Source organism: Benincasa hispida, chromosome 1 (assembly GCF_027475165.1).
Source record: "Benincasa hispida cultivar pf3 chromosome 1, pf3_genome.v1.1, whole genome shotgun sequence".
Lineage (NCBI taxonomy): Eukaryota > Viridiplantae > Streptophyta > Magnoliopsida > Cucurbitales > Cucurbitaceae > Benincasa > Benincasa hispida.
In genome coordinates, this window is record NC_143478.1 from 100,367,208 (window position 1) to 100,422,965 (window position 55,758).

Consider the following 55,758-nt stretch of genomic DNA (forward strand, 5'->3'; position numbering starts at 1 on the left):
TCGGAGTGAGTATCTAGGAGGTGTGGACTCTATTGGATTTGGTAGAGGATGAAGGAAGACAACGATCGAACTATACGATCAAGCAAGTGAGAGAATGTACTATCTATCGCATAGACTGAGATGCTTGATCGTTTAGTAAATCTCGATAGGTATACGATCATTTAGAAAAGCACACTTAATGTTTACACGATTGTTTAGTATATCTCACTTGGCACTCGATCGTTTAGTAAATCAATTTACACGATCGTTTAAAGAAAGGCGATTGCACGTCCGTTTAGGCTCTCGATTAGAAGGCTATCGTGTAGTCTCTCGTTAGCTAAACGATTAGTAAAAGCACTTAATGAAGCAATCTTTTCAAAAATGAAAACATATTTTATTTTATCCTTCAGTTATGAAAACTGAACATAACCTCCTACTTTCATGCACAGTTAAAGCAGAAATCACCCATAATTATCATATAATTGTTTTAATTATAAATAAATATAATAACTAATTATCATATTATATTTATAACCTATAGTTTAATATCACATCATATGTAATATTTAAACCATAGTCCTTTTCTCCTTTACTTAATATAAATCATATTTATATCAAATTCCTCCAATTAATGTATCTCATACATCATATCAATTATATCACATATAATTGAACCAGTTTAATTATATCATATACTATCAAACTACCTCTTGTTAATTTGAACACTTCAAACTAACCCAAAAATTGATTATCAACTTGAATTCATTAAGCTACCAAGGGGACCTTATGGACCTGTAGCTTGAAAATCCAACGATATGTGAATAGCTGACTAAACTCTTTAATCACGAGATCCACCATCTGTTAACTGTGGGGCACTCTACCAAAGACCGACAGCTGCACTCTTTTCACTACAGATATATTTTTTTATCCATTGGATATAACCAATCAACAGTAGATAACCCTTCAAAGATTGCTCGTAAGTACAGCTGGGCCAATTTACCATTTTGCCCTTATAGTTACATCTAACTTCTTAAGTACAACTGTTTCCTCTAGTGAATAATACATCATACTCCTACTATGAGTGGACACCTCTCAAGCCATGAAAAGGTGTGTGGTGCCACATCGTTCAAGCCTCGAAATTAGCCCTTAAGGGAGCAATCTATTTACTTACCCTTGCTTCGGGGAAGGAGTGAATTTCATCTTACGTAGTTAAGTTCCTAACTCCTCAATCAGACGAATCCCAAAGTGGTAGGTTTGAGTCGTCAATTTGGCCATTCGTACCCATGCAAATCAAAGGACCACCATCATAGGCAGGAGTTCCCAACTTACTCAGGATTAAGGTCATGTTACTATGGTCATCCTAGTGAAATGAAAGTCTCTGTCATGAACAACGTTATATAACGAGACTAAACACTTCGTGCTCCGATCTTATACAAACTCCTTTGCATAGGACACGCCCACTCGCATGTCTCTACATGAATGATCAGGACTAGACCATCTATAGCACTTTACAACACTTGTAACATCTACAAAGTGGGTCGTATCCATAGTGTCACCAGGATAAAGTTTCCCTCCTTTATCCATATACTACAGACCATTTAGATTATCACTTAAGGCATGATCCACTTATGTCTCTACATACATGCTTAAGTTACAATGACAACCAAGGATCTTAGTTTATTGGTTTGTGGTAAAAGCAAATAAAACATCTCATATTTCATAGACAACAGTAAAGAAAATATCTCATATTATTATATCACAAGCGTTTGTTCATACAAGTATTTACAAACTATAGAACCCTACGAGATCTAGGGTATCAACCCCAACAATCTCCCACTTATCCTAAAGCGAGTGGGTGTACAAGATAACAAGAAGTAAAAAACAATAAACTAGGGCACTAAGGCCCAGTACAAAAATCTCCCAGTTGCCCTAGTCCAGCCGCGGGCAGTCCCTTAGACCCATGCTCTGAAGGTCACCCTAAAAAGCTATAGCTGTGAGAGCTTTCGTAAATGGGTCAGTAATGTTGTGCTCCAAATCGATCTTCGTGTTTATCACATCCCCTCGATGCACTATCTCGCGGATGGGATGATATTTCTGCTCTATATGTTTGCCATGCTTGTGACTCCTAGGCTCCCTGGAGTTCGCCACAGCACCACTATTGTCACAAAAAAAGGTGATAGGCCTAGACATGTCTGGAACAACTTTTAGATCAGTTAGGGACTTCTTGAGCCAAACGGCCTCTTTTGCATCTTCACAAGCCGCTACATACTCGGCCTCCATCGTGGAGTCGACGATGCATCCCTACTTAGTGCTTCGCATACTATAGCTCCTCTGTTAAGAGTGAACAATGAGCCTGAAGTGGATTCCGAGAATCCTTATCGGTCTAAAAGTCAAAGTTCGTGTATCTAGTAAGGATCAAATCCTTAGATCCATACACGGGCATATAGTTCCTCGTTCTCCAAAGATACTTGAGGATGTTCTTAATGGTGATCTAGTGACCCTGTCTTGGATTAGACTGATATCTACTGACTATTCCCACAGCGTAGCAGATGTCTAGTCTAGTACACAACATCGCATATATCAAACTGCCAACAACAAATGCATAGAGGACCTGTCTCATCTTCTCAACTTCTTGAGGTGTCCTAGGACATTGTTCCTTAGACAATGTAACTCCATGCCGAAAAGGCAATAGGCCCCTTTTAGAGTTCTGCATCAAGCACTTCAGCAACATCTTGTCAATGTACGGTGCTTGAGACAGCACTAGCACTTTGTTCTTCCGATTTCGAAAGATCTGAATACCAAGATCAAAATGAGCCTCTTCCAACTCTTTCATTTGGAATTGGGTCGCTAGCTAGTTCTTAACTGATTTCAATATACCTACATCATTCCCAATGAGTAGGATATCGTCTACATACAACACTAGGAAAACTATTGAGCTGTTGATGATTTTCTTGTAGATACAAGGCTCATCAATGTTTTGGTCAAAGCCATAAGATTTGATCATAGTATCAAACCTTATGTTCCAAGATCGTTTCAGCCCATAAATGGAATGATTCAGTTTGCAAACTTTTTACTCTTGAGTTTTGACCTTGGGCTATGAATCCCCCAGGCTGCACCATATAAAAGGTCTCCTCAAGATATTACCATTAAGAAAGGCAATCTTGACATCCATTTGCCATATCTCATAGTCATAATATGAGACAATGGATAGGAGGATGCAGATGGACTTCAACATAGCAACATGCGAGAAAGTATCCTCATAGTCGACTCCCTCCACCTAGGTATAACCCTTTGCCACAAGTCTAGCCTTCAAGGTTTGCACCTTCCCATTGACACCCTATTTCCTCTTGTAGATCCATTTACAACCTATAGGTTTTACCCCATTAGGTTGATCTACAAGATCCCATACTGAGTTGAAGTACATTAACTCTATCTCGAGATCCATGGCTTTGACCCATTCATCCCAGTCAATATTCTCCATTGCCTTCTGATAAGACAACGGATCCTCAACCTCGCCATCGACTACCATAGTCAGGATTTTTGTGAAACCCATATAGCGAATAGGTGGGTTTGCAACCCTCCTACTACGTCGAAGTTCCCTCAACTCTTAAGGTGGATTAGACCTACCGGGTGAACTTCCATCAACAACTCTTATTGATGGAGCAGACCCTTCAACAACTTTTGTTGAAGCTTTAGTAGTTTTGTTGGAAAGTTCATGCAACACGATTTTACTACGTGGACTGTGCTCCCTCATATGATCTCCCTCATAGGTTATAAATATAGTATAGTAAGTTGGTTATCATTTATATTTATAATAATATTAATTATTGGATAATTAACTCTTTTTATCTGTTAGGTATTAATTTAGGTTATCACTTAAGGCATGATTCACTTATAGAGTACCTGTTAGGTATTAATTTTGAGCATGATCTAGAGTCCTTGAGCGCTGTGCTCGAAATATATTTTTTTAATGATGTACTGTGCTTGATTGTCTTTGTTTACTTTGTTGCTATGTTGTTATAATGAGTAGTTTATGAATCACTCTTTCTGTGATTAAATTTGCATGATATAACGTTAGAAGAGCATGATCATGATTTTTAGTCTATTTTTTTAACAAAAAAAAAAATTCTTGTCTCTCATGCATCTTTAAATCATTGTTTTGAAAAATTAAAGTCTTGCATGCTTAGAATTGGGTTATTTGGTTTGTATCTATGTTGTCACCCTGAAAGGTCCACTTTTGACTTAGGAGTAACCTTACTTGTTTTAGGGCAAAACTAGTCAAAATGTATACAGTAGGGCCTAGTGTGAATAAAATAATAAAAAAAAGATAACAAAAAGGAAGAAGAGCAAATTAGTTGCAATTATGAAAAAAAAAATTAAAAAAGAGGCAATTGTCGGCTAACTTGCAAACAAAAAAAAAATAGTGGTGTGTGTGCATGAATAGAGGTAAAAAGAGCTACCTCCGTTGTGACTAGGTAGGACCTCGCAAGAAAAGAGTGGTTAGGTTGCTGGCAGTTGAGTGTGAAAGCTAGCCCTCTAGGTAAAAGAAATGCTTTTTAAGTTCTGTGTGCATGTGTTTGGGCACTCTTGTCTTAGTGTTGCCTTTTCGCAAGTTAGGTATGTCCAAGGTTGATAACTGAACCAGATTAGGGGGAAAACAGATTGAGAACCTTATAAAACTTTTCCGAGTTGTGCAAGCTTAACTAGCAAGAGCCTAGGCTCACTCATGCATGGATAGATTTAAAATTATGCTTAAAAATGTGCTTCATTGATTGATTGTAATTGAATTTCATTTTTTATTGCAAATTTCATCCTATTTGACTGTTGAGGCTAGAGTAACAACTAAGCATGATTTTAGAGCAAGTGTGATATTTTTTAATAAATTTTTGTTTGAATGTGTGTTTCTTCCTTGCTCGAGATGAGCAAGAATTAAGTTATGAGTATTTGATAGCTCTAAAAAAGGGCTATAATTCCTAGTTCTCAGGCTCGTTGGTAAATTTTATATGTTAATTATCTTATTTTGTAGGTACCTAGCAATCATGAGGTAGAATCGAGCATTTGGAGCTAAATGAGGTTAATTTGAAGCAAATTGGAGTTGATTTGAGCATCCGGATTTCAAAGAAATAAAAAAGACCAAAATGCCCCCACTTTAGTGTCACAACGCTCAACATTTGCCTAAATCAAACATTCACGTGATGTCAGAAGAAAGAATGCTAGTGTGCAGGGCAGCTTTGCAATCTTCCAATAGTGTTGCAACACTACGAATACATTGACGCTAATTAGCCGCGCATGCGGGTTCCGTCTTCAGTCCAAACTAGGGCAGTGTTGCAACACTGCGATTAATTATATAAATTCCTCTCTTCGATTTTAGGTTAATTTTTATGTTGAAATTCAATGGAGGCCGAGGAGAGGCCAAGTTTTCTTCTTCCCTTGATGTTTTATGTAATTTTGGATTGTGAGCATGGATTGGATTGTATTTTAGGAGTTTGTCCATGAATCGATGAGGTAATTTTCTATCTAATTCTTGGATCACGGATTCATTGTTATTTCATGAATTTTTTGCTTTTAGTTGATTTTTGCAATTCAAAATTATGTTTTTTTTCTTGACAAAGAGCGTAGCTCAACTGGCATAGTGTTTGATTATCGACCTCAAGGTTTGAGGTTCGATTCTCCCACTTCACACTTTAATTACAATACCTTTCAAGGCATTTGATGGCTATTCCTAGAACGTCTAATTGCTAGGTTCAAAGATAAAAATGGTTAATTGAATATGGCTATCCTGACAGTTAATCGACATAATTGAATCATAAATCCTAATGCATGTGTTTTTAGTTCTATATGGCTACTATCGAACCCAATAGAATTTAGAAGCATGTAGTTCAATTAGGGTATGGCCTTTCAACATTAATTAATAATTAGTTTCTCGTTAGATTCATTTAGTTGTCCACCTTTGTAGATGCTAGTTAAATCGAGTGAGTAGTTATGTATGCATAATTCGATCATATAATCAATTGACAGAAAATGATGATTGAAATTACATTGAATGTCTAACTTGATCTGAGAAGTAGAAGAACCGATCCCTGTTTACATTTACCCATTTGCATTTTAATTTTGTGCATGTTTTCAAATTATTCAAAAGTCAAAACCTCGTTTTTATTGTTTTTCCACAGTCAAATTTAGCTTAAGAGGGAATTAATTTTGGGTGATAAAACTTGAAAAGGAAGGACAAAATGGTTAATAAATAGCTGAAGAAGAGGGAATTTTGGCCTGAGACAGATTTATGGTTTAAAAATTAATTGAATTAAAAGATTATACTTTTCTTTAAAAAGAGAATAAAATGGTTAATAAATAGCTGAAGAAGAGGGAATTTTTGCCTGAGACAGATTTATGGTTTAAAAATTAATTGAATTAAAAGATTATATTTTTCTTTAAAAAGAGAAAATCAAGAGTAACAGGATATCGACCATTTTGATATCACTTAAAAAGCATTTCCTCTCGGATAATTGATTTTTAAAAACTATACCTAAATGCCACTAACAACAAAACAGGAAGAGGCAATCAATATATTTAATATGGTACCTGATTTTTCTTTTTTAAATTGTTGCAACCATTTGCTATTATTTTTCCATTATGGTACGTGATTTTCTTAAGTATATAAAGGGAAATTTAGGTATTATATGAAGAATCAAGATTAGTATTGTCCAAAAAAGTTTCTTCTGACATTCCTACTTTTTTTTTATATATATATATATATACTTTAATTTAACTTATTTGAATAACTAGATAGCATTCACCACTACTGCTCTCAAATGGCTAAAAGCCACCTAAAAGTTTATTGGCTCGACCTCCTAGCTCGAGCTATTCTCTTAGCTCGATTTGCTTTTTTAGCTCGATCCTCTCTCTTAGCTTTAAATGAGTCAAACTAGCTAAGGTCATTTTCTTTAACTTGGGCCTAAATGAGATACACTGCCCATAATGGGCTCTCGATAATCTCCGCCCTAATCTTGGCTATTTAATTAAATAGGTTTAATTTCACCCTCTAAAGTTGCCTCTCTCTTGAGTTGGGCTGTGTATAGCTTTTAAACGGAGTCTAGCTCAAGAGCTCTTTCTTAAACTCTTAAGGCATCAATTTCTTTAAGCTTGACCTTGGTAAATTTTTTGTTTTTCATGTCGAATTTACTTATAAAAAGGATTCATTTAGTCATCAAAATTAACCACACTTCATTTCTTAACTTTTCTCCCATCTTTCAAGTTAATCTCTAATTTTTCTTATCATTATTCATTGAGAACATTCAATCCTTAGCTTTTTAGGGTCAATGTATCAACCGACTTCGATGATGTCGATCCCCAATCAAAGGCCTCAAAATCATATCCAGAGGGGACATAGGTTCCGTAATAACGATTTGGTTCCCCACATTCCCTCTCGGGTCCATTAACCATGATTTTAAATTCTTTTAGGAATACATTTGAGATTCCTGATTATGTGTGTATGAAATCCCTTCTTTAGACGAAGAACCATGTAATCCTTCTTTAGGTGAAGTAGCTTTTTATCCCACAATGCTCACCTATGGAGTCAGGCTTCCACCCCACCATCTTATTTAACAGTTTTTAACTTATGTAAATGTAGCGCCCTTTCAACTATTTCCTAACTCTTACTGTGTACTATTAGGTTGTTACAATCTTTGACTTTAGTTAGGGAATCAAAATCCCATTACGATGGAGGAATTCATATCCCTTCATACTCTTAAAAAATAAAATCCTCATTTAATTCTTATTATATTAGTACTCGTAAAGGAAATTTCATCATTTTGTGCCCAACTGCTACAAAGGGTGGAAAGAACAATAGATTTTTTATGAATGGCAACTAGCTTACATCAGACTATGGAGGTTTCTATTTCTTGGTCCTGATCGAGTTTGGGATTTTTAGTGAGTTTCTCATGCATTCACTCGATCGGGACCAGCTTTTACAACTCATTCTAACAATTTTTTTCCTTTGCTTTGTACAGTTGACCGAAAGCTTGCCTTGACCAGCACAGTTGCCACCTTTCGGGACTTAGTCTTATCGATTGACAATCTAATCCGCTACGGTCTGAGCTTGGTTTAGCAAAAATCACTTGATACCTTTGAGCTCAACCTCTTAGTTAGACCTATCTTGTTTGACTGATTTTTTTAAAAAAAAAATTATAACATAAAGATATTTTGGAGCTTTATCTAACTCTTTTCTTTTTAGAAATGACTCCCCACCAAACTATGTGTCAAAAAATGGAAGCCAGGCTGAGAACTAGGGCAAACTGCTCCACAAATTTTCTCTACAAACTCCATTCCCATAACTTTTATGGGTGCACCGATTGGGTCTATCCCCATTCAGAGTTCATCTGACGAACTACCTTTCTGACATCATTTATTCGTACCTTTCCTCATCACAAAATTTTTGACCAAATTTTGATCATTCTGACTCCCTCAACTTTTGAAGGGTCCAACTCATCTTCCCTATATCCTTTCAACTTTAATGGTCCATACGAGTCTGAAAGTGACGAGGCTGCGTACTTGACTCAAGCTATGACTCAATGGTTAGGGGTGAACAAAAAAGTGTTGACCCAATGGCACGTCAACTCAAGATCAGGTATCGCACAGGCTTAACAGAACCTCCACATGGTAAGGACTTTAACAAATCATATCCTCGCTTTTTTCAGCTGGATATATATATATATTCCCATCATTCTTGTTTCTTTTCTTCAGGCGTCCTATGAGATGTTGCTGTTCTGTCAGAATTTAAGTGATGAGGTGGAATATCACAAATAAAATCAATTAGAGTTCTTATCGATCCTCTTCACTTCCACTGTGTGTTGGTACATTCCAACAATATGGTGCTTCGATTGACAAGCTAAAGGAAAAGTTATCTACTGTTGAGACAAAATTGCAAGAAGCTTGGACCAAGCTATCAGATGTAAATACTTGGTTGAAAGCTTCGAAAAAACAGAAGCCTAGTGTTAGATGGAGGACGATTGCTTTCAATATGGAGTCACATTGGCTATGGGTATTGTTAAAGGAAAATACTTTGACGTTGACTATAGCTTCTTTCAATCTAAAGTTAACGCTTGGTAAGAAGATGAGAATCGAAGCCTCGATAGTGTGAGTTTTTTTGCGAGCCAACCTCTGTCAACTGCCCCTCAACATGACATCTTGAACTTCACTTAAACGTTCCTTCAAGGTGTCTTGATTTGCCTAACTCAACGACCTTAGCAAAACTATGTAGCATTGGAAACATAGCTGAATAGTTTTTTTTTCTTTAAATTCTTCAACTTTTAATTTTTGTTAGTTGTCGTTGTGTAATTAGAACATGTAAACTTGCTTGTAGCTTGGGCTGGCAGCTCGAGCTTACAACTTGGTCAAATGAAACTTGCAATTTCAGCTTTTAGTTATTGAGCTTTGTATCAAACTTTTACTTACAGCTCGAGCTCACGACCTACCAAAACTTGCAACTTTAACTTTTGTTTACTCAAACTTGTAGCTTGCCTACAATTGCAGCTCAAGCTTGCGGCTCAACCTATCTAAATTTGTAGTTTCAGCCTTTTCCTTGACAAGTTTAGCACTCTTTGCTCCTCACTCATGCACGAGTGATTTTTATTCACGAGAGAAAAATCTCGTTGCCTAAGTAAGTTCGAAGATTCAAAATGCTCATTACAAACATGAAGAAGATAATTTTCATTACTTGAATTAAAAGAAATTATGAAATTTTTGTGGTAAGTTTGAAGTAAAGCTGAAAAATACAAAAACACTCATTATAAAAATATAAAAATAAATCTGCTGAAATTAAAATTTCAGATGCTCATAATTCCACGGGTGAGACAAACTTTTCCACTCAAATCAACTAAGCTATAGGTTTAGATCGGATAACCTTTGCCACCTGATAAGGGCCCTTCCAATTTGGTCCCAAAGCTCTGCTACTAGGATTCTTAGTGTTAGGCATGACTCGGAAAGAACTAAGTCATCTACTCTAAACCACCGCTTGCACACACTGAAGTTATAATATCAAGCAAGCCGATTTTTATACTTTGTAACCCGAAGATGTGCAATCTCATGGTTTTCTTCCAAAAGAACCATGTTTAATCAGAGTGCCTCATCATTCTTAGTTAGATCGAACTGTTGGGGTTGATGCCCTAAACTCTAGTTGGGTTCTGTAGTTTGTAAACACTGTATTGAACAAATGCTTGTGATGTAATAATATATGATATTTTTTTCACTGTTGTCTATGAAACATGGGATATTTTTTTGCTTTACCACAAACCAATAAACTAAGATCCTTTATTGTCGTTGTAACTTAAACATGTATGTGGAGACATACAGGTGGATCATGTCTTAAGTGATAACTAAAATGGTCTGTACTATATGGATAATGGAGGGAAATCTTATCCTGGTGACACTACGATACGGCCTGCTTTGTATAACAGTTACAAATGTTGTGACTTGCTATAGATGGCCTGATCCTGATCATTCACGTGGAGACATACGAGTGGAGGCGTCCTATACAAAGAAGTTTGTATAAGACCGGACCACGAAGTGTTATAGTCTCGTTATATAACGCCACTCATGATAGAGACTTCACTTCACTAAGATGACCTAGGTAACATGACCTCAATCTTGAGTGAGTTGGATACTCTTGCCTTTGAGGGCGGTCCTTTGATTTGCATGGGTGTAACTGGCCAGATTGCCGACTCAAACCTACCACTTTGGGGATTCATCTGATTTGGGAGCTGGGAACTCAGCTATACAAGATGGAACTTCTTCTCCGAAGCAGGGGTAAGTAGATAGATTGTTCCCTTAAAGGCTTGAACGATGTGGCGCCACACACCTTCTCATAGCCCAAGAGGTGTCCACACATAGTAGTACTATGTTGTATTGTTCATTAGAGGGATTAGTGGTACTTAAGGAGTTAGATATAACTATAGGGGCAAAACGGTAAATTGGCCCAACTATACTTATGAGCATCTGTGAAGGGTTATCTTACTGTTGACTGGTTATATCCGATGGACACAGAAATATATATGTGGTGAGAAGAGTGCACCTGTCGGTCTTTAGTGGAATGTCTGACAGTTAAAGGATGGTGGACCTCGTGGTTAAAGAGTTTAGTTAGCTATTCACGTACCGTTGGAGCTTCAAGCCACAGTCCATAAGGTCCCCTTGGTAGCTTAATGGATTCAAGTTGAGAATCAGTTTTTGGTTTAGTTTGAAGTGTTCAAATTGGCAATAGGGAGTTTGGTTATATATGATATGATTAAACTGGTCAATTATATATGATATAGTTGACATGATATATAAGATATATTAATTGGAGGAAAATGATATAAATATGATTTCTATCTAGTAGAGGAAAAAAAGACTACGGTTTATATGTTGCATATGATGTGATATTAAAACTATAGGTTACAAATATAATATTATTATATTTATTTTTAATTAAACAATTATGAGATAATTGTTGGTGGTTTTTTTTCATAACCGTATGTGAAAGTGAGAGGTTACATTCAGTTTTTGTAATTGAAGGATAAAATGAAAATAGTTTTCATTTTGCAAAGAGATCGGACAATTGCTTCACGAATTGTACATTGCCTATTGATGCGTTGTGAATGTGACGAAATAATGGTATGACATTAGGTGGTGAATTATGAGTTGCATATACAAGTTTTCCTAGTAAAACCAAGTATAAACCTTACTAGGTTTCCTGGTAAGTTCAGGGTCGAACACAGAGACTATTGAGATACTACGCGTTGGTAAATTTTTTATTCCTTTGCGGTGACGATTACAAATAAGTGGTTGATGTATTGTTTAAAGTATAAATCCTATGTGGTAGAATTGAGTAAAGAGTTGATGACAATGAAAGTTACAATGAGAATGGGGGGAATGGGTTGAGAAGGGATTTAGCTAACACATCCTATGATTGCGTTCAAGTTATGCGATCATGCTACACACACACAACAACATGTCATCTCTCAATTTGCTTTGCGCCAATGCATTTTCCTACACAAAATAAGTAAATTAGATGCTTTAATGCGATGGGCGCATGCGATTGCAATATTCTCAACTTAATGCTTTTGGACATGATTTTGTATATTTTTATCATTGCATACCCACATTGTTTTATATCTTTGCATTATAATAACGTGCATTTCTGCTCGTTATCACTCATCGCTTAGCTAGCGAGAGCATACACGATAGCTCAAGTTTTCCTAAATGATCGTGTACACGTGCAGTCGACCTAAATGATCGTATAGCTTTTACTAAACGATCGCGCGTGAGAGCGAGATTATCTAAACGATCATGCCCAATTACCTAAATGATCGTGCACCTTTTCTAAACAATTAAGCACCCGTCTATACAATAGACACAACACCTTTCCCACTTGCTTGCTCATTGAATATGATCGTGTTTCCTTTTTCCCTCTACCAAATCCAACAGAGCCCACACCACCTAGATTCTCACTCCGAGAATACCAAAGTCACTGAGTGGTGGTGTTCTTCTTGCTGTTTGTTCATGTAGAAGACCGTTCAGTGGTGAGCAACAGCAAGATTTGGTAGACAATTGGCTTGGCATTGTAGCGATAGCGAGAGGTGTTGTTCCTTGACGAGAGTGAGAGAAAGACAGAAGAAGTGTTCTTCAAAGGTGAGTCTCTCGGTCCTTTGTATTTATTGTTAAAAGCATCCCGTAATTTATTCTGTGATGCATAACTTGTATGTATGTTTGTGAATACGGTATTTCTGTCACAATGAATTTGAAACGACCTTGCTTCTGCTCATAGGTACTCTTATATAAGAGTTCCTTTACCCATATCTTCTTAATTTGCAACGATACTTTCGTGAATCAAAATAACCGCTACTGAGGGGTAGTCAATTACTCTTTCACTGAATTAAGATATTCTTGACTAAATACTAATACCAGAATAACTCTTATATCTATAGCATTTAGTTATCGCTTTTTGGTCAAGAATTTACTAGCACTAAGTAATTATTGTAAGTGTAACCCGCCCTATTTTCTGATCTCAGAGATCTGTATCAACAAGCTATTGAAGGGCAAACAATGTTGAAGACGAGCCTAAGAAATGCTATCCATTTTTTAGGTTTGTGTTGTTCCGATCCCTAAGTCACAACCTTCTGAATTGGTGATCACCTAAAACGACACTGCAAGCGAAATATGGAAATCTCACGCTGGAACCTAATAAAGGAGACCGTAGGATGTGTGACACACTTCCTTCTCCCACATACTATGAACAACTTCCCTTATTCACCTTGCTATTAACCTATGCAAACACTTTCCAAATGGAGCGTTCACCTAAAAACGACACAAAGTCGAGCAGGAATCTCATGGTGTGAACTCTTAAGGATGTAAAAACTAAAAATAATACATCATATATATCATTAATCTCTCACTGAAGTGTTCTATATGGTTTAGGTAAACTTTTACTTAGGTATATTCCGGCTATTTAAAATAACCTAACTCTAGGTGTTTATCTATGTATAATTTTTATATTGGATTTAACCTACGATGTCTAAGTGATAACCATTTATCACCTCACACTGCTTACACAATCTCATAAAATTGGGTTAACAAAATTCAAGAATCGGTTCGATCCCCAGGTAGTAGGTTTTCCATAAACCGTCAACTTAAGTACCTCCAGCCTTTGACAGGATCTTATCGGACTGAGATTGTAACCAAAGTTTAACAAGATAACGACATATTTTAACTATTAAAACAAGTTGTATTTGTTAACTCTAGGTGAGCATGCATTTATCTTTGTTATAGATTTTAAATGTCTAATTCATTTTATAATACTTATAACTTAGACATTCTTTATAACATACATTATACATTTCATAATTTAATATAACAACTTATATTAATACTCATGAAATCCTACACATGCATATGATATATTATAACATTTATAACATACTTTCAATGCATATAACATGCTTTCCTATGGTGGGATTCTAAATCTACATGACATACTTTATGCACAAACAAGATTTAATTTAATTAAACATACTTTCATAATGCATAATTAAGATTTAATTTAATTAACATACATTCATAATACGTAATTAATTAAACACACATTTAAGTGGACCAGTTTTGACATCCTAAGCAAGAAAACAACTATATTATTACATTAATAATTCAGCCTCAGCTCTGAACTGCTCCCGAAAACTTCGAATCGGCCCAGACCAGCTGAAAATCCCCTAAACCAGACTTCAAGACTTGAAACTATGTTAAACCAAACCAAAAAAAAAAAAAAGAAAAAGAAAAAGAAAGAAAGGTTGAACTGGCTGGAATCAGCTCGAACCAGACAAAAACATTGAACTAGCTGGAATCAGCTAAAATTAGACAAAACCAGCTCAGTTGACTAGCTATCCTCGTGCGTGCACGTTTCTGAAAATGTTGAAGAACAACGCTGTGATTCTAGGCCTACTTATATGTTGGGTTTTATGTCCTCAAACTTGTGGTTTTTAAACAATAAACTTATTTTGTAAATTGATAAAGTTGTTATTGAATATATGAATTGCTTATTTCGTTTTAGAAATAAATTCAATAAACTAAAAGATCCATGACTATTACAGGAATACTTGAACTTTATGTAAAGACATAAAAGTGGATCAAGTTTGAGTAAATAGTCAAAATGATCTATAGTATACGAATAAGGTTGGGTGCCTTATTCTAGTAACACTATCGGATACGACCCACTCTGTAGTTGTTACAAAGAATTGTAAAGTGCTACAAATGAAGTGTCACACCCCTCCTCCTAGATTTCGTCTCTTATTTAAGAGGAGGCATGATAACAACAGATGTCACTCTTTAAGGACACCAATTGCCCATTCCTTACTAGTTTCCTTTTAAAAACATTTAATATTGCAACGGAAAACTTAATGGAATAAATGAAATCACATATTTTTTTTAGGAAACCAGTTTACAAGTTTCTAAATTATATTTACAACCATAGTTCTAATTTAGTTCTAATTTTATCTTGAGGCAGACCTTGACCACTCCCTGCAACCTGGACTTTTTTGCTACCTATGAGGAAAACACGAAAATTAAACATGAGCTTTTGAAGCCCAGTGAGTGGAATCATAATTATAAGTCTGTTTCAACTTATAAACATCATATCATAAGGTTACTACGCAAACCTCCATCTTGAATGAAGCTTTTCATAAACCTATCTACACACAGTAGATAGTTAACATTTCACAACTACAAACATTCATTAACCTATGTGCACATAGACCTCCTTTTCATGGGCTCAGAAGCTAAGCCCGTCGGCCCTCTGACCATCCCATGCAAGGTTTTCCCCCACAGGCTCAAGAACTAGACTTCTCGGTCCCCTGACCATCCTGTGAGGTCTCATCTTGGGCTCAGGCGCTAGGTTTGTTAACCCCCTGACTATCCCAATCTCATGCTCACCTCATGGTATAAGTATTCATTCATAAACTATAGCATATTAATTTAGAATATGCTAAAAGCCTAAAATAAGAAACCACTCACAGTGATCCGCTGGGGTTGCTTTTCCTTCCCAGTTCACCCGGTTTCCCTTGATCTCTTGTTGAACCTTATTTCAGATTCAACTTCAAGCTTAGATTACTCATCCTTCCAGATGTTATCTTAAGACATTTCCTTCTACAAAAATGTTCGAAAAATGTCTTAACTAGCTTACCTTAAAGTTTCGCCTCGAGATTCCTTCTTGAAAGTTTAAAGTCTCAAGTTCACTCTACCTGACCTAACTATCTACTCACTGGTGAACATCTTTTGGTTTTCCTTAAATTTGACAGCCTTAGAGTTAGAATTTCCTCATAGCAGCCCTCATACCAAAACTACATTCAATTTAAAAGCTTTTGGTTTAAAAATCACTTGATTTTCATGAGTAGTTTGCAATAACTCCTCGTTTAAACTTGGCCCAGGCATCTGTCTGTACACTCTGCTTTTTCCAACACCACTATTTTGATCACCGTCCAATCAATGCTGCTTCTCCTCCATTCAATACACGGATTTCTCTTATTTACTCTCACTTACTCCTTTTTAAGTGATCTTTCAAAATTGAAATGTTTTGTGAATTGAAATGAAGTATCTTGCCCTATTTATAAGCGTTTAACCTTTCACCTTAACTTGACACCTCCTCCTTTAATCATGTCCAGGCGTTCTTCTCCTAATCTGCCCACGCCCAACCTCGCCACCTCTTGTTTGAAGTGTCTCCTTCCTTTTTTTTCTAGCTTAACTTAGTCGGTTTGCATGTTTCCTCTTTCGCCCAGCTCAAACTGCATGGTCTTCAGGAATTTCCTTCGATCATCATATGTCTGGTTAACTTTTCTAGCCCACAGCTCTCAGATCCTTGTCGTGTAGTACATTGTATCATGACCGACCATCGTTTAATTTTATGCCCCATCGTATAGCTCAATCGTTTAGTAAACTGTCGCTCTCAACGATCTCGCGCATAACCCATCGCATAGCTGTTGCACCCATCGTGTAGCATCGATGCCTTATCGTCTAACGCATCTGCCTATTGTGTAACCCATCTGCTTATCGTGCAATGCCATCACCCAGCGTCTGCGTCTATCATGCACTCCCATCGTCCAATGCTTAGTCTATCGTGTAGCGCTCATAGCACCATTGTGTAGTCTATCGCTCAAATAGGCACACTTTTGAACGGTGTTCCAACATTTTAGGATTTTGCACCAACACATGTGCTGGACAACCCCAAATCCTGAAGTAATCTAGATTTCCTCTACATCCTCTCCAGAGCTCGTAAGGTGTTTCAGAAACACATTTCGAGGGAACTATGTTCAAAATATACACCACAGTCTCAATTGTGTGTCCTAAAAAAGAATTTGGTAACTGAGTGTAACTCATCATGGAACAAACCATGTCCAACAAGGTTTTGTTTCTCCTTTCTGCCACACCATTCTGCTGAGGTGTGCTAAGGGCTATGAGTTGAGAATTAATTCCATGTTCTATCAAATAGTTCTGGAATTCTATGTCCATATACTCACCACCTTGATCCGATCGAAGTGTTTTAATCTTTCTACCTAATTGGTTTTCAAACTCAGCCTTATACTCTTTGAACTTTTCAAAAGATTCAGACTTTTGACGCATTAGGTAAACATGCCCATACCTAGAATAATCATCTATAAAACTGATGAAATATTCATACCCTCCTCTTTCTCTAACATTTAGAGGCTCACAAAGGTCTGAACGAATCAGCTTTAGGGGTTCTTTGGCTCTAAGACCTTTTCCAGAAAAAGATCTTTTTGTCATTTTACCCTCAAGACAGAACTCACATGGTGGTAATGAACTGTATTCCAACTTGTTTAGATGACCGTTCTTAACTAATCTCTCAATCCTATTAAGATTTATATGACCCAGTCTCAAATGCCAAAGATAGGCATTTGGAGAAATCTTCCTTTTCTTATGAGTCCCAGTAGTTTTAAACATCTCTATGTTCAAAACAACTTTGACCTCAGTTGGTTTTAACATGTACAAGTTATTTTCTAATTTTGTTGAGCAAATCTGTTTATTTCCCATTTTGATGAACACTTCACCATTTTCGAAATAAAGTTTATAATTTTGTTCTAGCAAACAGGAGACATAAATTAGATTCCTTTTCATAGAAGGAATATAATATACATTTTTCAAATAAATGTACTTATCTCCTATAAATAACTTCATATCTCCCACTGCTTTGGCTGAAACAATCTTCCTAATCCCTACCTTAAAGATTGTTTCACCTTCTGTCAACTGTCTCCAGGAACTTATTTCCAATGAGAAAGTACATACATGATTAGCGGCACCTGAATCAATTATCGAGATTTGATCATTTTCCACTAAACATGCTTCGATAACAAGTAAATCATATTTAATTTGTTGTTCGAATTCAACATTCTCATCTATATAATTCATAATTTTAGATGAATTGGGAGATAGAGGACAATCCTCTGTTGGTGCAATCAACCGCTAGTAATTTGTTTGTAGATTTGATTTTACTGTTAAAAATATCGGAAGTGAGTATTCTAGAATTCGACATGCTGATAAAATTCAAACAAATTCTAATTAGCAAATTTTAACTAAATCCAAAATCAATTTTTATCAAAAAAAAATAATAATGTACCCATAACCATTATTTATTTGCAATGATATTTTAGTAAGTCAGAATATGTGCTACCGTGGGGCAGTCAGATACTCCTTCACTAAAACAAACAATTTTGACCAAAAACTATCCCCAGAATAACTCTTATTCCTATAGTCATTTAGTTATCGTTTTCGGTCAAGATCTTTACTAACAAGTTAGTAATTCTTGTAAGTGTGACTCACCATTTTCAAATCTTATAGAACGATATGAACTTACCTCCAAAATAGAAGACAATATCCAAGACGGAACTATAAAACTCTATTCATTTTACTAAAGCCTGGGTTGTTCCGAATCCTATGTTACAACCCTCCATGGTGATAGTCGTCGCTAAACGACTAGCAAAGGGCCACTTAAAGCTAACTAGCAGGCACAACATAGGAACCTCATGGTTCAGACTAATGAAGGAGACTATAGGATATATTGACACATATCCTTCACCCACTTACTATGAACTACTTCCTCCGTTTACCTTGATATTGACTCATACAAAACACTTTCCGTAGGGAGGTTATTCCAAGGGTGACATGAAGCATCATATGAATCTCACGGAATAAACTATATGGTGATGTGGCAGTTGAAATCTATTTATCGTATAATAGACTTATATTTGAATAACTTCCTCTTATTCACCGAAATCTAGATTTAAGCTAAAAAAATACTCTCCATAAGGAGGTCACTCCCAAGGTGACAGAAGTACCGCTTAAATCTGGATTGTAAACTCTTAGAGACGTGAGAGCTAAAAATAACGTATCATATATGTTATTAATCTCCCATTGAAGTTTTCTAATAACTCTATCATATAGAAGTATTACACTGCCACTGAAGTATTTTATTTGGGTATATTTATACTTAGGTTCTTTACAGCTAATAAAACAACCCTAAGTCTATGTGGTTTATCCAAGTATAACTCTTATAATTGGATTTTAACCTACGATGTCTAGGTGATAAACCATTTTATTACCTCACATCACTCACGTATGCTCATAAAATCGGTAACTAATGACATGCAGAAATGCATGTCATTGGCCTTTTACTTAGAATTATGAAGGTTTTTAGGCAGAACATGCGTCGATCATGATAGGAATTCACAAGAATATGAGCTTGCGTCGATTAGCATATTGAAACTCAGCTAACTCGTTATTTTGCTTTAATTATGCATTCAATGTTCTATCTTTGTAGCTAATGCAGGAAATGAATGCAAATGCGGAAACTAGACCATTGCATAGATGACCGCATGCGAAGAAACACTCCAGCGCGAAGGCAAACGCATCGATCAACGCATGGATGTTGCGGTAATCAATTGTATGCGTCCATCGCATGGGAGTTGGGAGTTGTGCTCATCAAGCGAATGTGGTCATCGTGTAGAGTTGCGGTATTAAGCGAATGCGGCCATTGAATGATTGTGGCTATGCGACAATGCATTTTAATGGGATTAACGCAAGGTAGGTGAAATGAACGCATCAACGCATCTACATCGAGAAAATCCAAAGATGATGTTGACATTTCACCTACCACACCGTTAGTGGCAGATGTTCAGAAAGGACGAATGCACCGAATGTCAGACTCAGAGAGTCTAATTAATGCTGTCGGCGACCCAAGCTCTATAAATAGAGGCCGAAGAGCTGAAATTCAATCATCCGGAGATTATCCTTCAACCGAGGATTTTCCCCGCGATCCAAATAAAATGCGTGAGAAGATGCCTAAGAGTTCTTCACCTCTTTCATCCATTCCAATTAATGACTGAAGCCTTCAATCAGAGTTAAATCTCGAGAGAATCAACTCCTCTACCCATCATGGCACCACCGGCAGCCTTGACGCACATCCGCTAGAAGCAAAGCTTTGTTGCCATCTGGTCATTTCTTTTCCTTTCGTTTTCTATAATGTATTGTAAGACATTTAGAATTAAGTGATTAATACAATTGTTTTCAATTTTCTCTGTTCCTTCGACTCCATCTCCATCTTCTTGCTTAGCATCTTTACTTTCATTGCAACACTTAGTGGGATTTCCTGGGTATTGCATACTTAGTCATGTGGATTAGGGATATGAAGCATGTAGCAACCCACCAAGAGGTGTGCGTTGTTCGAGTGTGAGAGTAACCTTATTTACTTAGTGTGAAGCTGCTGCAATGCCTGTCTATAGGCTAACGTACTACTTGTCTATGAGTAAAGTCAACAACAATCAACTGCCCGAGAAGGTAAGTGGTTGGACGCATTAAGCAAGGTTTGTATTGTTCACTAGGGATAGTAGCAACCTTGCGTCAACCAAGTTCATGCGAACTTCTTGTAGTATGTATGCTTCATTCGTTCATTAGGGATACTCGAGAAGGTAGTCTAAGGACCAGATCTAGGCTTGGGAAGGTCAGGTCAGAATCTAGGCTCGGGAGAGTCAGATTATAACACATAATACAAGAGATAGGCGCTTAGGAATGAGCACTATTTGTTATTAACGCATCGCATGCATCCTAGAGATAAGATACAATTGAGTGCGGTCACCGCCGCGTTGTGTGCATTTTGCATCATCGCATAGGGAAAGAGTAGAGCCTTAGGAATAAACTCTATGGACACTTTGCATTCAACACATGCGTCCTAGACTTAGGAGCACCGCATTTTCGTTGGAAAATGATTTGCCGTGCATGAGTGTAGCATGAGTGCATTGGCTTGCGTTGACTAGGGTTACCCTCGCAGTCACTCTTAAGGGTTGCAATGAAAAAATCTCCGCATTTTATCTATTTCCCATACATTTATTTCATGTCAAGGTTTGCCGCATCTCTACCTTTCATGCATATTCTCATTGCGTTGTCTGTTAAATAGGAGTAGGAGTAGGATTAATGTAACAATATCCCCTCCATTATTTTATTCAACCACTGCATGCACATCACCACAGTTACAAGTCCCTGTGTTTGACCTCAGATTACCTGAGAAACTTGCGTCCATGTTATACTAGGTGTGAATGCAAGAAAACTTGTGGCAAAATGCATGGTCATCGCATACATTTATTAACGCATATTCATTCCAACGCATGACCATCAACGCATGACTATCAGTGCATATCTTAGGAACATGCATTGCATACTGTGTCCATGGGAAGTTGGTTGTCGAGTAAAATTGACTTCCAATTTCCCGTCACCAATAACCAACGCTCAATTATTCGGCCCTAATCCCCAAGTAGAAGGTGTTCCGTAAATCGTCAACTTAAGTACCCCCAGCCTTAGACAGGATTATATACCGGTTGAGTTTCTAACCTAGGTTTTATAAGTTTTAACAATTAAAACAGGTGGTCAACCTACGTGAGCATGCAGCTGTTGTTTATGGATTTTAAATGTCTAACCCAATTTTATAACAACTTATAATACTTTAGACATGCTAAACATTCATAATATACATTAGGCATTCAACATTTAATATAACATTTATATTAAATACAAGAAACCCTAACATGCATACTATATATTATAACAATTATAACATACTTTCAATGCATGTAACATGCTTCCTATGGTGGGATTTTACATCTAAATGGCGTACTATATGCACATTCAATATTTATTTAATTATAACATACATCAAATGCATAAATAATTAAACACAGATTGATAGGTAGAAATATAAGTTATTACAGCTCAAATAAGCAAACAAAACCTAATTATTACAAAATAGCTTCCGAACTGCTCCCGGACCGCTTGATAACGAGTAGAAATACAAGCTATTATAGCTCAAATAAGTAAAACAATGAGAGAATGCAACGGTAAAATAAGCAATATCATATCCAAAAGTGCTAAACTGAAAGGAATTGCGATTGCATGCGCTCATCGCATAAAAGTAGTTAATTTACTTATCTTGTGTAGGAAAAATGCAATGGTGCAAGTAAAATTATGGTCCAAAGGAATTAGGCGTCAGCGCACTTGAAGATTGCGATCGTATGCGGTCGTGAGAAGCTTCTTAAAAAGATTGCCGCATAAAGACTGCACATCAAGGTGACAACATAATAAATCATGATGGGACAGAAAGTTGATGACGGTCGAATTCGAATTTAGTTGACAAGTCGTTAAAGCCACACTGTAGCAAGTACACTCAACTTTTGATGACCATTAATCGGCACATCAGAGTAGGGGATTTAATGACCGCCCATCATTGCAATCATTAGAAAGGAAGGCTGCTTCACCTTGAGCTCTATAAATACCGAAGGCCACCATTATAACAAATATATCGAGAAATATACAAGTTAGAGAGTCGTTAGTCTATTCACGTACATACTCATACTTATATTTAAAGGACGGAGACGAGTAAGGAGACAAGGGAGCCGAGAGATCATTCCTGGATAGATGGAGAGACTGTCGGAAAGCGTTGCAAAGGAGAGAGGGTCAACACTTGGGAAAGCAAGAATATACATTTGGAACAGAGTTGGAGTGAACAAGAGTAGTGTAAAAGGCCACGGGAAGCAAAACATTACTTACTGGTCTTCTTATCTCTAAATTCCATTTTTTATTTTGTATTCAGTATTTTATTTATAGAAAAATGGAAATCTCATTTCAATCTATGTTCAATCTCTCCATACTTCGCATGAGTAGCTAAATTTCTAAATAGGTTGAGAAGTACTTAGCTAGCATGACTTAAGATTTACATTTTATGTGATCATCTTATCTTATGTATGCGTCATTCAACCTTTAGAAATACTTGAGAGAGTAGTCTAAAGATAGAATCTAGACTTGAGAGAGTCAAATAAGAATCTAGGCTTGAGAGAGTCAGATTAGAACCGCATAAGCAAGAAATAGAAACTTAGACATAAGTTCTATTGCTAGACATAAGTTCTATTGCTATTAACACATCGCATGCACCCTAGAAATAGGATATGATAGTATACGGTCACCTTGTTTTATGTGTGCATCTTTCATCATCGCATAGACAAGAATAGAGACTTGACATAAGTCCTATCGACTTTTGCGTATACATCGCATGTGTCCTAAAAATAGGAATTATGGCATTCGGCATTGAGAGATGACGTGTTGTTATTTGTGTGTAGCATGATCGTATAATCTATACATAATCTTAGGAAGTGTTAGCTAAACCCCTTCTCAACCCCTTCATCGCATACTCATTGTAACTCTCGATTTCATCAACTATGTGTTCAAACTCCGTCACATAGGAAAAATTCTTAATCAAAACACCATCCAACTCATTTGTTTTCACCACCGTAAGAGAATCAAAGTAACTGTCGCATATTTACTTAGTAGTCCCTGTGTTCGACCCTAGACTTACCAGGAAACCTAGTGAGACTTATACTTGGGTCTTATTAGGAAAACTTGCATGTTCACCGCATAAAGCATCACCGCAAACTCACACCATAATCGCATCACAATTCACACGTATCGCCACTCGAACCGCTCCAAAACGAACTCAAGTAGCTTGAATCGGACCCGAATCATCTGAATCGGACCAGCCAAGAACCATTCGAAGCTGAACCGGACCAGACCACAAGAGAACTAGTCGAACCGGCAGCCTTTGAACATGTCAACATCTTGCTAAGTCTCATTGTTTAGCAATGACGACCATCGTCTTGCATTTTGTCTGATTGTTTAGTAAATGCTTGATCATTTAGCAAAGTTACACGATCGTATTGTTCTTCTATCGCATAGTGTCATCGTCTAGTACCGAAGGAACCTACACGATCGCTTAGTGTCTCACACTATCGCGCAGGTCCATCGTTTAGCATGAACAATTTACTACACGATCACTTAGCTCCATCGTCTAATGCATGAAGTCGATCGTTTAGTGCACGCAAAAGGTAAATGATCGTTTAATGCCATCGCATAGCATTCAATGCATCGCCCAGCTGCCGCACAAAGGTATGCGATCGCGTAGTGCTATCGCATAGCAACTCGACGCATCGCTTAGCTGCTGCATAGAGGTAAACGATTGCGTAATTCTATCGCTAGCAACTAAACGCATCGTTTAGCTCCCGATCAAAGATAAACAATCGTAGTAAGCGATCGCTCAAGGCTATCACATAGCTCTTCATCGTATCGTTTAGTTCTATCGTATAGAACCAAACAATCGCTTAACACCATCGTCTAGCGCTTCCTGTCATCGTTTAGTATCCGCCATTTGACATAGTTTCAATTTGGTACATATCTATTATTTTAAAACTTTTAATTCAATCTTTATGGTTTTAAAAGTTTCATTTGGTTAAACTTTTGTAATTGTACCTAATTTCTATTCTCCGCCACTACTTTGAACCCAACAACGCCATTGTTTAAATGTGTATCCAATTCTATTTTCATTCCATAAGTTTTATTCAAATCATTGATAAATATAGAAGAATTTGATAATTTATCTTAAATAAAATACTACCATGTAATCATGCAATTGAGACTACTCTAATTCGTATTGAACACAATCATCAATTCCACAATTTAGTTTTGCAAATATAGCAAAATAGAAAAATAAAATTTGATAATTTTTCTTAAATTATATTTTAATTCCATAAATTTTATTCAAATCATTGATAAATACAGAAGAATTTGATAATTTTCTTAAATAAAATACTACCATGTAATCATGTAATTAAGACTACTCTGATTGGTAATAAACACAATCATCAATTCCACAATTTAGTTTTGCAAATATAGTAAAACAGAAAAATAAAACCATTGGTAATAAGGATTCAGTAGGTGCACCGAACATCTCAACCATGTTAGCACGTATTTAGCACACCATATTTTATCTCTATTACAATATTTTTCAAATTTTATATTGTTACATTAAAAAGAATTAAAATATCCCAACCAAAAACAACAACATCACTATAAAACAAATTCCCATTTGGAAAAGAAAGATTGTGCTTTAATAAAAAAAATATCGAACAAAATGTCAGGATATTTCCAGATAAGAAAAATATTTTAAGATTTTATTTGAGACATTTGCAGAAACCACTACCTTAGAAAAAGATAAAGGCAACAAAACAAATCTCCAACCGCATTGCTTTCAAAATCTTTCGCATTAGATGTTCTCTTTGTACATTCTTCAAGTGCTTCAATGAAGCAATAGCTTGAGATATATCCAAATAAAACTTATCTTGTATTTTGTGATTTTGTAGAGATGTCCAAATTGGTTGAGGCTTCAAAATATCGCTTCTAATTATAATTACTCAATCTTTTGTAGCTTTGTTCACTTGAGTTCATAACTCACTATTACCAAATTATGATGATTCCATTGCCTTGAGATTTCAAATCTTTGATTTTTCATGTTTCAAAATGAAGACCTGGATTAAAACTAGACTTCATTGTTCATTATCGTCTTTCATTCTCTTTCAATCGTCTTACCTTTTCTTAGTTTTTCACTTGCAGCCTACTACTGCTACTGTTGTTCAAAGCCGACATCATTCAGAGAGCTGTTGTACGTCACCGCTCGAAGACCCCAAAAATATTGTTGGATCGTAGATTTTTTTAAAATTTAATTCAGTTTTAACATTGTTTAAAAAATTAAATATCAACCAAACAAAACTTCAAATTTTCATCTAAATAAAACATTATAAAACACTTACTATAGCTAAAACCAATAATATTTTTAATTTAACCAATTTAATCCCTCAATTTTAAAAAATAGGTTCAACCTATAGAGACCAACCGCACATATTCTTAAAAACTCATAGACTAAAAAAATATTTTTCTCTAATTAAAATGTGGATATTTCATATTTTTAAAAGTTAAGATTTAAATATTACTAGGTCTTCAATTTAATATATATATATAATTTCAGTGAGGTTTTATTAATAAAGAGTGGTTTTCTAATATTATTATTCTTTACCATTTTATTGCATCCTTCGACACTATTTTTTCTATTTATTTAGAGATAATTGACAAACAATTTTTTTTTTTTTGATAGAATTTTAAAAAAAATAATAATTTTATTTAAGTATTATTTAATATATTGTTAAATTAATTAGAAAGGTAACTCATTCCTCTTCCTTTTAGAATTTGCTATCCCAAATTTCCGCCTTTAAATATTTCGGAAGACCCACCCATATCTCATTGCTAGTTTCCAAAGTGAAAGCAATTAATCGTTATTCTTCCATCGCCATCATAACAAAATCTTGGAATCATGGACTTGGTTCGACAAGTTTGGTCTCATAATCTCTACCGAGAATTAGCCATTTTTAATGTCTATCTTTCTAGGTTTCCAGTAATCGTCATTGACACCGAATTTCCTGGTTTTATCCGATCCACCCCGAGAGGTGCTCCTAAGGAACATCTCTACCAAGATTTGAAGTTCAACTTAAACCATTTGAAGATTCTTCAATTGGGCGTTACTCTAGCCGACGAGAATGGAAATGTTGGCATGACATGGGAGTTCACTTTTTCTGATTTTGACGAACAAACAGATCTCTCCAATCCTACATCGATCCAATTCTTGAAGAACAAAGGGTTAGATTTCAAGAAACAAAGAGAAGAAGGAATCCGATCAGCCGAATTTCAACTCGCATTTCTACCAATTCTTTGTAGCAATCGAATCGTCAAATGGGTCACATTTCATGGTATCTATGACGTTGCTTATTTGTTGAAGCTAATGGTGATCAAATCCATGCCGGAGTCTGTAGTGGAGTTCGCCATCATAGCTCGATGTTTCCTTGGTACGGTTAGTGACCTAAAGTACATAATTCGCAATTGCGAATACTTACTTAATGGCGAACTTGGACTAAAAAAACTTGCTAAGTTACTCAATATTGTGAATGACATTCCTACCCATCATCTTGCTGGTTTTGATAGTTTGTTGATAGCTTCTGCATATGCGAAGATGAAGAAGATGCACGAGTTTTCATCAGAAAATCTCGATGGGTTCTTGTATGGTTTGTATTATAGAATTCGGGGACATAAGATCCCTTGGTTCAATCCATATTACCTACATTGAGCATGCTTTGCTCATAGTTTGTTTTATGGTCATGTCATTGTTTAGGATTGGGATGTTTCATTGATGGAACATATTTGTAAAATGGTTAGATAAGGGTAAATGATGTAGTTAGGTGTGTCAACGTAAAGTTGGGATGTTTGGGTATATCTATGAGAATTTGAGATTGTATTCCTTTGAAATACTATTGGTATATTGCAATATATTTCTATATTTGATAAGTGTTCTTTCTATTATCTATTTTTTTGTGTTCTTGAGTATTCCGGACTAGTTTTTTTAGCGTTCTTCTATTTTCTTGTGTTCTGTATTAGGTAATATCCTAACAAATTAGTATCAAAGAGTTATAAGCAATATAATGAATGAATGTATTCGAGGCGCTACTTATGATAGTCTTCCAATTAGCAACATATTATAAAATTTATATTTATAAAGTCATAAGCAATATATTGTTTCTATTGATAACTTTGAAAATAGTAACATGTATGATTTTAATTTAGCTATACTCTTTAATCTTTTAATCCCATCCATTTATTTCTCTACTTTTTATTTCATCTCGACCAAAGAGTAGGTCAAGATAATTGTGTTAAAGAGGAATTTTTTTTCTAATAAAGGATGATCTTAATAGTAAAATTTAAAATGTAATTATTGTTTGGACATGGTTTCAATTTTGTATATATTTATTATTTTAAAACTTTTAATTGAATCTTTATGGTTTTATAGTTTTCAATTGAGACATATTTGTTTGGTTAAACTTCCTTAATTGTACCTAATTTCTATAAACATTTTTGTTCTCCGCCACTATTTTGAACCCGTCTACTATTGTTCAAGTATATCCAATTATATTTTCATTCCATAAGTTAAATCATTAATAAACATCAAAGAACTTGATGATTTTTAAAAAAATAAAATAGGATAAAATATATTTTTAGCCCCTTAGATTTGAGATGAATGTCTATATGATCCCTAAAATTTCAAAATACACTTCCCCCTCCCATCTCCATTCTTCTGTTCCTCTTCTTTCCATGAAAAGGGTTCCCTGTGCTCCCATTGGGCATATACTCATTATAGAGTTTTGAATAGAAACCCAATAATATGTACATGTTGATGTTTAATAACCCTCTCCAAAATCTCTATCTCAACATTGAATCCATTGTCCTGAGATAGCTCTCCAAAAATTGTCAGCTAATTTTTAGAGCAAAACCATCATCCAAATTCATTAGATCATCGATTTCACATCATTTTCTAAAAACCCTACAATCAGAGCAAAAATAAAACACCTAATCTATCAATTTCACCAAGGATTCAAAAACAAAGAATGGAAAAAGAAATTAACATTTCACATCATTTTTTTCCTCAAAACTCTATAATGAGAATGAGAATCAAACACCTAATCAATTAACTCCACCAACGATTAAAGAAGAGGGAAAAGAATTTGATGATCCATCAACAATAAATTTGTATTTCTTGAGTGAGAGTAGTCCAATATTCTACAAAATGAACAAAACTAAACACCGTGTGGTGTTGAGCCAAGTCCACTCCAACACTCAAGTTAAAATCAAGTTTGAAAATAGTCCAATTAAAAAAAAAAAAAAGTTTGTGACTCAAATGGTAGAAAAATAAGTATGAGTTTTTTAGCATACTCCTTTTTTATCACCTTTAAAGGCCAACCCCTAGTAATTGAAGCTGACACAACCTTTCAACTTTCAAACCACTACCAAACTTTAATTCACCTGTTACTCATCTAAACCATTATCGCTTGAGCCGTTATACATCTCAACCTTCAAAATGCTCGGATTTTGGGTAGATCTCTGATGCTCGGTTAACTAGCTACTATTTACAATATAATTATATCTCTTTAATATAATAATTTCTTAATAAATAATTTAATTACATGAAACGAAAATGGATATCTTATTAGTCTCCAAACTATAGGAAGTGACAGATACGATAGCTAATGAAAAATGATATAAAATGGGTTAAATAATGTTTTTGTGTAGGTCCTAACAACCCATATTATTAAAAGTCTAAGACTTTTGGTAGCGTTTTTGTATAGTTATAACGAATGATATAATATAGTATGAAGGTATAACTTATATGTATTCCTATGAGAACATTTGATAGCATTTTTGCTTGAAGCTATTATATCTTCATATAGCTAAAATATTGTGCTATCGTTTGTTTATAATAGCATTTTTGTAGTGCTATTATATATTATCAATAGCCTTAATCTTATGCAATAATTAACATATTTACTCTTTTGTCATTGCTATGATTATTGTTCTTTTTTTTTATATATGAATTTTGTTATAGCCTTTATCCATTGCTATAAAAAGAGTCGGTTTTTTCTATCAATAGAATTTTTAATAATATAAATTTTTTTAGTAACTAAATTTATTTTTTGTGCTACAAGTGAACTCATTTATTATTTAAATATCCGATATATTGATTCATCTTCAAAAAAAAGTTTCTTTTTATTTTTAAGTAACCAAATCTACCCACAAAGTACTTCACATATATAACATATTAAATATAATGTTACTTCTTCCTCTAATTTAAGTTTAGTAATCCATGCACATTACAAAATAAAAGTGTTCAATAATTTCCTAGAATAAGAAGTTATGCAACATTCCATGATAAAGTGTTGAACTTAGCTTTATTTCTATCAACATAAGGTAGTTCACAAAATACAAAAAAATACCAAAAAAAAAGGCCAAAATTTAAGTTGAATGTCATGTATAGCAAAGCCATTACAATAACATATTCATCTATGACCCTTGGAATAATTGAGTAGGTTGAATAGAAAACGATTGTCACACTTCTTTTTGCAGGAGCATCTAGTTCCAAGCTATGAAGCACAGGTACTTCATGTGAGGCAAAAAATCTATATCAGACATGTATCGGATACCAATACTTCTAGATACTTCCCAGATACATATATGCCACGCGATTTGGTGTATCTATTTCTATACGTACTTTCTTTTAAAGAAAAAAGACAAGCAACTCATCTAATCTTTCCCAATCTAAAACTGGACAACTTATTTAGAAAGCTCATTACTCGAGTCCAAAACTAAAAAAAAAATAATAATAATAACGGACCAAACCCTAGATTAAAATCATCTAATCTCCATCTTCACATTTGAGTCCCCACAAAGTCCACCAAAGTATAAACCATTTGGTTATCTTCAACAATTCAATGAAGAAGTTCTTCATTTATCTTCGCACTTCTCCCTCTGAATCTTCATCTTTTTCTTTGCAATATGAGTCACTTTTCTATTGCATTTTATTAACCATCTTAGATGTTGTTTTTTGTATTGTATTTGACTGTTTGTATTCTATTTTTTGCTATTGCTACTAATTTGTATGCTAAATTTATCTATATCCTAGATTTTCTTAAAGAAAAAGAAAATGTATCTTCAACATATTAGTATCCTCATTTTTTAGAAATATATATATACATATATATATATTAAAAATATATATAAAAAAAAATGACGCATCCTTAGACGTATCAGTATCTTAGTTTTTAGAAATTGGCGAATCGTCGTATCCGATCGTATCCATATCGTGTAGCCATATCTATATTTGTGCTTCATAGGTTCCAAGTTTATAAATTTAAATAAAATATGAATATAATAAAACTATGCAGTGAATAAGGAACAAAAAGAATGCTAATCAAGAAAAATAGCCATTGAAAATCCAGCAAGCTATCTTTAATCTCTTCAGATGATCATAAGGAAATGTTAAACTGGTTAGTTTTTAGATGATAAAAAAGAATGCCAATCAAGGCGCAAAAGAAATAACCGAGCTATGAATGTTGAAGATGCAAAATCCATGCATCAAGTAAAGCATCATCTAAAGGTTGTTTAATCTTATTAGAAAAATAAATTGTAATTAATCATCATAATTATTTATTATTGTGTTTTGTATTTACCATATAAAAATCCTCTAATATCTTGCCTTAGTAGGCAATTGACCATGAAATAATAATCTTCTCTGCTCGTCTTATTTGTGTTATGGTATTTGAGCTTCTTGCTTGAAAGAGTTTTTTTTCCAATTTTTCTTCATTTTGTTCCACTAATGATGTCTCCATTGAATTCTTACCTACTTCTTTTGTGGTGAAGGGTCTTCATAAGGGGAAACATCTACTAGAAGGGTCAAATAAAGATGGAGCCTATGAATGGGCAACCAAAGCACCATTTTCATCTCCTTCAATCCTCGCTCTTGTTGTTGCCAAAACCTCCGCTCAACAATGACACAATCGTCTCGGGCATCATTCTTTTAAAATTTTGCGCCATGTTCTTCGTACATTTGTTCTTCCTCTTTCTTCCTCCTCGAAGAATTTTGTGAACTGCAATTTTTGCAAATGTAATCAAATATATGTATAAATTGCCATATTTAATATCTTCATTCACCAGTTCAGCCTCTCTTGAACTCATTTATTCTGATGTTTGGGGTCAAATCCCAATTCAATCTCATGATGGTTTCAAATACTATCTCATATTTGTTGATCATTTCACCAAATACATTTAAGTTATACCCCATGAAACAAAAATCATAATTGTTTGTTATTTTTTCCATGTTTAAATCTATTGTGAAAAATTTTTCGCTAACACTAAATTATCTCTTTTTCCTCTCCTTCCCATTCTTCCCAGCCACGTGCTCAAATTGTCCACCTTCTTCTATTAATTAGGGTGGTCATTCAAACCGCAAAAACTGAACCGTTTCTAAAAACCGAACCTAACCGAACCGAAAACTCAGTGAAATCGAAAAATGTGGTTAATCCGGTTTGAAGAAATTTTGAAATCGAATTAATTCGGTACGGTTCGGTTTCAATTTCGAAAACCGAATTTGAAACCGAACCAAACCGTTTTAACTTTTATATATATATATATATTTATTTATTTATTTATATATTAAAAAAAGAGTAAAACCGAATTTAAAACCGAATTTTTTTTAATTTAAAGAACAAAGCCGAATCGAACCGAACCATTTTTTAATTAAAAAAATATAACATAGATTTTTTTAAAATGCCAAAATCGAATTTGAAATTGGTTCGGTATGCTGTTCGGTTTGACCACCAAATCGAACTGTTTCCACCCCTACTATTAATGACCCCATATTTTGCATGAAAATTCTCCATCTCTATCTAATGGAGCTCCTATAATTTCATCACCTTTCGTAGATAACTCATCTGATCTCGAGGTGCTTGGCCAAACATCAACACCATCTCCAAATCAACTTCATTGTAGAAGTTCTTTGCATGAAGAACCTTCACCTCCACCAAACAACCAGCCATCTACTATCCAACTGAACATTAATCCGATTAATATAATGCTCTCATCTGAAATGGCACTTGGAAATTAGTTCCCCATCTTCTGCTCAAAATCTCATTGGATGTAAATGAGTCTTCCGTATCAAATGAAAACCCGACGACTCTATTGATCGCTACAAAGCCTACTTAGTGGCTAAAGGATTTCATCAAAGACCTAGACTAGATTATTATGATACATTTAGTCTAGGTTGTTAAGCACACTACTATTCGAATAATATTTTGTTTGGCATTTCACACCATAATTGGTCACTTCAACAGCTTGACGTTAACAATACCTTTCATCATAGGATGCTTACAGAGGATGTTTTCATGTCTCAACCACCCAGTTTTTTTGATGAAGTTCATCCTTCATACGTGTGCAAACTTAAGAAGGCATTATATGGTCTTAAGTAGGCACCTCGTGTATGGTATAATGAGCTTTAAAGCTATCTATAATCACTTGCCTTCTCTAATTCTTATGTGGATTCCTCTTTATTTATTTATTCTAGTGATCACGTTACCACACTATTGCTTGGTATGTCGATGATATTATTGTCACTAGAAATTCTTTGGTTATTATCAATTTTGAGCAACAAGTTGGTTATCAATTCTCCATTAAAGATCTAGGCCCATTCATTATTTTCTTGGTCTAGAGGTCACTTTTATGAAAATGGGCTTTTTCTTACTCAACACAAGTATACTCATGATCTCCTCAATCACACTAAGATGATCGATGCCAATGATGTTCAAACACCATTATCAACATCTTACCTGATGCTACTGAGTATTGTCAAGTTGTTGGTAGCTTACAATATCTTTCTTTCACTCGGCCGGATATCTCTAATGTTGTTAACAAACTATCTCAATTTATGCACAATCACATAACTACTCATTGGAATGTTGTTAAACGTGTCCTTTGATACTTAAAAAGCACAATAACACATGATATTTTCTTGGACAAAAAGTCACCACCAACTCTTCATTAATTTTCATATACTGATTTGGCAGGTAATAAGGTTGATCGAACATCCACCCGTGCATATATTGTCTTCCTTGGGAAAAATCCAATCTTGGAGTTTGATAAAGCAAAAAATGATTACAAAATCACCTACAAAAGCTGAATATCGATTTGTTGCTTTCATTACTACTGAGTTATGTTGGATTCAATCCTTATTTGGTGAACTTGGCATTATTTCATGTCAACCTCCAATTATTTATTGTGACAATGTCGGAACTACATATTTATGTGCAAAACCAATATTCCACTCACGAATGAAACACATTGCGCTTGATTTTTCATTTTTTTTCGTGAAAAAGAACAAAATGGTCAACTCCATGTGACGCATATTTTCTCCAAAGATCTGCTGGCAGATGCTCTCACCAAATCTCTATCTCGCCATTAATTTCATCTTCTAAAATCCAAGATTGGTGTAACTAATGGATCCACCATCTTGCGGGCCATATTAGGAAAATAAATCGTAATCAATCATCATAATTGTTTATTATTATGTTTTGTATTTATCATATAAAATTCCTTTAATGTAGCATATTGACGATCTTACCTTAATAGGCAATTGACCTTATATCCATATATAGCCATTGATTAATGAAATAATGAAATAATAATCTTCTTTGCTTGTCTTCTTTGTGTTAAATCTTACCAGTGATAGAATTCAGCCTTATTCTTTTTGAAATAAGATATTCTCAAATATATATATGATGAAGTGGAGTAACAACCCACTTAATAATAACTAATTATAATTGTAACAAATAATAAATTGAATTTATTGAGAAATAAGGGTAGAAGAGAAAAAAAACATCAGAGTTATGTGAAAAACCTTATACCAAGAAGAAAAAACAACGATGAGAGTTTTGTATTTAATTCTGATACATAGTACATAATATAGGGACATGTATAAATAACCAAAGGGAAGAAACCCTAGACTATAAACACCACATAAAAAAACTAAAATGCCCTTAGGGCTAAACAACATTTTCACTTGTAAGGAGGACAGGATCATTTGTATTAGGAATAGGCTCTAGAAATAGATCTAAAGGAACAGAGTAGGTAGATGTGTTAGCCTCTTCACTTATGCTCTCCCCCTGAAGAGAACTAAGGGTAAAAAAGGGTTTGTCCTCTTGAAATGTGACATCCATGGTTACAAAATACTTTCGAGAGGAAGGCTGAAAACACTTATATCCCCGTTGATGGAGAGGATACCCAAAAAACACACATTTTTTGGCCCGAGGAGCAAATTTGCTCTAGTGAGGACCGTGATTATGAATAAAAACAGTACAGCCAAACACCCGAAGAGGAACATGTGGGAAAAGACGAGTGGACGAAAAAGATTCTTTAAAACATTCTAAAGGGGTTTGGAATTTAAGCACACTGGAGGACATCCAATTGATGAGATGAGCTGCAGTAAATACAACATCTCCCCACAGATACGACGGTAGGGAAGCAGGTATCATGAGAGATCGGGCTACTTCAATAAGGTGACGATTTTTTCGCTCAGCCACCCCATTTTGCTGTGGGTTATAGGCATAGGAATTCTGGTGGATGATATCTTTAGATGTTAGAAACTCACGGAGGGACTGATTAATAAACTCATGTCCATTGTCACTCCGAAGAATGGCAATTTTGGTATTGAATTGAGTTTCGACGGTAGTATAGAATTGTTGAAATATTGTCGTCACTTCAAATTTGTCTGTAGGAAGAAACATCCATATAAGATGGGTGTGATCATCTATAAAGGTGACAAACCACTGTTTTCCCAACACAGTTGTGACATTAGATGAACCCCAAATGTCACTATGTATCAAATGGAAGGGTTGGGAAGGTTTATAGGGTTATGAAGTAAAGGAGGCTCTGGGTTGCTTTGCACGAATACAAACATTACAAGATAAAGAAGACACATTCATATTACGAACTAAGTGGAGAAACAGATATTTCATATAATGAAAGTTTGTATGTCCAAGTTGAAAGTGCCATAATAAAAAATCAGTTTCAAAAATAGTAAGAGAAGACAATAAACTAGTCCTATACAAACTCCTAGAGGAAATATCATTGGAGAGGAAATAGAGCCCCCTATTGTGCCAAACAGTGCCAATCGTCTTCCCCGAGCTCAGGTCCTGAAATAAAACATCACCTGGTGAGAAAACAACTTTGCAGTTAAAATCTTTAGTTATTTTACTGAACAATAGAAAATTATAAGATGTCTTTGGCATATGTAAAACATTCTGTAAAACCAACCCCCGGATCGAAGGTAAATGACCCTTTCCAGCAACGAGGGCAAACGATCCATCTGCAATTCGTATTCTCTCATTTCCAACACTTGGATAATAGGAGAGGAATTGATCAGATGATCCAGTTAAGTGGTTAGTTGCTCTGGAATCAAGGATCCAGGATTCATCTCCCTCAGCAAAGAAACTAAAGGAATGGGGAGTACCTGATTGGACAATATTATCAGTTCCAACGGTACCTAGATCCACCTGGCTGGTCCTTTGAGTAGCACCATCAACTATTTCACCGACGAAGGCTCGACTCGACTTAAATTTATTATTCGGAGGATGCCGCTTGCCATTTGGTGGTCGACCATGTAATTTCCAGCATTGGTTTTTTGTATGCATGGTTTCTTACAATGTTCACAAATTGGAGGGGTCTTTCCATTTTGTTTGTCATTCTCTAATCTAGATGACTTGACTTCAAACGTAGCAGAGTCTAAGGTAATAATTGTTGTACTATTCATAGCGCTGGTTCGAACTTCTTCCAATCTGACTTCTGAGCAAACTTCCATCAGGGACGACATTGGTCTTTCTCCCAAAATTCGGCTCCGAACACCATCAAATTTCGAGTTTAAGCCAGCTAGAAAATCATATACGTGGTCAGCCTCTTCAATCTTCGAATACTGAACCCCGTCGATTGGGTAATTCCAAACTATTTCCCAACACATATCCATTTCTTGCCATATGAGTGATAATTTATTAAAATAGGATGTTACATCGAGAGTCACTCATGCACATGTTTTCTCAATGTATAAAGGCGTGAAGTATTCTGCCTCTTCGAATATAGTTTTTAGACAACTTTCCAAATATCTCGAGCTGATGCTAAGTAAAGAATTGGCTTCCTAATCTGGGGTTCCATACTGTTTATTAAAATCGAGTGGAGGAGAGAATCCTCCCCTTTCCATATACGTTCCGGAGGATCCCCAGGGTTCGGTTTGGGTATCTCCCAGTTAGATATCCGAACTTGTGTCGTCCTTCGAGAACCATTCTCACAGATTGTGACCAAGAAAAATAATTCTGGCCATTAAGTTTTTCGCCGATAGATATTCCTGCAGAATTACCCACAGGACCAGACATAATGTTTGCAAAAGGTAAAGTAAGGTAAGAAATTACCAGAGTTTCTGAACATAAAAGAACTCCCGGATATGTATCTGGATGAAAGTCAATTGACGGATTGGCTGTGGATCTAACGGCTGCCCCAAACGAAGAAATCTGCTGCTACAAATTTGCCAGTTGCTGTTGAAACCTAACAGTCCCACTAAAACCTGTTGTAGGTTGTTTCTGCCAATAGACCCCTGAGAACATGGTTTCTGTTGGCGTGGGACGAGGGGCTTGATGAGCTAACTGGCTAGAGGACAGAATGTGGGAAAAAAGGGCTTGTTGTAATGGGTTTGGTTGGACCGAGTTTGACTGGATCGGGTTCTGTACTGGTTGGTTCCGCTGGACCGGCTGGTTTGGCTGGGTTTGGTAGTTGAAGGATCGGGCAGAATGGACGGCAAAGAGGAAGAGACGAAAGGGAAGAACTGACTTGGAAAAAACCCATTGTCGGATGGAAGGAACATCTGCGATGAAGATGAAGGAAGTCCGACCGTGTCTGGATTGCGATCGGCAACCTGGCTATGACCGGGCAACATCGACGACAGCAATGGAGGTCCTCCGACGGTCGCTGGAGAGATCGACGGCTGGAGGGATCGCTTGGCGCTCCACTATATGGTCGCGATTGTTTGATCGACGAACGGCTATTGTCCCGTGTGTTGGATCTAAATTGGTCCAAGTAACGAGCATAAATATTGGTCGATGACAACCCTAATTTTAGCACTGTGGGAATTTTTCCCTGGAGTTCCATCCCCTGCTAGGGTCAACAACTGAATCTCTTCTATTCCAACTATAGTCTCATCATCATGCTCTGATACCATATTGAAAAATAAGGGTAGAAAAGAAAAGAACACCAGAGTTACGTGGAAAACCCTAGCCTAGGGAGAAAAAACCACGATAAGAGTTTTTTTATTTAATTTTGATACACAGTACACAATACAGGGACAAATATAAATAACCAAAGAGATGAAACCCTAAACTATACACACCACATAAAAAGACTAAAATGCCCTTAGGGTTAAACAACATTTTCAACAAAATTAATATAAAAATATATATATTATAAATATTTAAAGATATTTATACTTTATAGTAAAAAGTTTCTAAATATTTTTTGGATTTTTTTATTTATAAGAATTTCTCCTGAATTAATATGCATTACACAATAAAAATTAATATAAAATATAGAATTTAATGAAGCCAAAATTTGATGCCAACTTGGCAGCTATTTAAACCGAAGGCTCAAGATTTCGTTATCCGTTTCTCAACGGTACCAACACCTTGCTCTCAAATTTCCATGGCGTCTTCCCCTTCATCAACGTTGCTCCCGCTCGGTAACATTTCCTTTTTCTTTGTATTCTTCATCTCTACAATCTCTATTTTCACTTCAATCACATTCTTACTTCTGTTCCATCTCCTGATTCTTTGATTTACTCTATTGATTTTGAATCATTTTTTCATCTTCTGTTTTGGGCAAGAATCGATAAATGTAGGCTCTCGATAATTGAATCTTCGTTTAGATTTTAGAATTTGGGCTTGATTTCTTGTTGATATTCCTATTGATATCATCCTTGAACTGTTAATCGACCCGACCTAATGTTTCAAAGATGTTGAAATTTTCTACTGTTTGAAAAATGCTAAATAAAATGTCAATTTCGCTTGGTGACTCGGCAGAAAAAAGATGTTATGTTTTCTGAAGATGATTAAACAACGTAGGCATGAACCTATATGTGATTTTTTTGGTTTGAAAAACAAATTTAGTATCTAAACTTTCTCGAGTGTAACAAGTTAGTAAGTGATCTTTGGTTTCTAACAATTTAGTCCTATACTTCCAATTTTGTAACAATTTGGTCCTTGTACTTTCAACTTTCTAACAATTTAGTTCCTAGCATAAAAATATTTATATAAGATACATGTCATTTTTTTAAAAAAAATAATGATGTAGAGTTGGTAGTTTATAAAAATGTCAAATCTCTAATTAGTTTATAGGTTTATTTTTACAAGAAATCTCATTAAACATTAACACTAGTTTCTGCGGTAGGGGCTAAATCATTAAAAATTTTGAAGTATAAGGATGAAATTATTACTTTCTAAAGTTTAGAGACTAAATTGTTACAAAATTCAAAGTAGATCGTTATTAACCAAAGTACAAGGACTAAATTGTTACTTCTATATAAGTTTAGGGACTAAAAATGATTTTTAATTATGTATTTTTTATGAGTTTAGCAAGCCTAATGAAACTGACTTGTTAGATTAGAATTATGAAATTGACTCACATAATAGTTGGAGAAATGGAGAAGAAAAATAAGAGGTCGAATGACCTTTATTTCAAGCATCAAAATGACTGGGTTAATCTTGAATCGAATATACTATCGCTTTTTAATAACTTGTATTTTTGCCTCTTTCAACTTGGCTGCAGTTTCTTCTATCTATTCAACTTGGGGAAATTCCTAGCAGTTATGACACTCATTTTCCCTAAGATTGCATAAAGTTATATATCTGTATATCATTGAAATATTTATCTTTTGTTCATATTCCTATGCCAGTGAGACTTTAGGTTGTGTGAGAAACATCTCAATCGACTTCTTAATAACTATTTAATGAACAATCTGTCTTGTCAATAATAAGATTTAGATTTAACATTTTGCAAAGATTTAGAAATGTAGGCATCATGGTTTATTTTTCAGAAGTTATAATGTATCCTGCACTCTTCTATTCCTTATAGAACCAGATTTCTATACCAACCAACTAGAAATGGTGTCAACTTAGCATACCAAATTGGCCTTAAATTGTAACTTCTCAGTGCGGATATCCATCTTTGAAGTCTGTACTTTTCATCTGAGGAAAATATTACATTCCACAGACCAAAACTAGTACAAAACCTTACCTCTACCTGAGTCATGAGGTTGTGGAAACTGATGAAATTTGGTCACAGATTTGGTTTCCTCCTTCAAAGTATGAAGGCAACTTTGATTCTTATCCAATTTGGAACTGTGTATCATGGAAAACGTTATATAGCTCGAAAGGATTATATTTTTAAAACTCCTAAATTTTTTTTTTTTTTTTTTTTTTTTTTTTTTTTTGTAATTTTGTACTTGGATCTGCATCTGCTTCTTTTTCAACTGAAGAACATCAAACCTTTCATCTTTTCACATGTTTGGAAGTTGGCTGCAAAGAGAGTGTATGTAAAGATACGTCAGATTACCCCTAGAAGAGTGAAGGACTTGTTTTTTATTTCTTGAATAATATTGGGAAAGGTTCACACTGTTTCAGAATGTGGACTATACACTAATTTAATGTTTGATGAAGTGTATATGCGCAACTTATAATTTCAATCTGTACTTGAAGATATAATTTTATACTTTGAGATTCATCTCTTTGATGCTCATCTTGTTGCTCGAGTCAGGTTCAGCTTCTGGAATACAGCAAGGAATTTCCAGTGATAAAATACGATCTCTTGTTGTGCGCTGCTTGAATGGCAATATCAGTGTGAAAGAATGGAGGATGAAAGAGTATGGAAAGGAATTCAATTTGACTGGAAGAAGAGAGATGATTGGTTTAGTTTGTGGAATGTCAAGTTTCGTTATAGATGCTCTAAATGCCAAGGCAGCTGGTTTGCCTCCAGAGGACAAGCCAAAATTATGTGACAATGCCTGTGAGAAAGAACTTGAAAATGTATGGTGAGGTTACACGTCCTTTCATTAACTTGGATTGTATATTGATTAGTTAGTGAATTTTGCCTGGTATCTTCTTTCTCTTCCTAAACCTCTCTCCTATTTTCTGTTGGGAAAAAAACTCACTTTTATCGTAGAAATAAGCAGAAAAATATGAAGAAATTAAAAGAAAGTAATAGAACTAGAATACAAGATTTTAGGTGGAAAAATTCAAACTTAGAAAAAAACTACGGTCCACAAAAAAGAAATCCACTATGTGAAAAATTGTTGCAATCACACAAAATAATTCTCTCTTCAATCTCAGTTACAAGAGCACTCTCTCAAAGCTTTTATACTACTCACATCATTTAATCTCACTCTCAAACTAGAGAATACAAAAAGGAAATTTAATTAGAGTTAGCACACTCAAGCTTAAAGTGCTTCTAATTGGGATAACTTGAAACCAAAGGCATAGACTCCTTTTATAGTGCTTGGAGCCCATGACTTCCTTGAACTTTTCTAGTGTAGGACAATTGCACATCTAATATTTTGCCAAAACCCTACCTTCTCTCCCTAATTCCCATATTATCTTGATACTTCAAGTTCTTTGACCCAACACCACTCCTAGTTCTATTTTTCTTTTCTTTTTCCTGCATCTCTTAGTTGTTTTCTTTTCTTTTGTTTGATGCTTAAAGATGATTCTTCTGGGGGATACAGTGTTAGAGTTAGACATATTTAAATATTCCTTTGAATCTTGATGGACAACTCTGGCATTTCTATTAGTTCATTAAAATACTGTTCAAACTACCATGCGCTGGCTTGGTAGTCCATAAAGGGCAAATGTAATAATAAAGGACTTAAAAGGAAGGAGTTCATGTCATGACAACCACCTATCTAGAATTTAATATTTTATTTAATATTGTACGAGTTTTCTTGGAAACTTAATATAAGAGGGTCTCCAGCAGTTACCTCTTGAAATTAATCGAGGTGTGTAACATGGTTTATGCAAATATTAAAATATATATATATATATATATATATATATAAATATATGGTTCAAAACTGCAAGAAACAACTTCAATTTGTTGAACTTCAAGCTGCACTTTGTATATTTAAGACTAACTCTCTCATTTGCAGATCCACCTAAACAATGACTTTTGGAATTCTTATTGTTGATGAAGGTTCCTATGGTCACGACTGAGTCTGGTTTGCAGTATAAGGACATTAAAGTTGGTGGAGGCCCCAGTCCACCTGTTGGATTTCAGGTATATCTTTTATTCTGGTTTCTTGAATAACTTGTATTATCCCCATCCCCAACCTCCCACAAGAGGAGAAAAAGAAAAGGGAAAGAAAGAAAAGAGAAGCCAAGGGAAATCTGACTCCAAGTTTTGTTTGACATGAAAGAAGTGATTTATGAATTGCAGCCATTAGAAGAAAATCTAAATTGGAATGAATTTGTGAGTAAACAGTGAAAATAGTTCAAGAATTTTGGATTTTACCTCAACTTCTAACAGTTATGATGATTTACTCACAGGTGGCTGCAAATTATGTTGCAATGATTCCATCTGGACAAATTTTTGACAGGTTAAGCCCAATTCATTATGTGGAACTATTGATATTCCATTGCTTTAAGGCGTCCCCTAAAATATATGACATGGGGAAGCCATAAATTAACTTGACCCTGAAATATTAATCTGCCTTCCATTTTATATAGTTCACTCGAGAAGAATCAGCTTTATATCTTTCGAGTTGGATCTGGTCAAGTAAGTGCTTCAAGTGCTTTCTCTTTTCTATTCCTTTGAGTTCATGAGTTCATTAGTCCTTTTTTAGTACTTTTTTCTGAATAATCGATTTAAACAGGTAATCAAAGGGCTTGATGAAGGGATTTTAAGCATGAAAGTCGGTGGAAAGCGTCGACTGTACATTCCCGGATCTGTAAGATGTGTTTTCTCTATCATAGCTTCAACTTTTTTCATTCCTAAAACATCTCAACCCCGTAAAACTATCTGCAACCGAAAGAGTTAGAATTGCAGTCATTTAAAGTTTCTTTGGCTGTCGGGAATGATATCTAGAGATTGGAATTCAAGAAAAATAGGACCAGAAATATATTGCAATATGGGGCAGAGTAAGATAATCAAGTGGAAAAGAAAACTGGACCAATTGTATAAAAGGAAGTGGCATATCAACTTAATTTCTTTTCAAAGCAACGAATCAATTCTCTTTTATAACCATGCCACTCTTTTTCTGTATGTATGTATGTCTACTTTCTTTTGTCACTGTGAAGCCAGTAGACGTATTCTATGGTTCATTTAGGGTTAAATTACAAATTTGATTCCTTATCATTAGAATTTAGTTCCTATAGTTTTAAAAGTTAGAATTTAAACTAATAGTTTGATAAAACCTCATAAATAGTCCCTATGAATTGATAGAGTTCTCATAAATAGTTCCTCCCATAGGGACTATTTAGGAAGATTTTACCATATCATAAGAACTAAATTGTAATTTTTTCCAAATCATAAGGACTAAAATTGCAAATAGTAAGAACTATATAAAATGATTAAGATTCAAATATCTAAGAGGTAGTTGAAACTTTTTAAAAGTTAGAGACTAAACACATACAAACATCAAAATTCAACGGTGTGATTAATTACCTCTTCCTTATCTCTAAGTGCTGATCATATTAACCAAATCTCATGTTTTCATCATCAAATTGTAAGTCTTCTTAATGTTTGTGTTCCTATAGTTGGCATTCCCAAAAGGCCTCACATCAGCTCCAGGAAGGCCAAGGGTGGCTCCAAATAGCCCTGTGGTATTTGATGTCAGTCTTGAATACATACCAGGCCTTGAAGAAGATGAAGAGTGAGTAGCTATACAACAATCTCTTTAAAGTTTAAACTCTGATTCCTTTTCTTTGGTTTTCATTTACATTCAGCACAGAAAACCAAAGGAAAAGCAAGCTAGAAATTTGTATATGATGAGAAAACACTTGCTGATATGCTTCAATTTTCCCCCTGCCTTCTTGTGAGTGTAATTATATTTGTCATGAAGCTAGAGAGAATTCGATGAGGAAGAGTTAGACCAATTGGGTTTATGTATATCTTTCTTCACTTTAATTTAGAACTCTCTTCCTATGAACCACTGTATTTTTTTTTATTTTTTTTTTTCTGAAATGGAAATTCAATTCCCAATCTAATGAGTTACATATAGAAATATTTTCACTTCTGTAATAAATTTTTTAGACGAAAATATGTCATTTGAAACTTATATTTTCAATTGTGATTTAGTCCATTAGTTTAGGATTAATTTTGTTAAAAAAAAATGTAGTTCCTTTACAAGTCTCGTTTAAAATTTTTTACAATAAATTCATATGCTATATTTTTAATTGAGATATGTTAATGTTGGTTTTTTTTTTCTTTTTTCGAAATGATATGTTGGCTTATATAATTTTAATCTACTCCCGTATTTTATACTTAATTTTATTAAATTAGAATAATATTTAATTTACAAAGTTCAAATGATCTAAATAAAAATATTTTTTGTAATTTAATCAAATCGTGAGTGATTAGATTATAGCAAATAACAAATAAAATTTTGTTGTTTTATATCACTTAAAATATAGAATAATTAGCCAATTACAATATAACTTAACTAGTTTAAGCATCTATTGTCGATAAGATATCAAAGGTTTGAATTCCCTTACTCTAAATATTTATTTTCTAGATTTAAATCGGCAATTAAATGCCACATGGTAAATCTTCGCATACATATACTATAAACGGAAGGAAAAATACACTTTTTTCCCCCTAGAAATTTGGTAACCACAAAACTTAAAACTTTTGAGGAAGGTCATGCTAATTTCTAAACTCACTTTGACCATTTTCACTACCTTTTTCGCTTCTAATCAGGATTTCGATTAAATCGAGCTTGGAGGCTAAAACCCCTATTTTAACTTAATTATCAGCTAAATGCAAGGAAATTTGCGTCTACTAAGTAAACAAACTTTATATATTTGTAATCAATTTTAACAATATATACAAAATGACAAAACCATTATACAAAAAAGGAAAAAAAAAATGGAACAAATTTTATATGAGGTACTACTTTTATTCTTGTACTTTTAACTTTGGTTTATTTTAGTTCGTAAATTTTTAAAATATTTATTTTAGTCGTTGTACTTTCAATTTTGATTCATTTTAGTTTTTGTATTTTTAAAACATAACTATTATCAGATCCATCTGCTTATAGGAGTATGTATGGTGGATGGTCTCTAGTACTTTACTCTAACTCGCCCAAAGATTTCGTTTGTTGTTGGACTTGTAGACAAGTTTATATAGTCTCCTTGCGTCTCATTTAGTAGCTGATAAATGTATTTTGAGATATCTAAAAACTTGACTATTCTGGAAACTTTGCCATTACTGTCAAGACCTATTCTATGAGAATAACTTGGCAACCCCTACTTAAAACTGAAGTAAGATATTCATGTTGGTGATCTTATAGCCAACTAATCTCGATGAAGGGGCTCTACACCAAGCCTACCCTTATTTGCCTTTCCCTTTCACCAGAGTTAAAAGGTAAACTTTCTCGATCTTTAAAAGATCTTTCCAATTTCTTTAGACTAAGACTGTACTCCAGAGATTGCTTCAAAGTAATATCCTTGTGTTGACCCTTTCGGGGTGAGAGCAAAAGGGGATCAAAATGTCCCATCAATAAACTGAGGGCTTTCAGGACTTTTCTCACCCCCTTTCCATTATTCCCCCCCCCCCCCCCCATACCCCCATTTTTAATAAAGAAGCCTCGCTCCCTAAAATAAGTAAAGGGCCTCTCTTTGATAAGGAAGGAAACTTGACCCATCGAGGGTCTCTTTTGTCGTTGGTTTAGATAGTATCAAGTTTTTTCCCAGTCGCTGTATCAGGAAAGGGAAATGTTTATAGGTTCAATTCTGTGCGGAGTGAGATAAAGGGGAAAGTCAAATCCGCAGATCATTCCACCAATATCATGTGGACCAGGGGAGATAAGAGATTATTAATACATCCTCAAAAGAGGAAAAGCTCCCTAACCTTAATAATAAAAAAAGGGGCTAAAGTAAGACCCTTAGAAGCTTGTGATTTAGTTTTTTATGTAACAAGTAGGGGCAAACAATTCTTAATTGTAGGTACCATATATAAAAGCATGTCAAGACTCTCTTTCGAAAGTGAGATCACTAATGGCTTGAATAAGAGGGAAAGATCACTCCTAAATGCAGCCTTTCTCTTATATACGATACCAGCAGACGCACGCACCCTCTCGCCTATATACCTATATGGTTGACATCAATACCTATATGATTCCTATTGATGTCAACAAGCGAAGGAGCCGAAGGCAGCCCCCTCTTTCCTTCACTTTCTTTTCCCTAATATGAACCTTGAGTCATCAAAGCCTTTCTAACTCGGCCTGGTCCGGTCGCCCTATGCGATGGAAAGCTATCTACTTGCAAAATCTGAATAGATTTGGTTTTAAGGCTCCCCATTCAAATCAGTATCCTCCATCCTCCAAATCTGGTTGAAATTCCACAACTCCATATGGGCTTGAAGATGGTGCTCAGCTGAATTTCATATAGTGATAACGTTTTCTCTTTCTTGGCACTGCCCCCTATATAGTAAAGGGAACTCTGGTTGCATGGCTTTCTCTTATCTTATAGGGGTCTATTTTCTCTAACTTGACTCATCTTGACCTACTTGATAAATTGATACCGACTCCTCAGAATTTGGTAACTTCAACTCTATTAACAACCACGTTTGAATCTTTTTTCAGATTACATGATGCATTCATACCATGCGGTGAATTAAATGTTGAAAATTGGGTTTTAATGTACTATTTTATGTAGTTAAACCCAAGTATAAGCTCAAATAGAGTCCTAGTGAGTCTAAGACCGAACTTAGGGATTGCTTTGTTGTGAATACATTGAAAACTAATGTTCTGATCTTAACACAAATTGAACACTAAATAGGTGATGGATTTTGATGCTATTCTAATGCTAAGATTAATTTTAGTAATAGATGCGATGGGATTTACACTTCAAGTGAAACAACGTATGTGATGAGTGTGAAATTCAAATGAGAGATGGCAGGATCGAGAAGAATATTCACTAACACTCCCTCAGCGAATATATAATGAAGGAACCGCTATGAAGAGAACTGCAGCGAAAGCGGATCATCCCAATTTCTAATCTTTTTTTTTAAAAAAAAAATTACAGCATATGCATTTGGGAAAAATTAAACCATACAGCATGCCCAAAAAAAGTTTTAAACCAAAAAAATATTTAGGAAAACTTACCCTTGAAGACGTTCTTCAATCAAATCCCTCGAACACTACCACGAAGGAGTCTTCAGTATTCTCTAGTGAGAATCTAGTAGATGTGGGCTTTAGAGTGTTTTGAGGTTGAGAGAGAAGGAAGAATTTTGAGAGATAAACCCTGGAAAAGCAAAAAAAAAAAAAAAAAAATTACTTTTTTTTTTCTTTTGTAGGTATAAGAAAGGGAGACCTCCATCACTTCTTACGTGAGTGGTGGAGAGAAAAAGATGGGGAAGGAGTTGTAACTCCCTCCCCTTAATTACTCTAAAATTAAATAATTAAAAAATTATTTAATAATAAAATAGTTAATAAATAATATTAATTCTCAATTAAATATAACATATATATATATAATAATAATAATAATAATAATAACCACTTTATTATATATTATGCAATCATATGTTATATCATATATAACATATAAAATATAGTTTAAAATTGTATCATATACAATATATAACCTATATTTTCTTTCCTCTCTCTTATGTTATTTAATATAAATCATATTAACATTAAATTTTAATTATATAAATCTAATTCATATAATTAACATTTGAATCATATTCAAACATTTAATTCCTCTCATAAATTTTTTACATTATAATGTATCAAATACATTATGGTAATTATATCATATACAATTACATAAACTTAATTACATCATATATAATTAATTCTCTCAATTAATTTGAACAATTGAAATTAATCCAAAACTTGATTCTCATAAAATCTGATGAGCTACCGAGGGGACCTCATGGACCTATAGCTTGAAGCTTCAATTGTTCGTAAATAATTAATTAAACTCTTTAATTAAATTATTCACCATCCGTTAACTGTCGGGCACTCCACTAAAGACCGACAGCTGCACTCTTCACACTACAGATATATTTCTGGGTCCATTGGATATAACAATCCATAGTACGACGACCCTTCACAAATTGCTCGTAAATACAGTTGAGCCAAATTACCGTTTTGCTACTGTAATTACATCTAACTCCTTAAGTACCACTGATCCCTCTAATGAACAATAAATCATAGTCCCACTATGACTAACCCCTCTTAGGCCAAGAGAGGGTATGGTGCCACAATGTTCAAGCCCCAAAATCAACTCTTAAGAGACCAATTTATCTACTTTCCCTAACATTGGGGAATGAGTGAATTCCGTCTTATGTAGCTGTGTTCCCAGCTCCAATCAGACGAATCCCCAAAATGGGAGGCATATTGAGTCGGCAATCTGGCCACTCTCACTCATACAAATCAAATGACCGCCTTCAAAGGCGGGTGTTCACAACTCACTTAGAATTCAGGTCGTGTTACCTATGCTCATCCTGGTGAAATGAAGTCTCTATTAAGAATGATGTTATATAATGAGACTATTCATTTCGTAATCTGGCCTTATACAAACTCCTTTGTATAAAATATCAGGATCAGATCACTTGTAGCACTTTACAACCATTGTAACATCTACAAAGCGGGTCATACTCGTAGTGTCACCAGGATAAAGTATCCATCCTTATCGATTACAGACCATTTAGGTTATCACTTAAAACATGATTCATCCGTATGTCTCTACATACATGTTTAAGTTACGAGATAACCATGGAACTTAGTTTATTGGTTTATGATTAATGCAATAAAAAATGAAATAAAATATCATATATTTTATTAAATAAACAATGAGTTTGTATATGACATTTACAAACTATAGGATCCTACGAGATTTAGGGCATCAAACCCAACATATAACTTATGCATTCAAGCAGTACACTTGATATTATAATCTACACCTTTCAACGTACATGGCCACAATATATTATTTCTAGGACGCATGCGATGAATGCATATTGCAAAAGATATTTCTTTATTTCTAAAGAACCTCTCTTCTTGTTTTATGAGTTCTAAATCTCTAGTCCTTTCGAATCTAGATTTAATCTACTTAGAATAATCTCTCGATTTATTTAAGTGTTTCAATAAGTATGCATAAAACAAGCAGAATGGATTGTTAAATGGTTTAGTGACTCATAATGAGAATAGAAAAGATGGATGAGGAATGAACAGAATATGTATTCATATTGAGGAAAAATGTCTTTCAACGTTTATACAATATAAATACACCGAGATAAAGAAAAAGAGATAGAGAAACAAGTCGTGGTGTGAAATTTCTTGCTTTCTCCGGCTTTATCAATGTCTGCTTCACTGGAAGTGTTAAGATTGGGGTTTCTCTTTTGCCTCCAGAAGTGATTCTTGAGTTTTCCCTCAAGATTTTCAAATGGTGGAAAGCAGAGTGGAATTTTTGAAGAGTTTTCTTTCGATTATACTCATGCCTTTTGCATGGCGATTTCATGGCATATTTATAGGCATTCAGAGGCAGATTTTCCTCTCTTACTAATGATTGTGCTGATAAGGTGCATTAAATTTCATACCTTGATGTGCCACCTGCTGCGAGTCAAAAGTTCATTGGTTCTACAATGAAGCTTTTTTATCGGCTACCATCTTGACCTTTGATTTGACTTCCATCGCTCACACTTCATGTCGTATCTCATCGCCTGAAGCCACCGACTTGGCCAACTATGCGATCATATATTGGTGTTGAGACACATGCGATCGTATCAGCAGATTTTCTGCACCAAACAAAATATGATTTTTAACATTTTGTAGACAGATTAGGTTGTGTGTGTGTGTCATTGTATGATGTAATTATTTTCATGAATTCTTTATCAAGTTGTCACTTTCTCAGAGCTTTTTCCTAATTGTTTTAGATAAAAGAGGTAGAATAACTTGTATTTCTACAAGTTATCATAACACCCCAAACTAATCTGGGAGAAAATTTAGTTATTTGGGCCTAAGAAATCCCAAGGAGAACCACAACAATATGCATCTTTAATAACTCAAGAATAACTCGATCCATTTGCTATAAGATTGTCTTCTTATCCCTAATTCCAGTAAAAATCCAAGACCTAATCCACTTCAAATGTTCTGAAGAGTAATTTATTCGTTAAGCTACAATTAGAGCCCTCTTGAAAGTGGGGTATGTATTTTCAATCATAACCAGAAGAAGAAGATTCCGCAGTAGTTGTCGTATCTGAAGGAACTCTTATACAAGAATATCTATGAGCAGAAGCGGATCTTTTCAATTCATTGTAAACAGAATTTCTACATATACATTCAGACAAACAGATATGCATTGATTACACTAAATTATTGGCATGCTTAAAAGATAAAAACAAGAAGACCGAGAGAATATACCAGTTGAAGACTTTTTTCACAAAACTCGGTATCACTGTGAACGAACTTCTCTCGCTCTTTCTGATCCAGCAAGTAATTGCCCAGCAACAACTTGATCGTCTACATGAACAGCTTCGCACGAACAACAGCAAACGGGGACGACACCACCACTCGGAGCCCTCAGTATTCTCGGAGTGAGAATCCAAAGGGTGGGCTTTTTTGGAATTGGTAGAAGGGAAAAGGAAAGGCTATTGTGTACTATGATCTAGCAAGTGGGAGAATGGGAAGACTATCGTATAGTCGGGTGCTTGATCGTTTAGTGCAGGGTACACGATCATGTAGTAAAAGCTAAGTGATCGTTTATGAAAAGGTAAGCGATCGTTTAGGAAATCGCGGGCGATCGTTTAGGAAAGCACTGGTGATCGTTTAGGAAAGCGCGGGTGTGTGATCGTTTAGTAAGTGGGCGCTATCGTATAGGCTCTCAAACACTAAGCGATAGAAGGCTAACACATCGTGAGCGGTTATGCGTCTCTCTTGCAAAATGAAAACAAATTTCATTTTATTCTTCAATTACTAAAATTGAATTGAACTTCCCACTAACGCACTAATTCGGAGAAAATACCGGCCAATTATCTCATAACTGCCCAATTAATAAAATAATAAATATAATCATATTATATTTTAACCTATAGTTTGATATCATATATCAACTATATTGTTTTCTCCTCTACTTGATATAAATCATATTTATATCCAATTTTCTCCAAAATAATGTATCTCACACATTTAGTCAATCATATCATATATAATTAACCACTTCAACTATATCATATATAATCGAACTTCTTCTTGTCAATTTGAATATTTCAAACTGACCCAAAAACTGATTCTCAACTTTTATCCAAGATACCAAGGGGACCTTATGAACCTATGGCTCGAAGCTCTAACGGTACGTGAATAGCTGACTAAACTCTTTAGCCACGAGATCTACCATCCGTTAATTGCCAGGCATTTCATTAAAGACCGACAGCTGAACTCTTCTTACCACAGATATATTTCTGTGTCCATCGGATATAACAAATCATGAGTACGATGACCCTTCACAGATGCTCGTAAGTACAGATGGACCAATTTACCGTTTTGCCCCTGTAGTTACATCTCACTTCTTAAGTACCACTGATCCCTCTAAGGAATAATACAACATAGTCCATCTATGTGTGAACACTTATCGGGCCATGAGAAGGTGTGTAGCGCCACATTGTTCAAGCCTTGGAATCAACCCTTAAGGGAGCTATCTATCTACTTGCCCTTGCTTCAGGGAAGAAGTGAATTCCATCTTGTGTAGTTGAGTTCCCAGCTCCCAAATCAGACGAATCCCCAAAGTGGTAGGTTTGAGTCGGCGGCCTGGCCACTTGCACCTATGCAAATCAAAGGACCGCCCTCAATGGCAGGAGTTCCCAACTCACTCTGGATTGAGGTCATGTTACCTATGGTCATCCTAGTGAAGTGAAGTCTCTGTCATGAATGGTGTTATAAAACGTGATGTTAATACTTCGTGGTCAGGTCTTATATAAACTCTTTGTACAGGACGCCCCCACTCGCATGTCCCCTACATGAATGATCAGGATTAGACCATCTGTGACAAGTCACAACACTTATAACTATTCCACAAAGCGAGCCGAATCCGTAGCGTTACCAGGATAAGGTTTCTCTCCTACATCCATATACTACAGACCATTTTGGTTACCACTTAAGACATGATCCACTTGTACGTCACCACATACATGCTTAAGTTTCATAAACACAACCAGGGATTTTAGTTTATTAGTTTGTGATAAAGCAAATAAAACATCCAGATGAGCAAAATCAAAAAGTGAAGTAAATATAATATATTATATATCATAAGCGTTCATACAAACTATTTACAAACTATGGGATACGAGACTTTAGGGCATCAATCCCAACAATCTCCCACTTGTCCTAAAGTGAAGTGGGGTGTACAAAAACACGTACAAAACAATAAACTAAGGCACTAAGGCCCAGTACAATAAAATCTCCCACTTGCCCTAGTCTAGCCGCGGGCGGTCCCGTAGACCCATGCTCTGAAGGTGACCCTCAAACACTGTAGCCATGAGAGCCTTTGTAAACGAGTCAGCAACATTGTGCTCTAAAGCGATCTTCGTGACGATCACGTTTCCTTGATGCACGATCTCACGGATCAGGTGATACTTCCACTCTACGTGCTTTCGCGCCTGTGACTCCTAGGCTCCTTGGAGTTCACCACAGCCCCATTATTATCACAATAGAGGGTGATTGGCCTAGACATATCTGGAACAACTTCCAATTCTGTCAAAAACTTCCTGAGTTAGATGGCCTTCTTAGTAGCTTCGCTAGCCGCTACGTACTCTACCTCTATAGTGGAGTCAGCGATGCACCCTTACTTAGTGCTTCACCATACTATAGCTCCTCCGTTAAAAGTAAAGACTGATCTTGAAATGGACTTGCGAGAGTCGTTATCAGTCTGAAAGTCAGAATCCGTGTATCCAGTAAGGATCAAATCCCTAAATCCATACACGAGCATGTAGTCCCTCGTTCTCTGAAGATACTTGAGGATGTTCTTCACTATGGACCAGTGACCCTGGCCTGGGTTAGACTGATACCTACTTACTATTCCCACAGCTGGCCTAGTGTAGAGCATCGCATACATCAAACTGCCAACGGCAGATGCATATGGGACCCGTCTTATCTCCTCAACCTCTTATGGCGTCTTAGGACACATTTCCCTAGACAAAGTGACTCCATGCCTGATCGGCAGTAGACCCTTTTTGGAGTCCTTCATCGAGTACTTGAACAACATCTTGTCAATGTACGATGCCTGAGACAGTGCTAGGACTTTTTTCTTACAATCCTGAAATATTTGTATACTTAGAACAAACTGAGCCTCTCACAAATCTTTCATTTGGAATTGGGTCTCTAACCAGTTCTTAACTGCAGTCAGTAGACCTACATCATTCCCAATGAGTAGTATATCGTCTACATACAATACTAAGAAAACTACTGAAGCGTTGATGATCTTCTTGTAGACACAAGGTTCATCAACGTTATGGTCAAAACTATATGATTTGATCGCAGTATCAAACCGTATGTTCCAAGATCGAGACGCCTGTTTTAGCCCTTAAATGGATCAATTTAGTTTGCAAACTTTTTGCTCTTGACCTTGGGCAATGAATCCCTCGGGTTGCATCATGTAAATAGTCTCTTGAAGATTACCATTCAGAAAGGCCGTCTTGACGTCCATTTGTCAGATCTCATAATCATAATAAGCTGCAATGGACAGAAGGATGCGGATCGACTTTAACATGACAACAGGCGAGAAATTCTTCTCATAGTCAACTTCCTCTACCTGGGTATAACGCTTTGCCACAAGTCGAGCCTTGAAGGTTTGCACCTTCCCATCAGCACCCCGTTTGCGCTTGTAGATCCATTTACAACCTATATGTCTTACCCCATCAGGCTGATCTACAATATCCCATACTGAATTGAAGTACATTGACTCCATCTCGAGATCCATGGCTTTGACCCATTCATCCTGGTCTACATCCTTCATTGCCTTCTGATAAGACAATGGATCCTCAACGTCGCCATCTGCTACCATAGCAAGGATTTCCGTGAAACCTAAATAGTGAACGGGCGGGTTCACAACCCTCCCACTGCATCGAGGTTCCCGCAACTCTTGAGGTGTAACCGACCTACTAGATGAACTATCATCAACAACTTTTGCTGATGAAGCAGGTCCTTCAACAATCCTTGTTGAAGTTTCAGTAGTTTTGTTGGAAAGCTCACGTAACACGACTTTACTACGTGGACTGTGCTCCCCAATATGATCCTCCTACAAGAAATTAGCATTCGTGGAAATAAACACTTTATTTTTTTATGGATCATAAAAAAAAAAACCCCCTCGTGTACCTTTGGCTAGCCTACAAAGAGGCATAATCTCGACCGTGGTTCCAACTTCTTGGGATTTGCCTTAAGCACATGTGCAGGACAATCCCAAATGCGAAAGTGACATAAACTAGCTTTATGCCCATTCCACAACTCTAGATGTGTTCTCGCAACACTTTTGGAAGGAACACAGTTGACTATGTATAATGTAATCTCCACTGCGAAACCCCAAAACGAGTCCGGTAGGGAAGCGTAACTCATCATCGAACGAACCATGTCCAACAAGGTTGTATTTCTCCTTTCCACTACACCATTCTGCTGAGGTGTACCCAGCGTTGAGAGTTGGGAAACGATTCCATGTTCTATCAAATAGTCTTGGAACCCAGAATCCAAAAATTCTCCACCTCGATCTGATCGAAGTGTTTTGATCTGTCTATCCAATACGTTTTCAACTTCAGCCCTGAACTTTATGAACTTTTCAAAGGATTCAGACTTCCGTTGCATCAGATAAACATACCCATACCTAGAATAATCATCAGTGAAACTGATAAATACTCATAGCCACTTCGGGCTCGCACATTCATAGGACCACAAAGGTCAGAATGTATTAACTAAAGAGGCTCTTTGACTCGATAACCTTTTCCAGTAAAAGGTCTTTTAGTCATCTTACCCTCAAGGCAAGATTCACACACCGGTAAAGAATTTTCTTCTAACTCACTTAAAAGTCCATTCTTCACCAATCTCACAATCCTATTGAGATTGATGTGCCCTAATCGAAGGTGCCAAAGTTGTGCATTTTCTTTTGGAGAAATTTGTTGACGTTTAGATTGAATTATGATGCATTGTGAATGTGATGAAATAATGGTGTATATTGCGATGGTGAATTATGTGTTGCACATGCAAGTTTTCCTAGTAAAATCCAAGTATAAATCCTACTAGGTTGCCTGGTAAGTCAAAGGTCAAATTTGTTAGATCGATATGGCAACCCTAGAGGGGGATGAATAGGGTTTAATTAAGCTTTTTTTTTTTTTTTCTAAATTAACCCAATTAAACTAATTAATACACTTTTTATAAATAATAAGAAAAATTCAAATTATGCAACAAATAAGATGACAAAAAATGTGATAATTTAATTCTATCAAATTTTAGCAAATAAATAAGAACAAACTAAAACATACGATAAATTGCTTAAATTAATTGAAAAAATAAAAAGGAAAGAGTTAGAGAAGAAGACAATGTAATTTTTATAGTGGTTCGGTCAAACTCGACCTAAGCGCCTCTTGGGAATTTGAATAAAATCTTTCCGACTCTTTCCACGGATTAGAGCCCAACCGTTACACCACTGCTTCTTTTACGGGTTCAAGAGCAAACTCGATCCTTTTCACGGTTTAGGATCAAACCGTTACAAATGTTGGAATTTTTTAAGAACACAATACAACTCTCACTAGAGTGGATTTACAAGTTTAAGCACTCAACAAGTTTATCCTCACAATACAATAACACTCTCTCAAGAATAAGATGAAAAGAAAAATTGGGAACTTAGAGAGATCAACAATGAAACTTTTGAGGTTTGGAGGATTATGAAATGTAAAATTTGTTGGTTTAAAATTTGGAGAGGAAGATGGTTTATATAGATATAGAAAATTTTTTAGAAACCACAATTAATTTGGACCATTGGATTTTGGAAAAGAAAAATTAATGGTGGAGATTTTAAACTAAACTAGTCGTTAGATACAAATAAAATATAATATTAAATTCCTTTTCTTTTGAAATTCATTTTCTTTTTAAAATTAATCCAAAAAATAAAAAAAACATACAATGTGTTAAAAACTAACCGTTAGACACAAACATAAACTAATATTAAATTC

At 35.3% G+C, this 55,758-nt stretch overlaps 2 protein-coding genes across 2 annotated transcripts; both read left to right on the forward strand.

Moving 5' to 3' along the window:
• The first annotated feature begins 26,242 nt into the window (after nucleotides 1-26,242).
• Nucleotides 26,243-27,049, forward strand: LOC120080385 (putative CCR4-associated factor 1 homolog 8). Its single transcript, XM_039035034.2, has one exon. It carries the CDS (start codon nucleotides 26,243-26,245, stop codon nucleotides 27,047-27,049), a length of 807 nt encoding a protein of 268 aa, XP_038890962.2.
• A 10,896-nt stretch (nucleotides 27,050-37,945) lies between these two features.
• Nucleotides 37,946-43,583, forward strand: LOC120067650 (FKBP-like peptidyl-prolyl cis-trans isomerase family protein). Its single transcript, XM_039019190.2, has 7 exons — nucleotides 37,946-38,071; nucleotides 40,144-40,412; nucleotides 41,572-41,655; nucleotides 41,925-41,974; nucleotides 42,105-42,153; nucleotides 42,251-42,325; nucleotides 43,134-43,583. The coding sequence occupies exons 1-7, from the start codon at nucleotides 37,948-37,950 to the stop codon at nucleotides 43,251-43,253; spliced, it is 771 nt and encodes a 256-aa protein (XP_038875118.1). The 5' UTR covers nucleotides 37,946-37,947; the 3' UTR covers nucleotides 43,254-43,583.
• Nucleotides 43,584-55,758: the final 12,175 nt, after the last annotated feature.

What these genes read in the sequence shown, in the direction of transcription:
- LOC120067650 (XM_039019190.2), top strand. Translation starts at nt 37,948, where the DNA reads ATGCCAACTTGGCAGCTATTTAAACCGAAGGCTCAAGATTTCGTTATC. An exon ending in GTGAGAAAGAACTTGAAAAT is followed by an intron (nt 40,413 to 41,571) that starts GTATGGTGAGGT and finishes TTGTTGATGAAG; the next exon opens with GTTCCTATGGTCACGACTGA. An exon ending in TCTGGACAAATTTTTGACAG is followed by an intron (nt 41,975 to 42,104) that starts GTTAAGCCCAAT and finishes CATTTTATATAG; the next exon opens with TTCACTCGAGAAGAATCAGC.
- LOC120080385 (XM_039035034.2), top strand. Translation starts at nt 26,243, where the DNA reads ATGGACTTGGTTCGACAAGTTTGGTCTCATAATCTCTACCGAGAATTA.